The sequence below is a fragment of the Azolla caroliniana genome, unplaced genomic scaffold (genome assembly GCF_043228905.1).
Source record: "Azolla caroliniana isolate FFs.n. ecotype wild unplaced genomic scaffold, voAzoCaro1.0.p SCAF_1, whole genome shotgun sequence".
In the NCBI taxonomy this organism is placed as follows: domain Eukaryota; kingdom Viridiplantae; phylum Streptophyta; class Polypodiopsida; order Salviniales; family Salviniaceae; genus Azolla; species Azolla caroliniana.
In genome coordinates, this window is record NW_028230436.1 from 4,170,626 (window position 1) to 4,238,893 (window position 68,268).

Genomic DNA, 68,268 nt, shown 5'->3' on the forward strand with positions numbered 1-68,268 from the left:
AACAGACTAAAGTATTACAACCCACGGTGGGGCACGAAATAGATACTAATGAAAACGAACAGGGCGGCGAACAGATGCCGACCCCTGTATGTCGCGACGCACAGAAAGGGAAAACAGGTCGGAGGTGCTGCAGGACGCGCTCGGGGTGTTCCACGGAACAGCGCAAGCCTCCTCGAAACCTGCACAGGTACGCGATGGAGCAGAAGACAGAGAAGGCAGGAGTGAGAGAGAAGCTCCGAAATCGGTTCGGCAGCACTTCGTCCTCTCCGCGCGAGATCTCCCACTTCTAGTCTTCCTCTTCCTTTTTATAGCCCATCAAGAGGCCGTTTGGCATTAACGGCACACCAACCGAATCTACCCACCTAGGATCCTCGTATGTACCTACTTCATCCTTAGGTACTTCTTGGCGCGCGTGTGTGTGTAAAGCCGTTTCCCACGCCTTGTTCCTCCGATTCCTCTTGTGGGCGGTTTTCTTCACGACATCCGCCCCCACCTAACCGCGCATCCACCGGCATGCGCCAAATTAAGTTGGCACGGAGAAAACCGGCCCGCCTTTACTCCTCGCCTGCCGGCCCTTCCTCGGCCTCGGATCGGTCGTCGCTGCTGTCCAGGAGAATCGGGTCGGGTTCGTCGTCGTGCCGCTTCTTGAAAGCTTTGATCCTCTTCCCGGCCACGGGTATCGCTATTCTCGTACCGTCGAGTTCCGCCAGATGATACGTCCCGTTGTCGTTGGCGCTCTGTACCGTGTACGGCCCGAACCATCTCCGTGCGAACTTCCGCGTTGCTCGGTGCTGGTTGTCGAGGCTGCTGTCGTAGACGAGCACCCAGTCACCTTGTTCGATCTTCTTCGGTCGGAGTCGGTGCGTTCGGTCGAACCTGGCTTTGTTCTTTATCCTCGCCACTCGGATCCTTTCTGCAGCCGTCTCCACGTCCTCCGGTTTCCGTTCGAGTTGTCGTATACGCGCTGCCAACAACTCCTCCCGGCTCATCTCGTCCTTCCAGTCGACCGTTGCCCATGAGGAGATTGTTCGTTCCATCGGCATGATCGGCCTCTGGCCGAACATGAGCTCTGTCGGCATGTACCCGGTTACCGAACTGTGCGTAGTCCGGTCGGCCCACAAAGCATAAGGTAGAAGTCGCGGCCAGTTACCGACTTGGCCTCCGCATGCCCGAACCAGCGCTTTAACGATCGGCCCGTGTCCGCGCTCCACCTTCCCATTCGCCTCCGGGTTGTACGCAGTGGTGAGCGAGAGTTTGACTCCCAGCCGATCGAACAGCTCCGCGGCTTCCTCGGCGTCCAACTCCCCTCGGTCAGCCACGATCTTCCCGACGCACCCGTACCGGCATATCACGTCCTCGATCAGGAACCGACACACGGCCGCGGTCGTCTTGTTCTGAAGGGCTCGGCCTTCCACCTGGTTCGTCAGGTCTTCCCGCGCTAGGACCAGATACCGCATCTGTCCTACCCCCATCGGCATCGTCACCAGATCTACCATCCATTTGAAATGGATGGCCGGAGGGTACGTAGGGTGAAGCTCGTCTCGATGTCGGACTATGGAGTGCATCTGGCAGCTCTCGCAAGTTGTCACGAACCGATGCACGTCCTGGTACAATCCCGGCCACCAGTACTTCCCCTTCAGCTTCTCAAATGTCGCCCACGTTCCACGGTGTCCAGCCCAAGGGCTGTCGTGGTAGGCCGCCAGTAGCTCCTCCTGTTCTTCCTTCATCGCCACCACCCGGAGCGGGACGCCGTTCCTCTTCTTCGGGTGCTTCCACAAATGCCCATCTCGGAGAAAGAATCGATATGCTTTCTTCCGGATCCGGTTGGCCTCGTCCTTCGTCCATGACGCATCGGGCGTCATTGTCTTCAAAAACCCGCCGATCTGCAGCCACTCCCCGTCGTACTTGCTCGCGTCGAACTCATTAAGCGCCGGAGTGCTCATCCCGTCGGTCGTTATGTATGCCGCCTCGAAGAAATCCACGCCGACTTCTTCGTCTTCCGAAACCATGCCGCCCTCGTCGTCGAACCTCGCCCTCGAAAGCATGTCGGCCATGGCGTTGTCTTTCCCGGAAATGTGTCGTATTTCCGGGTCCAGGGACTTGATGTACGCTATCCACCTGAGCATCGCCAGGTCCGGAGTCGCGCATCCGGAAACCATACCGAGAATCGGCAGGCAATCCGTCTCGATGATCACTTCTGTCCCTATCAGGTAGTCTTTGTCGGCCTTAACCGCCGAAACAATACCCCAGAGTTCGCGTTTAACCTGGGCGTATCCTCGCTGCCGTTCACTGAGGACTTTCGCGCCGAATCGGATCGGAAACCGATTGCCGTCCTCGTCTTCCTGGTTCACGACCCATCCGATCCCGGTCGGACTGGTATCCACCGTTATGAATACCGGGGTACCCTTCCCGTATACCGCCTTCCGGAGTGCCGGTGCCGCTGCAAGGGCCTCTTTCAGCTTCCGGACCGATTCCGCGTGCTCGTCTAGCCATTCGAACCTTCGCCCCTTTTTCAGCAACCCGTACAGTGGCTCCGCGACGTGTGCGTAATGCGGGATCCATATGTGGTAGAACGCGCATGCCCCCAGGAATCTCCGTACTTCCGTGACCGAGCTGCAGTCGGGCTTCATCGCGGAGATGGCTTCTACCTTTGCCGGAGACGGTTTCCGGCCATATGGTCCGCACAGGTGTCCGACCACCATGATTTCTGACTGCCCGAAGGCCGACTTCTCCCCGGAGAAGGTGAGTCTCGCATCCTCTAACCTTTGCAGCACCTTCTCGCAGTCGTCGATGTGCGTCGCCACGAATCGCCGGCATCCGTCCGGCCCGATCGTCTCGTCCTTTTCTTCCACCGGGCATCCCTTGATCGGGATGTCGTCCAGGAACGGCATGGTGATGTCCGGGATACAGTCCCTCAGAACCTTGTTCATCGCGTTCACCATGTGGGCCACCGAGTTGGTCCCTCCTTGCGGCAGTGTACACATCCGAACTAGGCCGAGGGGAGTCCGCATCTTCGTAATGTCTCTGCTCTCCACGGCTAGCTGGAACTGGTCGTACCCTGAGTATAGATCCCCGACCGAGTAAATTGACCTTCCGGCGAAGGCCTCCGCGAACTCGTCTATGGTCGGTCCGATCCCTGCGTTCCGAATGGTCACTCGATTGACCGGCTGCAGGTCCTGGATGAAGCGCAACGAACCGTTTTTCTTCGGTACGGTAAACCATCGATTCGAATATGGGGCGCTCGACGGCTCGAGAATTCCCATATCAACTTTCTGCCTCAGCAGCTCCATCAGCTTCGGGATGTGAGCTCTCGGAACCGGGATTGGCTTGAGATTCCATGGTACATGCGGTACCGTGAAAATCACCATCGGCTCCACGATCGTCGGGTCAACGCACCCGATTTCCTCCGGCGAGAATGCGAAGGCTTTCCCGTGCCTTCCGAGCATTCTCCGAAACCGGTCTTCCTCCGCCGGCAGTAGGAACCCGCCCCCACCGATTTTGAGCTCTCGGAGCGTCTCGTCGGTGAAGGTGTGCCCTATGCAGGCCGGATCTCGTAGACTAGGGTCCGATGCAACCCCTTTGATTCTCGACGCGCTGTCCTCCGGTAAGGGTGCCGCGACTGGCCTTACCTTCCGGTCCACAGTCTTGTACTTGGTGCTTACGTGGGCCGTCCGAACCGACCCGAGCCCTCGACCGAAGTCCGCGATGACTTCGTACATCTCCTCGGAACACACCGGTATCGTCCGGTCTTCGTTAAGGCCTTCTTCGACTACCTTTCCCAGCATTCCCAAGGTGTCGTCGAATGAGACCGCCTCCACGGCTCCGTTGATTTCCTCGTCAGGGCCGAGAACTCCGCACGCTCGAAGTCTCCCCTCCGCCTTTGTCTTCTCTCGGCCGCCGATGCCGACTATCGTACACGCTCCGCTGTCGGAGAACAAAAATTCCCTACCTATGGTACAAGGTTTCTTCGGTTTTATCGTACAGGTGTGGGGTTTTCCCGGGGTGTCCGGACTGTCGCGGCCCCACGCCTTGGCAGCCCTCTCTAAAAATCCTCTCGGTTATCGGAACCGAGGGAGTTGCGGTTACGCTCGTGGTTCGGCCTAACCGTCAAAAACTGGACCGAATGGCGCCCGTCCTGGCTCTTGACCCGCGCATAGGCCGAACCGTTGTCCAGCACCTTGGTCTCCATTCGAGCCGCCGTGATGTACGGCTCTCCCAGTATGACGGGGTGCGATGACGACTCCTGCACGAAGAAGTGATGGTCTATCTCGACATCGCCGATCTTGACCCGTACATTCGGGCAGGCCCCGTGAAGTTCCTCGGTGGCGCGCGTCGCCGCCCTTATCTTCCACCCGTGCTTGGTGTTGATCGGCCATTTGCCCTTCTTATAGAAGTCCATGGACATCAGGTTGATTTCCGATCCGTGGTCCACCAAAGCTACTACCGGTTCCTGGACATCGCCGATCTTTACCGGGGTTTCCGTGGTCGCTCGGGCCCAGTGTGGCCGCGAATAGTGGCTCTCCGCCCACTCGTCTTTCAGCGCCATGTCGTCCAGGTGCGCCGTCCGCACCTCTACCGGTCTTTCCGGTTCTGTCTCCGTTGACAGCCTCTTCCGTTTCACCAAGTCCACGATGGAGTCGTGGAACTCCTTCTTGGCGATTCCCAGCACCTCCCGTAGCGACAGCTCCACCTTGCTCTCGAGGATCCGTTCCTCCAGGACCTTTCGTAAGTCCGTGGTTCTTTCTATCTCCGTCCCCAGACGGTACCCGCCCTTCTGGGGTTTATCTTGCGTACCGGCCCCGCCGGCTTCGTCCCGTCGTGGCCCGGACCGGGTCTCGTATCGTTGTGAGGGCCCGGTCGTCCCGGGTTTCCCCACCCGCTTCTCTTCTACCAGAGCCTCGTAGTTCCGGCAAGCGGCTTCCACGAAGCCCGTCTTTTCCTCGACCGGGTCGCTCCACCCGGTCATCTCCCGTACCCGTTTCTCCGCACGGTCCGATTCCTCCCTTTTAAGCCCTGCACCGGCAAGGCCTTCCAGCATCGTCGGCCAGAATCCGGCTTTGCTTCCCTTTCGGGCCTCGCCGCCCCCGACTCGAATACCGGCCGACGCCGAGTAGTGGACGGTTTCCGCATGTCGGGCCGCCGCCTCTTCCATCAACCTCTTCATTCCGCCTCGCCCGTCGTTTCGGTTTAGGGCCCTTCTCGTGTCGTTGGCGTGAACCCGGCCTTCCCATAGGTACACCACCCGGTTCCTCAGCGCCTCTGCGAAATCGCCGCAGTATTTTCGGATGTGGCCGACCCCGTCGCACCACATGCACCTGTTCCCTGCCGCCGGCCGTCGGTCACGAGCAGGTCCTCCGTCTTCTCTGCGGGCCTGTGCGATTTGGAGGTCTTTTATCGCCCTCGTCAGCTCCTCCAACGCAGCTCCTCCAGTCGAGCCTCTGATCACGCCGGTCGGAGCTGAACCGGATTCCAGCCACTCCCGAGTCTCTTCCCTTCGCACCGGCTGCGCCGGCTCGAGTTTCCTCGCCGCGACTGAGCCCGAACCGGTTGCTCTGTCATCCTCCCATTCTCGCCGTTTGTCGAAACGGCCGCAGGCTCTCTTGACCGCCGCCCAGTCGACTGTCAGCCCGTCTTCGGTTTCTAGCAGGGCGCCCACGTGACTCCGATCCCTCTCGTCAACCGATTTGACGAACAGCAGGACCCGGCTTGTATCCAGGACCATCCTGTCAAGCGCCGAAAGGCGCGCGAAGTTCTCCTCGAACTCCCGGAGGAGTGCCGACGCATTCCTTCCTTTCCCGGGAGACTCCACCCACTCCATGAAGCTTCGCTTCGAAAGCCGGAGCGCGTCGTCCAGTCCGTATTTCTCCAGGAGCCGACCTTCGAACTCCTCCCAGGTACGGCTCTCCGCCCGCACCTCGAGCACCTCCGCGTGAATGCTCGGCATCGCCACTCGGGGAAAACCGGCAAGACGCCTGTCTTCCGGAATGTCCCGCATTAACATTTCCGCACCGTAGGACGCCAGGTACCTCGTGGCATCTTTTCCGGTGAATCGACCGATCGTTCCGACGACCGCCTCAATAGCTCTATCGAGGGCGCCGGTGCCCTCGCGCGCGCTTACTATCCGATCCACGGCCGAAGCCATGGCCTCTGCAAGATCCGCCCCCTTCATTTCCTACTCTTCTGCCGCCTCTTTCACGTCGGGTTCACCAAGATGTCGGGGTTGCTACGCCCTTGCGTGCAGAAAGGAGGAGGGACCACGGGGGTCTTGGACCGAAGAGCAAGAGAGAGAGGAGTAAGAGAGAGAGACCCGATTACACAGAACCGAAGATTGCATAGGGACACGGCCCAACAAACAGAGATCACAAATAAACGCCGACGCAGATGGACGTAACAACGAAAGATACGTACTTACGAATGCAAGAAAATAACAGACTAAAGTATTACAACCCACGGTGGGGCACGAAATAGATACTAATGAAAACGAACAGGGCGGCGAACAGATGCCGACCCCTGTATGTCGCGACGCACAGAAAGGGAAAACAGGTCGGAGGTGCTGCAGGACGCGCTCGGGGCGTTCCACGGAACAGCGCAAGCCTCCTCGAAACCTGCACAGGTACGCGATGGAGCAGAAGACAGAGAAGGCAGGAGTGAGAGAGAAGCTCCGAAATCGGTTCGGCAGCACTTCGTCCTCTCCGCGCGAGATCTCCCACTTCTAGTCTTCCTCTTCCTTTTTATAGCCCATCAAGAGGCCGTTTGGCATTAACGGCACACCAACCGAATCTACCCACCTAGGATCCTCGTATGTACCTACTTCATCCTTAGGTACTTCTTGGCGCGCGTGTGTGTGTAAAGCCGTTTCCCACGCCTTGTTCCTCCGATTCCTCTTGTGGGCGGTTTTCTTCACGACACCGGGTCCATAGCGATGCCTTCTTGACTGACAATGTGGCCAAGAAGGTTGCCGCTGGTGACTAAGAACGCGCATTTCGCCGGGTTTAAGCTCAATCGAGCTTGGCGACATCGGTCCAGGCAGAGTCGTAACTGGGTCATGTGTTCCCATCGATGGCCATACACGGCGGAACGCGCATTTCGCCGGGTTTAAGCTCAATCGAGCTTGGCGACATCGGTCCAGGCAGAGTCGTAACTGGGTCATGTGTTCCCATCGATGGCCATACACGGCGAAATTGTCGAGAAAGACTTGCATGAACGCCGGGATGTAGTCATGAAAGATTTCGGTGATGATGCGTTGGAACGTAGCTGGCGCCGTTTTTAGACCGAACATCATTACTTCTGCTACAAAAACACCCCATTCCGTGACGAAAGCGGTTTTCTCCTGATCCTCCGGGTGCATTCTTATCTGGTTATAGCCGTTGAACCCATCGAGGAAACTGTAGCATTCGTGGCCGTCGGTGACTGTTGCCGCGTTAAGCTTCCGATAGTCGACGCAGACGCGGATTTTTCCGTTCTTCTTTGCAACCACTACGATCAGGCTCAACCACGTGGCCCGTTTAACAGGGCAAATGAAGCCCACTCGGAGTAGTTTTTCGATTTCCTCTTTGACTTTAGCGGCGTAGTTGGGATTCATCCTGTAGCGCCTCTGCTGAACTGGCCGAGTGTCGGGTAAGATGTGAATTTGATGTTGGTAGTATTGAGGATCCAGCCCCTTCATATTGGTGTAAGACCAAGCGAAAACATCCTGGTATTCGGTGAGCAATTTTACGAGGCATGCCCGTTCTCCGGTTGGTAGATTATTGGCAATTTGTAACGTACGGGGATTCTCGTCCGAACCGAGGTTTATTGTTTCCAGGGTTGATGCTTTCACTCGTTGTGAAATGGCGAGTTCACGTTCGAAAGCCTCCCGAGCATGACGTAGCTCGGCAACTGTGGTTGGATCTGGTTCATCTTGGGGTGGTGACTCCTCCGTGACTTCCTTGTCTTTAGATGGCTCGATGGTTGGTAAGGCATTGATTTTGAAGAGAGGGATGATCGTGGGATGATCATCTAGAAAGTCATCGACCTCCTCATCGGCCAAACCGTCAAGCATATGGACCCCTTCCGCGTATAATGGCGAAGTGTTGAGGGCGACAGGGACTCGTTCTTCAGTGATGATTCAGACTTTTGTCTTGCCTCTTCGGAACGAGATCATGTTGCATTGCCAATGTTGCTTGATATTCGTTGTACGCAACCATGGTCGACCTAGTAACATTGGGTAGATGCCTTGTGTCTCCAATCTTAACACGACGGCCGAGATCGTGAACATGTGGCCTCCGAGTGTGAAGTCGAGATGGCGGATTAAACCAATGGGGCGAACGGAGTGGGTGTCAGCCATCCGAAGCCAAAAGGGGCATGGTTCCCATTGATTCAGGCCGAGGTTAAAACACGTTGACTCGCTAATAACGTTTACGCCGGATACGCCGTCGATGATGCATCCGTGCAGGTCTTGTCCCTTAATGATGATTCGCACGGCTGGGTTCTGAGAATCCATGAGTGGTGGACCGGTTCCTGCTTCGGTGAGGTGTACTGGTGGCGTCACGGGCTTAGTATTGGCCTGGAGTGCCGCCAGGGTGTCCCGAAATCTCGGCATGAGTGGTAACAGTTTATGTAGGGGCAGCGAGATGCGGGAGTTGGTAAGAACATCCCATAGTTGGTCGTCCTCCGATGATGTGGATGGTGTCGAGGTTTGTGGTACTTCACTGGGCCCGTCTCTCATGTCAGTTTGCATGCGTACGACATTATTTTTATTGGTCGTGTCCATCCATTCTTTTGCTGCCTGACGTACTTCATCCTGGATTTGCCACTGAGTAGTTTGCGCTTTACTCCGGGTAGTGACCGTTTGAACATCGGCCATGATACTGTTCACCGTGGGTGCCTTGCCACAATTGGTTGTTGGACATTGCGTGGCGTAGTGGCCTAGTTGGTTACATTTAAAACATGTAACGTTGGCCGAGCTGCTGGTGTCCGCTCGGTCTGTCTGTGGAAGTTGTTGTTGTTGATTCTCTGTCTCGTTTGGTGGTGGGTTGTTCCGAGGTGCGTTGGAGTTGCGCTGGTCATTTTGAGGAGCGTCCTGTCGGCGGTTGTCGTTAGGTCTTCTATTGTTGCGTGTATTGCGGTTGCCGTTTCTCCGATCAATGCGTGAGTTCTGTCGGTCATACCGGTCATCGCGATCATCATCATATCGAGCATAATCGTCGTGCCGGTCATCGCGATAATGATCACGGCGGTCATCACGTTGGTAGTCGTCGTCTCGACATCGTCAATCCGGGGATCGCGGTCGGTCGTTATCCTGGTCTCGATAGACATATCGCTCGTCCTGCCGAGAGTATGTATTTCGTGGCTCAATCTGGGGGGCCGGTGCCGCCGTTGTGCGGTTCAACATATTATATTCACATTGCTCAACAGTATGAGCTCGAGACTGACAGATCGGACACTGTGGTCGGTGGGGACATTCGAGGGCCAGGTGCCCTGATCCTGAACACGCCGTGCATTGGAGGGCTTGGCGAAAGCGATTGTCCTCTTGGGGAAGAGCGTTTTGCAAGGATGTCATCGAGAAGGCTGCGCCGTGCTGGGTCCGATCGAGGGCAAGAACCCGTGCTATGACTTGTTCGATAGTATGGTTGGCGAAATTTGTAAGTGCGAGAGTCGTTCAGGGAGGCTCTCATAAACTGGATAGGAAAGTGTCCGGTATATGTTGTGCCAAGACATCATCGGCCACTTGTCTGTAGAGATCTTGGAACCGGATCGTGAATTGCGCGACCATTTCGTGTGGTTCCTGGCATATAGAGAAGAATTGTCGGAGCAGTTCTCGTTTAGGCACCTCGTGATGAAAGAGTTCAAGGAACTTTGTGCGCACGATTTGGAAAGTGGTGGCCTCTCCTATTTCGAGGCGAGAGTACCATCGTGCGGCCGGTCCATCGAGGGAGAGTGTGAACTCGGCAAGCTTTGAGGCATTGATCTCGGCTGGCGTGAGGCGGTGCGTTGAGTGGTTGGCCTGCCACGTGGATATGAAGGCACGGATGTGTGACTCCGCGTCTGGTCCGTCGGTGTATCGTGGGTATGGGTACGGCATGATGTCGTACTCTGGGTCCTCTGGTAGCACTGGAAAAGGGTTTAGTTCCGGTTGATTGACCTCCGGAGGGCTCGTCGGGGGTTTTGGTGGTGAATCAACTCGCGATCGAGTGTCCAGTGGCGAGGATTGCACTGGGGAAGCCTCCGATTGCTCGGGAAAGGATTGGTCAGTGACCGCCGAATCGGAAGTTCCTTCGACTGGCTCAGGGCGTCGGGCGGGTGGCCGAGACCTCGTGGTGCGAGAGGGCGCTGTAACGGGGGCTGGTGGTTACCTTCAACGAAGTTCACTGTGCACTCACAGCTGTAACCGGGCATGCCAAATTGTGTTACCCGTTTCTTTGGGTGAACACCTTCGATAGATCTACGGCTATCGGTATTCAAGGGCATGGTACGTGAAGGCTCGTAACAGAGGCGTCGAGAGAGAGACAGTGATCAGAGAGAAAACACTAACGAGATCTTGGCAGGCGTGGGCGGCGCTCAAATCATAGGTATGAATCAAAGCATAGACACATGGAGCAAACTGGGCACAATTCAGATATATTACTGCGACAGAAAAGATTACAGAACACGGCCTACGGCCGGTGACCTTACAAGATTATCTAGTTACGAGGGGCTCAACTAGTGCTTCCGCCTATATTTTTCTTCTCTCCCTCCCTCTGAGGTATTGGTCCTCGTTTAAATAACTTTTCCCCTAATACACAACCGAGCCGTCGGTGGCCCGTGATACTCGGACTCGGTGTTTCCTAATTTCCTAATTTTACATTTCTGTCCTCTAGACAACAACAGGTGCATCCGAATCGTGGCGCGGACGATTCTGTCCAGCTTCTGCCACTCATTTGCCTTGTATATTTCTGGAGCAATTTCATTCTCAATCGGATCGATTTGACCCTTGACTATAAGATAGTCTTGCATTTGCTCCTTCCAAAAATTGAAGTTCGAACTGTCGAACCTCCTTAGACTCATTTCCGATGAGCCGGATGTTGATGCCATCAGATTCGGTTTCGGTTGACGAAGCTCGGTTCGGAGTTGACTACGAACTTTGTTGGAGTGCAGTTGGTCGGCTCACCTGATATCGTTCTAGTCGGATTTGAACACGAGTCAGTTTGGTTTTGGATATATGTATTGTTGAACTTGCTCGAATTGACTCCTGTAACTTGAGGGACATAACCGACTGGTCTCCCCGAATGTTGCCGAGTCGGAGTGAGCCCGGTTCGCTTCCGGATATATATGCCAAATACCAATTATTGAAACCGATTGTCTGGACCGATTCTGCTTCGGGTGACTGCAGCGACGAGAGAGACGGATCCAATTGATCCTCCCGAATGTCGATCAACCGGATGAAGCACGAATTGGGGTTGTTGTCTTGAGACCGATCTGCACCGAGTGGTTACAACGGGCGGCGAGCAGCGTTCGGTGACCTGTTCGGATGCCGTTTAACCGAGTGGAGCACGATCGTGTCAATGTTGCACAAGGGGATTTCACCTCGAATTGGGGTTGTTGTCTTGAGACCAATCTGCACCGATGAAGCACGAATTGGGGTTGTTGTCTTGAGACCGATCTGCACCTAGTGGTTACAACGGGCGGCGAGCAGCGTTCAGTGACCTGTTCGGATGCCGTTTCAACCGGATGAAGCACGATCGTGTCAATGTTGCACAAGGGGATTTCACCTCGAGCGGTTACGATCACAAGGAACAGAGTACAGCCGGCTGGCTTACTCCAAGCGAAGATGATCTAATGTGATGAGATGCAAGCCTCATTTTTCTTCTTCTTCTCTCTTCTCTGTTTCTTCAAATACAATACAGAAAAAAAAAACAGAATGTTGTGATCCAAAGATTCGAATGGTGGCCGGCAGCGGGATGAATGACGTCCAAGCTCTGATACCAAATGTAGGGGATGAACAAGGCCGTCAGTGCAAAAGAGATCACGTAGTATGAGACTGTGAGGAGGAAATACCTGCGTATGAAAAAGGCAAGAACAAAATACGCACAGAGAGAGATAGGGAGAGCGAGAGGCACAAAGAATATATCTATATTCATAAAAGGGCAACAACTATAACAATGAACAACCAACGTTTACAAAAGGTTACAAAGTCACTTTATATAGTGACTCACTTAGGGCAACTGCCCTTTATGTTATTTATAGAAATAGCCTGAACTTGGGCTCTCTAAGAGGATAGTGTGAATACGTCCATTATACATTTGTATTCGACACTTTTCATGAGTAGATCGGTGGAGCTTCTCCTTTGCGGATACTAAGGCTTTCTTCGCTCCATTTGTCCGGATGTCAAGACCTTCGAACTCATTATCAAGGGAGTGAATTGATTCGTTGTCGTCGAAGTGATTGTCTTCATATTTCAACATTTTCGCCTTCCCTTTGTCCAGCTTCGGACTCGCTGAGATGTGCTTTGATCGCTCAGAGGCTCTTGTGGCCCAGTGAGCCTTGTCGTAATCAGGCTTTCTTCGAACATGCGTGTGAGTCAATCTTCGGCTTCTATCTCTATTTCAGCGGATTCCGGGTCGAGCGGAATCGGAGTCAAATTGTCTGTGGTGCATACCAAGATGCAGACTCGTCAAAAATGACGTCTCGACTTACTTGAGATTTTCAAGTTGAGGGATTATAGCACTTGTACCCCTTTTGCTCTAGTGAGTATCCTATGAGGATACATTTCTCTGACTTCGGGTCGAGCTTTTGTTGCTTTTCGTCGGGGATGTGCACATACGGAATGGAACCGAATATCCGAACATGTGATAGATCCAACTTCTTTCTGAAAAACTTCTCGTGCGGCGTGAGTTCATACACGCTGGATGTCGTACACCAATTCATGAGATAAACGGCCATGTTAGTTGCTTCCGCCCAATACGATTTCGGCATGTGGTTTTCATTAAGCATAGCTCGTGCCATGCTAGCTACTTTCCGCCCATTCTTGATGCGACGTCATATGGTTCGAGGCACCGGAATCGACGAACCATACGTCTTCCGGACTGGAGGCACTAGTAGAAGTAGAGGCCGACATAGAATTCGCTTTATGTCTCATTACGAATAATCCACTGTAGTCGTCGTACTCGAAGTCGGCGGCGTAATTGGTGAGTTATCGACTAGTGGAAGCCGACTCACGCATCTTCTTTCGGCACTCTTCTTCACGGTGGCCGAATTTGCCACGATATCCACATTCAATTGAGGTTTGTTGACTCAAAAAGGAATGGTGGATCCCCCTTCTTCTGAAGGTTCCTCAATGGCCTCCATCTTGTTGCCGTAATTGAGAGTTGTTTTCGTAAACCGGGCCTCGTCCGGCTCGTCCTTGGCCGAATCGGCCTCTTCTTGCATGGCCACGTCCTCTTCCTCTGTCCGAATGCATGTAGAGCATGTGGCCTTCCGAGGCATTGCTCCTCGTTCGAACATGGTTTTCTTTGACCAACAACATGGATTGAGGATCGAAGGAGGAGGGCGGATTCTCCCATTGTTGAGGAAATCCTCGTGTGTTCGCGAAATGAAGCGGGACCACCGGGGTCCTAGACCGGAAGGATTCGATGCTTTTAGCAGCGTAAGCGAGAAAGTATTGAAGATAGATAGATGGATGAAGAGAGAGAGAGAGAGAGATTGAGATAGAGATAGAGATTGAACCCTTGACTTTAGTTTTATGAGACAAGATACATCACCATAAAGATAACTCCGATCTTTGATTAAAAATTTCTTTTTTTTACTTACATCACTTGCCTCCCTTACACAAGCCCAACTATAGGCTTTTATAGGTCTCTCCATGCAAAAACCATGAGCTAAACCCACAGGCTGAAACCATGGGTTAAAACCACGGGCTAAAACCACGAGTTGAAACCATGGTTTTGTGCCCACGGTTTTTATATGTTTACTTCCTACAAATTATTGAATATGAAAAGAATATATACAAATTTTAAAGCACTCAGTAGTGGCTTTAGTGGTAAGTTAATTTGTTTCCTATCTTGGAGGTGCAAGGTTCAAGCCTTGTTTTTTCCCCTATGTATGCACTTAAATGTTACTGGGCTTTAGTCTTAAATTTATATTTACAATTGAGCGCACATCACATGTGCACATGTTTTAACTTTACATCTAGTTTTTCTTTTACGATTCTCATTTCAGTCCTATTTACAACATGCTAGCATATGCATGTGGTCTTCTCCTCTTTCACACATGCACATTGCACCTTCTTGATTTCATTCGTTGCACACAATTTTCACACCGTTGCCGAAAATCTTTGCGACATCCACCCCCACCAAACCGCACGTCCTCCAATACATGCCAAGAAGAGAGAGTGTCAGATTTCGGCTACAGTGATTAGTATGATTCCTCCGTTTCGAGCATGTCCATTCCCTTCACTCGAACCATTGTCGCCATCCAATCCGCCATATCATTCGCTCATTCTTTGCTTTACCATGACTAGTTGTCATGGCCGCTTGTTCTCCTTCCGAGCATAATCGTTAGGCTTTATGCATGTTCCACCTTCGTTCTGACCATCTCTTTGGACAAGCCACTCCGCACTTCGTCCATCTTTGTGGTTTCTTCTTATGTTAGAGTTCTCCATCGATTCCTCGATCTTAATGATAGTGTCCGCCTTCAAGTTGAATGTTACATCAATATCTTGAGGAATACCCTTCAAATCTCCTTGGCCCACTTGGCCCTCATCTTTTTTTGTTGTGCTTTGCTTGGCCTCTTTCCCCCACACATCAGCTTCGACCCTTGCTTCCTCGTCGTCACTGTCCTTCTCTTGGGTCTTACATCGGTTAATGCCCAAGTCTCCAGAACGAGTGTGGAGAGATCCATATGTATTTGTCGGCCATGCCCCAACATCGTTATTTGCGTCGGCTTGAACCTTTGCTTCCCCGCCATCACCTTCTATCTCTTGGGTCTCATGTTGGCTTTGAACCACAACTACCCAAGTCTCTCGAACATGTGCGAAGGAATCCATTTGTCTTTGGTCAATCACCTTCGACACCTTTGTCTTGATGTCATCATTCACATTAGATTGGAACTCCCCCTTGTTGCCACCTTCCATCTCTTGGGTCTTCTGTTGGTTCTCGGACGCAACTGCCCAAGTCTCTGGAACCAGTGAGGGGAAAGTCTTGTCACTGCCATCATTCACCATCGACTCGTTGATATCTATCTTCGCCTCGATGTTGTGCACACCATCTTGGTCCTTCTCCTTACTACCACCTTCCATCTCTTGGGTCTCACGTTGGCTCTCTACAACTGCCCAAGTCTCTGGAACTTGTGTGGAGGAATCTTTGATGGGGCCATCTGCCATTAATTCTTTCATAGCCACCTCTGACTTGATGTCATTTCTTATGGCTATCTCTTCAATCTCATGGGCCTCATACCCATTGACCTTGATCGAGCAAGCTTCGATTATCCTTCTCTCTGTTGGGGACAAGGCCGTCAATGCGGAAGTGCAAGCAACATTCGTGATGAAGAAGAACCTGTGTATGCATGAGCAAGATAGACACAGAGGGGGAGAGAGAGAGAGAGAGGCACAAAGTAATCGTTATATTCAATAGCAACAGTTACAAAGACAACCAACCTTTACTAAAGGTTACAAAGTCACTTTATATAGTGACTATCTTAGGGCAACTGCCCTTTATGCTATTTACAGAAATAGCCCGAACTTGGGTTGTCCAAAGGGACAGTGTGAATACGGCCATTATACACTCGTATTCGACACTCTCTTCATCGCATGTATTCGTTTCAACCTTCGGCTCCTCGCCGACACCTTCCGTCTCTTGGGTCTCACGTTGGTTCGTGGACGCAACTGCCCAAGTCTCTGGAGCATGTGTGGAGAAAATCCGACCATGGTCGTTTTCGACACTTGTTGTCTTGTTCATAGTCACCTCCTCAATGTCGTCTTTAGCGGCTAGATCCTCAATTACACTAGCGTCACACTCTTTATCTCCATTGATGCAAGCTTCGATTAAGCTTGCTCCTTCATCATCCGATGTTTCGAACACAACGCATGTTCCGAAACATTTGTCCTCCTTTGAAATGACCGTCATCGTCCTCGAGTCATCATCAATCTTCTTTTCATGTTGGATGCGTTGTTTAGGCGTCTCGACTTCTTTAGATGGTTTTGTTTTCCCCACGCTCGGCCTTACCAAGTCAATGTCATCAAGCCATTGATGACGCCTGTCGATCTTGTTGCATGCTTGCTTCACCGCAACCCAGTCCACCACAAGCCCGTTCGCTTGGGTATCATCTTCGAGGAGAGTCCCCAACTCTCATCTATCCTTCATGTCCACAGCCTTCAAGAAGTACAAAGTCTTGTCCTCCTCAAGTAGCACTTGGTCCGTGTTGGGGAGACGACTAAACATCTGGTCGAACTCGTCGTACACCCTCGAAGCACTCATTCTCTTATTCTTCTTTTCTATCCACTTCATCAAGGCATGTTGAGTCATCCTCGACAAATCTTCCGTCACGAACTCTGCTAATATCGCTTTCTCGAACTCCGACCACGTTGTCTTCCCTTCTTGAAGCTCGATGACCCGCCTTTGGATGTTGTTGCTGGCAACTCGCTTGAAACTCGAGATTTGACGTGCTTCAGACACGTCCCTTTGATTCATCTCCCTTTTGTATACATCAAGGAACTTCGTAATGTTCCTTCCATCAAATTGACCCTCGACCTCCATGACACGGTTGACGGCCTTCTCCACGCTCGCATCGTTGTCCCAAGATCTCATCATTTGCTCGAAGATTATCATCATTCTTTCGAACTCTCCCACTTGATTGCTTGAGGATGTCATCTCCAAGTATTGGTCGATCCTCATCTTGATCCTTCCTACCACTTCTTCACGTCGGGTTCACCAAGTAAGATGTCGAGGAAATCCTCGCGTGTTCACGAAATGAAGCGGGACCACCGAGGTCCTAGACCGGAAGGATTCGATGTTTTTAGTAGCGTAAGCGAGAAAGTATTGAAGATAGATAGATGGATGAAGAGAGAGAGAGATATAGAGATAGAGATAGAGATTGAACCCTTGACTTTAGTTTTACGAGACAAGATACATCACCATAAGGATAACTCCGATCTTTGATTAAAAATTTCTTTTTTTTACTTACATCACTTGCCTCCCTTACACAAGCCCAACTATAGGCTTTTATCGGTCTCTCCATGCAAAAACCATGAGTTAAACCCACGGGCTGAAACCATGGGTTAAAACCACAAGCTAAAACCATGGGCTAAAACCATGGTTTTGTGCCCATGGTTTTTATATGTTTACTTCCTACAAAATACTGAATATGAAAAGAATATATACAAATTCTAAAGCACTCAGTAGTGGCTTAACGTTAAGTTAATTTGTTTCTTATCTTGGAGGTGCAAGGTTCAAGCCTTGTTTTCACCCCTATGTATGCACTTAAATGTTACTAGGATTTAGTCTTAAATTTATATTTACAATTGAGTGCACATCACACGTGCACATGTTTTAACTTTACATCTAGCTTTTCTTTTACGATTCTCATTTCAGTCCTATTTACAACATGCTAGCATATGCATGTGGTCTTCTCCCCTTTCACACGTGCACATTGCACCTTCTCGATTTCGTTCGTTGCACACAATTTTCACACTGTTTCCGAAAATCTTCACGACATTGTGCTAATACGACGGTCCTCATCGCGCCAAACCGTGGTGCAAGGCCGCCAAGGCATATTTGCACCATCTCATCATTGTCCACATTGACACTTATCGAGCCAAGCGAGTCGTAGAGCTCCTTGATCTTCAAGGTGTAGCTTGTGATGGACATATCCCTTTTGTTGGATGTTGTTCAACTATTGGCGGAGTTGAAGCTTTCTCGCGATTGTGTTGGCGGCGAAAATCTTTCGTAGATTCTCCCACACTTCCTTTGGCGTCTCAGATTCTCGAATGTACCCGAGCATGTCGTCGTGAACACATGTCGCCAAGCAATACATCACTTGGCTTGCCGCTTGCTCCCACGTTGCATATTCGGGTCGGGTTGGTTTTTTTGCGCTCCCTTGATGTAACCCCAATAGCCTTGGTCGATAAGGTATTGGTGCATCTTGTACTCCCAAGATGCGAAGTTGTTTTGGTCCAACTTCTCGCTAGGGAGAACGCTCCCCATTTGAGTATTCATTGTCGATTAAACCTTTCTTCTTTTCCTTCTCTCTTAAACACAAGCTATGTAGTGGTACTACGATAGCGATGAGCCGGTTCTTCTTGAACGTCGGCGTAGAGCACAACACACGATCACGATGAGGCGAGTATGCATTGTCGATTAAACCTTTCTTCTTTTCCTTCTCTCTTAAACACGAGCTATGTAGTGGTACTACAATAGTGATGAGCTGGTTCTTCTTGAACGTCGGAGAACACTCCCCATTTGAGTATTCATTGTCGATTAAGCCTTTCTTCTTTTCCTTCTCTCTTAAACACGAGCTATGTAGTGGTACTACGATGGCGATGAGCCGGTTCTTCTTGAACGTCGGCGTAGAGCACAACACACGATCACAATGAGGTGAGTGGGTTAGATTGAGCTACCAAATCGCTCTGATACCATGTAAAGAATCGGGTATAATTATTGTGTAGCAGAAGATATGTGTGTTATGTGTATGTGTGAGAGGAATTAGAGGAGAGAAGAGAGAAGAGAGAACACAAGATAGATAGATAAGAACACAATCAAGTACTCAATAAGAAGATGTATATTCACAAGTAGAATAAGAGATACAAAAATGTAGCATTACAAGGAGTCACAACCAACTTAATATGAAGTGTGAGGAGGGTGTTTTATATATAGTTAGTCACCCTCTCTTTTCATTAACTACTACAACAACCACTCTCTCTCTTGGGGAATGTGAAGACTCATAGTCATGGGGAATATGTAACTCATTAATTATGTAACTCATTAATTATGATTCTATGACACATAGTTAATGTGTAGAGAGTAGTGGTGTGACTCTTGACCTTTAGTAATCATAGATTCTCAAAAGGTGTGTTCACACGTTGCACTATGTTGAGCTTGATTCTCAACACACACACTCTTTGTCTCTCTCCTTTGTGCTCTCTCTCTCTCTCTCTCTCTCTCTCTCTCTCTCTCTCTCTCGGTGAAACACACAATCATATTAATAAATGTGTGTAAAAAACACTATTTACAATAGGTGTGACAATGGAGTATGGTCACCCATTAACTACACTACACAAGGAGAGAGAGAGTGAAAATTCTTTCCTCGGTGGAGTGTTCGTCTTGCCTATTGGCAATTCAACATGTTCCACCACCATCTCTCTCTCTCTCTCTCTCTCTCTCTCTCCTCATCTGTGTAGTCTCCCTTGCATACACACAGTCTTTGTCTCTCTCCTCTGTGTAGTGAGGATACTGGATGATATGGTATGGGCCATCTACGCACTATATGAACAAGTGTCCGGGTGTGTCTGATGCCCAAGCGGCCTATCTAATCGTTTCACTAGCACTATTGGTGTAAAACAAGGTTTCCCCCTATCACCGACGCTTTTTGGGATCTACATTGATGAGATCACAGATTTTATTGCTCGTGAGGGAGGCACCGGAGTGGTACTTGGGGATATGCAGGTTCGTATCTTGCTCTATGCGGATGACATAGTTTTGCTCTCTGAATCCGAACATGACCTACAAAGGCCCCTTAATGCCTTAGATGACTTTTGTGTACAACGAGGATTGGTAGTGAATCTAGGGAAAACGAAAGTCCTTATCTTCCACACTTCGGCCCAAGTTAGAGCTAAGTGTCACCTAACTATCTCCCATAGCCCAGTCGAGGTGGTTGGATCATACGTCTATCTCGGAGTCACTTTTAGTGCTCGCTCAGGTAAATTTTCGATGACATAGGCAGCGAAGGATAGAATCACGAGAGGACATGCATCCCTCTCACTCCTAGAGAGACAATGCCACCAAGCACACTTTCAAGAGCCACGGACTAAAGGGTGGCTCTTTGACTCATTAGTGACCCCCTCCCTCATGTATGCATCAACGGTTTGGGCTCCAGGATTACCATCTTTCATGTGGACGCAATTAGAGAGACCATTGGTGATGATGCTATCACGCCAACTCCGAAGCAAATCGATTGTACCACATGACATTATTAGGGCTGAGTTCACGTTACCCCCAATGTTAGTAGAGGCACTTTTTCAACTTGTAGTCTTCATTCACAGGATACATAGCCAACCACATGATAGAATATCTCATCAAGCCTTTAAGGCCTCTCGATCATTGTATGAGTCCAGCTATACTAGCTCATGGTATGGCATAATGGTGAGTTGGCTTCTTGCGAATGGTCTAGACATTAATAACCTACCCCCCCTTAGGTACAACCACACGAGTGATAACACTTTAATCTCTCATGAGGACCGCAATAAAGTAATACGCCAAGAAATATGGCAAATTTACACTCGGTGTAAATGGATCACCCCACTAGAGCCACTCCCATCTAAAATGTTGTACTATAAGAAACACTTCATGCACTTCTCTGAGTTAGGTTTTATCACGCGGCCAAAATATCTAGATGTATTCTTACCACATGCACTAAGGGTTGCCATTGGGCAACTTAGAATATCATCTCACCAACTTGAGATTGAGAATGGCCGTACTAGTGGAATCCCTAGGGAGGAAAGGATATGTAGGTTATGTCACATAGAGATAGGGGATGAGTACCACTTTACATGCAAATGTCCAACCTATGCCGAAGTAAGGGCAAAATACCAAGACATACTTGGTTCGTCTTTATATTTAATAGCCATGTGGAGGAGGACATACTTCCTTAGAAATAGATCCCCCCTTTGATGAACATGAATGAACATGCATATGGTGCAAACCAATGCATGATTGAGAGAGAGGGATGTGCATAAATTATAACTTTATTGGAGCTCATACTTATAAGGTTTTTTTTTGTATGATCTTATATTTATAAAAGTTGTTGAATTGTATAGGGGGAAATGTCAGCTTTCTTATCATATCCTTGTCAACTATTTTTGTATACCCTATGGATTTTAAAATTTAATTGTCATTCCATTATGTGTATGGATAGATGTGTGAACGTGTTCCCACTTTATTGTAACAAAAATCTCATTTGTGTGAAACAAAGAGTCCATATTTCTTGCCTTCATGAGAAATTATAAAATTGCCTTTTTTATTTATAGAAATTCCTCATCATTCTTCATAGCTTATTAGGTCTATATTTAAGTTACAATCCATTTACACTAGCATAATTCATAATTTGTTTTGCTACCAATGTCGATTACATTGGATCATGTGTGTATGACTTCTATATTATAGAAATCCAAGTTAAATAATAATTATAAACTTGATTGGGTGTTTCTTCGCATTGTAAGGAGCTCATCCTCAATTAATTATATGAATACTAACATATCATGAAAAGTAGGAAATAAATAATATCTTTATGAACATTGGGCCTTGAAAACTTCAAAAAATCACAAGCTTCTCATTCCACATGGTTGGTCCTAACTAACTTGTATGTAGTAGATGATTTCTTTTTTTTTTATAATGCTAGCAATAGAATAGGGGGAATGTTTTTTATGAGTTTGGGATGGCCAACTTTTTTATGTTCTCTACTTTATTGATGACTTTGTTCCTTCCATTATTGGCAAAAAAAGGCAAGAAAGACATCATTTTTTAACCCTTGAATGGTATATGTAAGTAAAAGGCAAAATCAGTTATGAAGCTTACTTCTTTTTGGCTTTTTAACACAATCCATTTAACTTGAATACAAACCATTTTGACACAACAAACTTATACAAATAACTACGTAGATCAACCCCTCCTCCCCCCCCCAAAAAAAAGAAACAGAAACGATGCCTCACCTACAAAATCTTTCCATATAAATTGTCTCACTATAACTTACTAGATGAAATCTTAGGCAAATGCAACTCACCATGTCTAATTAAGTATAACAATGTAATGAAGGTCAATTGAGACTTTATTATAAAATTTTGAATAACCTATAATGAATGTCTAGGTGTCAATAAAATCGATAATTTTACACTTGAACTACCTAAACGACATCGAGTTCATTACCATATAGGTCAATGACACCATATATTTCTATGAAATATGACTCAGGGGACCCAACCTAAGTCACATTTTATGTTAATGTTGTGTGTTTCTTGATGTTGTAGTCCATAATGATACATTGATATGTATATTTTTTTAAACAATGAGTAAATATACAACGTGGTTTTCTAGATATCATTTTCCACTTTCATACATTCCGTTGATTGCTCATAGCAAATGTACAATCTCTATCTATGTTTATTGTTAATAAATATTGGAATTACTTGGTAATTGGGAAAATAGTTAATGGATGCATAGATCCTTATAACTACCAACCTCCATTCCTCATGAGAAACTTTTATATTTTGACAATTTAGTATCTAAAATCCAAGTGGAAGATTTGATATTATTCTTTTGAAAGATATGGGGAGGGATGAGAAGTCCCATCTCTATTTTGCATTGATAATGGATTTATGTTCCATTGGTGCATGGATCAAACACCATGTTGTGTTACCTTGTGGAAGAGATACATGAAACATTGATCCATGTAGCCTAAAGTTTATATATATTAGAACAATCACAAGAGCATTATCGTTGTATTTTGCATTTTCAATTGATCCAAACATGTGTATGTCATGGTAGTAGTTGAAATTAATGATACACCTTCTTTACATTGAATGAGCACTCCCTAAGAATATGTATAGTTTCCTAATGATTATGAATATGCTTGCATAGTTTCCTAATTATGATCATTAATGCACTTGTATAGTTTCGAACCATTACATGAATACATTTGCATATTAAATCCAAAGGGTCCAAGATGTCAATTTGGTCATTCTTTTGTGATTGATGTCAAGCCATTGGGATCCTTTTTTTCAATGAAGTTTGGTGAGAGCGTTCCACACTTACCTATGACGAGATGCTTTTGCACCAATGATCACTCATATAGAAAGCTTGAGATAGGCCTTACCATTGAAGTTGGATAGCGAATTGGCACAAAAGCATGCATCGATGTTGTTTAGTGAACAATTTGTGTATAAATGGTAGGGTTGCATGTGACTTACAAGATGTGAAAATGTTAATACCAAATTCTAATGATATCGTATCTCGATGGCAAGTGTATTCATATTTTATTTTACATGATACTAATGTTCTGGTTATTAGTGTGCAAAACTATGCATTCGAATATGATTAAAGTAATTTAATATGGGAAATTCTGTTTGGATGAACGTGTTAGATGTGGAATTTTAAAATCTCCAGGAGATAAAGTAAAATATGGGCAAACGTTTTTGTGTGACAATAATGAATGGATTGGATATGAAAATTTTAAAACTTGTTTCAATATTCCATATGTTGCAAGACTACATTATGTTGGTTGGTGTCAAGTGATAAAGAAGGGTTTGGAACCAAAAGAGTTTAATAGGAGGAGACTTTTTGGATGACAATGGTAAAGAATATATGTAAAAACGTTTTCAATTATGATATAATCAACACTTGTAAAAACGATAGGTTGTGAGCAATAAAGAACGGGATGGCTATAGACTTCTAAACCTAAACTCCTATGCACCTAAAGTGTACATCCAAGATATTCGTGGATTTTTCGAAGTGCAAAAAATGACATAATGAAATTGTTTAATCTAAAGCTTCTCAAGACTTTCCTGTTGAACTTGGATATTATGTTCGACCTAGAAATTTCTAACCTTGAAGCCCAATAGTTTCACATTCCTTATTTTGTGAATCGTTTACAAATGGAGCTCTTGATTTCGTTTTTTGTAACAACAATGATTCAACCATATAAACATGGCGTGCATGATATGTTTGTCATAGTTCCTTTGTTGGTCTAAGGATATGCAACAATTACCATCCTACTCATGATTTTGGCTTTGAAGAGTCTTGGTTCCTTCTTGTTTCTACCTACAATCCTTAATCTTGGTAATTTTGATGGCAATTACTATGTTTTTCGTGGACTCAATTATATGTAAGAGAGTGAGCCAACAGATACAATGTTGAACCGGTCTTTTTATGGCTTGGACACGATGTTGTTTAAATGAAATTATGTGCAAAACACACAATTGTCATGTCATTTGATTGAGATGGGTTAGCGAAGAGGCTTGTGCAAATGGCATGGGGCAACATGATCCATGGTGGTAGACAAATCATAATACCGTACAATCTTTTCGGTTTCGTGAAGCACCTAATCTACTCATTGAACGAGGAGTTGTTCCACCTTTTACTATGAAAGGGATTAAGTGTGGCCAACAATCTTACTCTCGAGAGACATGTAGGAAGATATCATGATACATTGTATACAAGAGAGGTCTATACATCAAGTGGGAGGGTGGGTGGAACTATGAGCATAACCTAATTTGGTTTCTCGTACAAATTCTAGATGTTGTTGGAGGGATAATGTGAATGGATGACCACGAGCCTGTAACAATACATCTAATGAACGAAATTTAACACGTTATCGGGTAGCAGGAGGGGACAGACCACGGAAGTGAGTAATGAATGTCATGATTCGTTGGCTTGTTAGGTGATCTAGAACTATGAGCATAACCTAAAATATGATTTCTTGTGTAACAACGGTAGATGTTGTTGGAGGGATAATGTGAATGGATGACCACGAGCCCGTAACAATACATCTAATGAACGAAATTTAACACATTATCGGGTAGTAGGAGGGGACATACCACTGGAGTGAATAATGAACGTCATGATTCGCTGGCTTGTTAGGTGATCTAGAACTATGAGCATAACCTAAAATATGATTTCTCGTGTAACAACGGTAGATGTTGTTGGAGGGATCATGTGAATGGATGACCACGAGGCCGCCCATAACAATACATCTAGTGAATGAAATTTAACACGGAGTTGAGTTGGGTAGCAGGAGGGGACGGCCCACCGTAGTGAACAACGAAGGAACATCATGATTCGCCCGACTTGGTCGGGCGATCATTCTTTCGGTCTGGTGGGGCCGGTGGGGATTCGATCGGGCACTGCAGTGTGAAAGCACAGCTAAGGAGGAGCCCCCCACAATCTGAAAGCAAATTTCAAGCTCCTTCCAAACGAGAGAGAGTGAGAGAGAGAGAGAGAGAGATGGTGATGGTGATGGTGATGGTGATTCCTCCTCACGATATATTTGCTGATTCTTGGAGTCACTTCTGTCATCATCACAGATGCCCTAATTCTCTTCTATACATCATTCGTCCCCTTCTTCCCAAACCCTAAATCCTTACAGCACATAGGGTCGCCCCCCTTCTATCCCCTAAACTTGCCCTAAAATGTTTTTACTCGGAGCCCCCCCCCCCCAAATCTCTTATCCCAAATTGAAGCCCTAAAATCCCAAATCCATAATCTTTTTACAGCCTGCAACTTTTCAACCCTAAAAACTTTGCACTCTGTACCCGATCACGCAACCTCCCTGCAAGGATTTATTTATCTTTGGAAGGCCCCTCCGATCAGAGTTTGAGGAAGGCTAGAGCGTGGCTCCACAACCCCATATTAATCTATCTCTGCACAGGTTTCATCTTCCTTCACTTTCCTTTTTTTGTTTTTATGTTTCTGTAATTAGAGAAGAACCAAAGAAGAAGTAGAAGAGCAAAAAAAAACCAAACAAAAGAAGAAGAAGAGTAATATCGGCTGGATTGGACATGGAGAGCTGGTGTGAACTCAACAGTTCGAAGCGAAGGACTCTTCCATCATCCAAATCTGTTGGGGGTTCATATGCACACTCCCTCACGGCTTCAAAATCAGTCTCAGTCGGGGGGTCATATTCACATTCGCCTACACAACTAAAGCATCAACATCAGATTGTGGCATATTCTCATCAGCAAGACATTGGGCCTCTGCCAAAGCTCTCAAAATCGAAAAGCACTTCATGGCACCTTGATGAGTCGGAACTCAAGAGGAGACGCAGAGTAGCTTCGTATAAGGTTTACACGGTCGAAGGTCGGGTCAAATCCTCTTTTCGCAAGAGCTTTCGATGGTTCAAAGACAAGCTCTTTGAGATGCGGTATGGATGGTATTGAAAACACATGGTTTTTTCTTCCATGAAATTGTCATATATATATATATATAGAGAGAGAGAGAGAGAGAGATGTTTATTTATTTATACACACACACATATCTGTGTATCCCTTTTATGTGTTTTTCATTGAGAAGATTCCACACATGATGAGACCATATGTGGATGGATCATATTATTAGTCATGCTTCTTATGACTCTGGATATATAAATGCCTATCGGTAGGTTCATTTTCTTTGATATTTTTTATGTGTTGATGTAGCATGGCTTTTAAATTGTCTGGAAATGGATTCCTAGTTCAATAGGAAAGGCATTGGTATTGTTAGGGAATGGGTTGTGGCGGAATCATCCGACAATAGCTACTGTGGTTAAATCATCTGAAAAATTTGATAGTTACTCATTGATCCATGGCTGCTGAATTATCAGAGGAAATGATTTGTTGATAAATCATCAGGAAAATAGGTTTTCGAAGATCATCAGAAAGCAATTCTTAGTTGTGAAATGAACTGTCAAGTTACTGGAAAACGGATGTTCAGTCATTGGGAAATGTGTTGTTAGATATCAGTAAATGTATTGACATATATTGTACTTTGCTTCTTGGGGATGAAGATCAGGACATTGAGATGATTACATGCCATGCAGTGTAAAAAAATCTGAGTAAGACATTGGAATAATACATGCCATTCTGTAAAGACCTGAGGTTACAACATTGGAATAATTACCTTCTACTGATGGGCTTTCTTTTATTAGATTACTATATATAGTTTAGTTTAAAGCTACATGCTTGAACATAATTGGAATATACTTTTGATCAAATTACTTAATACTCGTACATTACAAACTAGAAAAAAAGAACTTGGATTATATATGATGGGATTACATAGATTAGATGGGATTACACGTTCATTGAATTTGCAATTATTGCTTGGAGTAAATGTTCCATAGTCATTTTTTAGACTAAGTAAAGCCATTTTCTGATGGAGTGTGAATAGTTTTTTGATGTTGAGCAAAGAATCTCAAGAGGTGTTTGAATATCTATGTGCAAATGAAAAGATTCCAGAAATTTTAGGATTTAATGTAAGTAAGCAAAAGATGTCGTTGGATTATAAAGTAGTTATTGAAGTCTAACGCATAATAAACTCAAATTATTCTCAAATAAGACTTTGATTTCATGCTCATATAAATAGTCTACCAGAAAAAATTTGTAGTCTATTTCTGAATAAAGGAAGAAATTATTCACCATCTATTCCTGCATTGGACTTGAGTGAATGTGATACCTTGAAAAAAAGTGTCTAGTTATGTAGCAAATCCATGGAGATAACAGACCATGGCCTATTTGGAATGGGTTCTGCTAGATCTTGAGATGCTGTCAATGATCTAAACCGACATGGAGTTTAGAGTTTAGTGTGGACCATGGGTAGTGAACTACATACGTAATGTGGGGTTTTGGAGATGCTGTCAATGATCACCTAATCTTGGTATCTAAACTCCATGTAGGTCTACAACATCATCTCCAAGCCCAAGATGGTTTTTTCTACGAAAAAGGGCCCACGGTAACCCTAAGAAAGATTTTAGGCCAAGATCTTGCACACATCTGAGTTGACTCATCAATAAATTGTCTTCACACTATTGGAGGGCAAGTTGAAGGAGTGGATTCTTACATATATCTAGGAGTCACATTTACAAGCATGAGTGGATTCTATGTATGACTCAAGTTGCTAAAGATTAGCCCATTGGAAGACATCCAATTGTAGACATGTTAGAACGATATTGCAACCATGCACACTTCCAAGAGTCTCAAACGAAAGTATGGTTATTCGACAACATGGTCATCCCTACTCTCATGTATGGTGCCTCCAAACAGGCTTTCAGCATCCTCATGTACATGTGGCAACAAAGAGTGGTCACTAGTTGTGCTATGGATTTTACCCGAACATATGTCCAACACAAGACCATCCATGTTGAATTGGCAACACCTTCCATGATGATAGAAGCATCATTCCTAGCAACAGAACTCATTAACCAAATTCAAGCCATGTCATATGTAAGGTGTTTGAAGCATAGAAGCACATGTCAACAATAGAACACACAAAAGGATCATGGTAGTCACAAATAATGAAGTGGTCCAACAACAATGACCTTAACATCAAGAATTTTCCACCCTTCATATATTGTATCCCTCTCCAAATGATGAAAAGAACAAGGTGTTGTAGCAAGATCCATGGCATCTCTATACCCAAAAGGCTTGGTTCACACCAAAGGAGCCACTTCCCCCATACATCAATTCATGAAACTTGTCAAAGGGTGGACTCCCACAAAGACCAAGCTACATGGAAGTTTATGTGCCCCATGGCGCTCACAAAGCAATCAGGCGACTTAAGAGTCCCCCCACCACCACCACACCAACTGCATGTAGTGAGGAACATAACTAGAGCTTGAAACATTCTAAAAATTATGTGAAGGAGATATCAAAAGTAAGGAACTACTTTAAAAATAAGTATGCTACCCTCTACTCGTAACTACAAAGTTAGATAAATGATGGAGAATGCTGGCCCACAATAGTTTGGCCAAATGTTGCTCAAGCTTGAAAGCATAGGGAATGAACCCTTACCTTAAGCATGGGGAATCTCACACCGCCGATTTCTTCCATAACTCTTTACCACCACTAAGAGCATGTCAGTGAGTCACCATATAGTGAGTAGAGGAATGCCAATGACTAAGGAACATGGCCCATAACATCACCAATCATGGAGGCAATTGTTCACCATGTACAATCCACAGAAGGACACAAGACGCACTTGTTAATATTCGTCATACCTTTATTTCACCACACGAACGAACCTTGGATATGATTCCTAATCATTGCTCCTCTCACACATACTACCTATGCACTTCATGAATGTAAATTATCTCTTAAATCACTCCACATGCATTCAAATAATGATCATGGAGCTTTATGAAACCTAGAGTTTATAATATGTACATATTAGTAATCATGAATTCTCCCATATTAGTAATCATGATTTGTTGCATAGATCAAATTTGCTTCAGCTATTCTGAAAGAAATAGTTGCAGAAAATCTAATTTGGTGATGTTTCAATTGAAATCCAACTAGCTAGTAGCGAAGCTACATCATTTTACTTTGATGTGTATCCCAACATACATTAATACATAAATACATAATGGTACCATATACAGCATTAGTACTGATACCAATAGTTCTTTTGAATTATGTCACCTCTTCTACTCCAACATCCACGAGAGCTGGAAAGTTCACAGACTATTATGGATGAGGAAGAGCCCTGGCAATAGACATGTATGGACTTGGAGAGTGGTCTGTTCTAGGTCGTCTAGACTATTCTAAAAAGTGATAAAACAAGGTATACAGACTCTCAACCTCTTTGTAACAATCCAGGTAATCGGGAAAAAAGGGATTCAAACCCTTAACCTATATAGACAAATGCACACAATAGAATTCATGCATATATATTTTAAGCACAGTAGAGGTCCTCACACATTATCATCATCAATATACTACATTAATTTATTTAAAATGCAAAATTTGTATATACACAGACATGGTTGTATAATGATAAACTTGTGCTATGCAACATTTTGCATGTCCAAGTCTTGAGCTTAACAGTTACATTATAGATGTAAATATCTGCTGCTGAAAATGACTTTACTAAATACTGTCATTAGTGAAGAGGCAAATGAGAACTTTTAAGGAAATGTAAATATGCCTTGGACTAAATGGAATTCTCTCTCATGTACATCAACAAGTTAAGCATTTTAACAGTGGCAGATGCAAGATAGACTTGAATGACATAAAGATAGAGGGCTTCACTAAAATATACCCCATGTATCAAACACATTTGTATAAATATACACCTAGGATATCATATCCCTTCCACTGCCAGAATGTATTTGATATTGATTCGACAAATCCAACCAGAGGCTTAGAATTTAGACATTGACTGTTTGAATGAGTGCTGCAGGTTCTAATCTAACTTTTGGACATGCTAAATTTGCCAAACATAAAAGTAGAACCAATGAACTCTAGATGGATGACATTGAGCGTATCTTGACTGAGATCATAAGCTTGAGTCAATAATGATCCAATTCAGAATATGACCACAAATGTTCAACAATGCTATGAAACTTCACAGTAATGATTAGAAACATACAGAAGTATTAGAAGCTACAAATCCACTCATTGATTGAAACAAATAAATATATATATATATATACAAGGACCACATGCTTCTCCTCCAGCACTCACCTTCACGTTCTAATAGTATTATATGTTTGCAAACTTGAAAAGGGCAATTCTTCGGCCACCACATGTTACAATAGAGATGAAATTTGAACTTACAGGTAATTCCCCTGAGAGGTTTTACATGTAAAGAACTCTTGAGAGATTCGGTCTCTGCTTTTTTGTCCCTAAATGTGGCTCTTACCATTTCCAGAATTTCCTGATGAACTGCTTTCACATTCATTCCTCATGTTAAGAACATCACAACAAGTTTCATCCTCTTCAACCTTCCTTTTTGCATAAGACATGGGGGATATCCGTTCTAAAGCTCGACCAACACCAACACCCATGTCCCTAGCTCGAGCTCCAATATCAGATGTTTCGTTGGTTTGCACACGTAGCCTCTCCCTTAAGCCCTTAGTTGACCTAGATAAAGTTTCTTTATATCTGCCAAGTTTCAATAAATATGTTGATTTTAAAGAGCATGCCAACAATAGATACCATTTGATGTGGTCATGGCATATTGAACTCTAATGTGATAATGCAATACACATGGCATACCTCAGGGATGCAGCTGCAAAGCGTGACTTCAATGTCTCGGATATGGAAACTATTTCAGATAATACTGATTTCTGTTGATTCTCCTCACCATACTCAGGTTCCGTTTTTTCTCTACCACTTCAAAATGTGTGATGATGTGTTATAGCTTCAAACATTTGCAGTAATGAATTAAAAAGCAAATAACTGACTTTTTACATTGCTATACCTGTCTTCTTCCCCAGCATCTACTCCGCCCTTACTGAATAGTGCAATATGATGACGATCACTGGTGGGTCGCACTGAATGCTCTCGAGAAGGTCCAATGGCACCTAATTTAGAAAAACTTGCACCTTGTCCAGCTGCTGAGGAAATTGGAGAATGTGTTGTAGGCACCATCACAAGCTGTGGATGACCATGTGTACTTAACCCTCTACCACACAAAGACTCCCCTGTTGCAAAGTGATGAGCCCTAGCAGCCACAGCTAAGTGTCGCATAATCCTTTGTTCAAAGTCAGAATCATTTGCAAATGCTGGTACCTACATATTAGCAAGCTCCAAAATTTATACAGTTTCAGTTCAGGGAGCAATATCCAATGGTCCCATACCTGAAATTCAAATCCTCCTGTGGAATGTCTTCGTAACACTGAGGATGCCATCACAAACTTCTCTCGCTCAACAGCATCCAAGAGCTCTTGGCTGTTTTGGTATATCATGAAACTTTTTAATACTCTTACACAGTTTCTTCCATCAAATGGGTTTGTGTTGGATGAAGCACATACCTGTTAGGATCCTCTAAGCTTAGAGGCTGCCAGCACATCGGACACTCTTTGCTTCTTTGGGCCCTGATGACCATGAGAACAAATTTGGAGCAATCATTTTTTCTTCACGCATGTCAACGACTTGATTAAAAGATCTAAGTCAAGGGTAATAGCACAAACCATTCAAGAATGCACTGAAGATGATACCCATGTTTGCAAGAGGTAACCTATAAACCAAAACAATTATTCTGAATCCTCAAAAGAACCCATGCTAAGAACAAAAATTATATTGTTCATAGTGCTAATGATGTCTAAGCCTGATCTAAATAGAATTTTCACCAAATATTGGCATAGCATTATCATGACAAATGTAAAAAAATGCATGTATGTACAAGTACATGCAAACATACATACATGTATACAGACACATATCTATGAAATATGGATATTTCTACACATTTTTTCAGTTTTTGTAAGACTGGATAAGCAGCATGTACAACAGCTAAGGCAATCTGTCGCTGTTGCAATTGGAATAATTACCTAGTCAGTGGGGGATATTGTCGCACACACATATCATGTGAATGAAATTGCTCACTGTATCCTCAAAATTAGAGTGTTCATATCAACTGTTTTTTAGAGTTTCTCATGATAGAATTAAAATAGAAAAAGACTGAATTGATCTGATCATCATGTGAGATATACATGCTGCTGGACATTAAACCTAAGTTTCACATTATGCAATTCATCATGTAATAGATGTTGAGAGTCATTCCACTTTGTAGTTATTAAATGCCAATGTTCTCGAAAGCAGTACTCTTATCTATTGCTTTCTTCAAATGTTGATTTCCAATTTGCACGCCTGGAACTTGCCTAATAGAGCATACCCTGTTGAACATCGTGCCAACCTTGGAATACATAATGGTTCACCATAGGTCAAAGTGAACAACTGCTTTTTATATTTACTCCTATCCAACCGGACTAGATCAAACATTTGGCATCATCAACCAATTCTCTGAGAATGTTCACTGAATGCAGATTGCTAATTTAAATTCCTATTCGTAGTGAGACTGTGTACATTACTGTATAATGAAAAGTAACTCTATTTCTAGGATTTATTGTGGGGGTTCAGAAAGATAAACAATCCTATAGTCAGTTTTATAACAAAAGCTCCACTGAAAATCTCAAATTCCTTTTTGTCAATGGAGGGGTAATTATTTACTCTTTGTAATCACGTAGAGTTATATTTCTTTAAGGTATGTCAACGTTGAAATTTCGAATTTTGAATCTACGAAAAAGTAAAACATCATCGGATTCTTAAGAATAATAATATCAAGGACGATTTCAACAATGGAATTTAAGCTTAGATCAAAGCTCGCATTACTGCCACTTCACGAGATCAGAGAAGCATGTATAGCACAGATACTAATAGAGAGAAAATAAATTCTAGAAACGAAGGACGGTGACAAAAGCTACTGACCGTGATGGGATTGTTGTCGGAAAAGAGCTCGAGGCAAACACTGCAGAGATCCTGTGAAGCTTCCTGAATTCCACCCTCCACAAAGGCAGCCGCAGAGGAAGGGTGAGCTTCCATGGTTAAACGCAAGAGCTTCGAGATGGGTTCCTGCTGGTTTGCTCTGTTCTGCTCTCTACAAGGAGGTATATGCCTGGTTCTGTGTCTTCAACACAAAGACCACATCTGTTTTCTTGTTCTTCTTTTATGAAGAAGAAGAAGAAGAAGACTCAAAAGGGAGGAGGAGGACTATAGAATAAAAATAGGATGTGTGTGTGTGTGTGTGTGTGTGTGTGTGAAATAAGAGATTGATAAACATGATTGAAGGGGGGGGGGGGTAATGAATGAATGACTAATAAAACTTGTGACTCACAAAACATAAGGTATGGTTCATGTCTCTCTTGCCTTCTCTTTAAAAAAGAAGAAGAAGAAGAAGGAAAAAAAAAATGATGCATTGTGGGTTCGAAACCTCGTCCATCACTTTTTATATGTTTCTCTCTTATGAGAGAGGCTCATGTCGTTCTTGCCCTCTCCTCCCGTCCAACCCCCCACCTACCCCCCTTTTCCTTTCTGCTACCTCCCCTCTCATCTCAAAACTTCCGCCCATTGCAATAATACTCCCTCCTGCCTTCTTTCACGTTCATGTCATTAAACATTGCTCTGATCTCCTTTCACCTCGAAGTGGTTTTACGTCAGTTCTGCAATGGTCATCCATTCCGATTACCAATATATTCTCGTGCTTCTATAAGCTTGCAACCCCAAAACGTTGTACATGATGTCTGCATCGATTCCATAGGACACTTATATTAACAATCAAGAGGAACAAAGACAAAACGTCTTCAACAAATAAGGGGTCAATTTGAGCTCGCCAAAAGCATGATTGGTAAGTTGGTTAGGTTTATACTAATGTTGCATACACAATGCCAAAGCATTGAAACTTTCTATATGGCCATTTTATATGGAATCAATGTTGTGCCCAAGGAGGGGGTGACAATGCTTGTTTGAACCATACAATAAATTTGTTATTCCTTTCCAATAATGTGTCGACGCATGTGGTTTTCTTTCTATGAGAGGACGAGGATGAGCATGGTCTCAATCACCTATTAGGTGTAGAGATATAAATGAATGTAGACATAAGGATTTGTATGCATGCAAACACCCTTCTTTCCTTTATAGTATTATATGTTTGTACAACTTTAGACAAATGAACAAAAAAGGTCGTGGAAAGAGGTCCTAAAATGGCATAATTGTATAATCAACCTTTACGTTTCCCATTGATATTGTCAAACAAAGAAATCGTGTATCGAGTCAATACCTTATTTTTCTCTATCGAGAATAAACAATAATGTATAAGTATAATGATGTGCCCATTGACCAAGGCAATATCGAAAGTTCATGTACAACTATCAAGAACCTCAGTGATAAAGAAATGAACCAACATGAATATGTGCCATGTATGAAACATATGTTGAGCATCCACAAAAATTGCTTGATTCCGTAGTCTTTGGCAAGTTGGTTGGTGACTTCCATCTCCACAATCTCAATAAGCCAATGCTTATGTTTCATATTTTTCTTTATCCCTTCTTAACAAGGCGGTGAAAACCATTCATCTAGTGATATGTATCATCAAGAACCCCCCAAAAAATCATGACACAGCAAAGGTGCAATCATGGCTAAGACAATCTCTTTAAAAGTGGGGATTCTGTACACCTAGAGGTCGTGTTACCCTTCCAAAAGCTCAACAATATCTAGGCCCATTATGGATTGTGCATTTACATAATCCTTTGTGGATCCTCTTCTAATGGTCATGAGGTCGCCTATGAGATGCACTTTACCATGTTTCGGGGTGCCTGAAAGGATACCAATGCAACGACATATGGTGCTCTAATTGTCGAATACATGTGTATAATGGACGTATTCACACTATTCCGTTTTGGCCATTTATGAAATTATCATAAAGGGTAGTTGCCCTAAGTCGGTCACTATATATAGTGACCTTGTAACCTCTTTGTGAGGTTGGATGTTGTATTATTTGCTTTATGGAATAAAGACTCTTTTGTGCCTCTCTCTCTCTCTCTCTGTGCAACGACCTACCTTCTGTCATACGCAGGTACTCAGAACAGAACTGAATGCTCCTTGATCTTCCGCATTGACGACCTCGCTTTCAACATCTGGTATCAGAGCCTGCACAGTAGTCGGTCCTTCAATCCGCTGTCGGCCGTCGTCTCAGCATTCGGTTTCCTGCGTCATTCGAAGAAGAGAGAAGAAGAAGAAAAACAGGTTTGCATCTCATCGCGTTAGATCCTCTTGCTTGGAGTAAGCCTTCAGGTTGTACTCTGTTCCTTGTGATCGTAACCGCTCGAGGTGAAATCCCCTTGTGCAACATTGACGCGATCGTGCTCCACTCGGTTAAACAGCATCCGAAGAGGTAATCAAACGCCGCTCGTTGTAACCACTCGGTGCAGATCGGTCTTAAGACAACAGCCCCAAATTCGTGCTTCATCTGGCTGATCGACATTCGGGAGGATCAGTTGGATCCGTCTCTCTCGTCACTGCAGCCACCCGAAGCAGAATCGGTCCAAATAATCGGTTTCAATAATCGGTATTCGGCATATATATCCGAAGCGAACCGGGCTCACTCCGACTCGGCAACATTCGGGAAGACCAGTCGGTTCTGTCCCTCAAGCTACCGGAGTCAATTCGAGCAAGTTCCGAAGCCGAACCGACTCGGGTTCAAATCTGACTAGAACGATATCGGGTGAGCCAACCGGCTGCACTCCAACAAGGTTCGTAGTCAACTCCGAACCGAGCTTCGTCAACCGAAACCGAATTTGATGGCATCAACATCCGGCTCGTCAGAAATGAGTCTACGAAAGTTCGATGGATCGAACTTCAACTTCTGGAAAGAGCAAATGCAGGACTATCTCATAGTCAAGGGACAAATCGATCCCATCGAAAATGAAGAACCTCCAGAAGGATACAAACCAGTTGAGTGGCAGAAGCTGGACAGAATCGTCCGTGCCACGATTCGGATGCACCTATCGGAATCGGTATATTTTACGGTGCAATCGTGTACGACAGCATTCGAACTGTGGAAAACACTGTCGGACACTTACGAAAAGAAGGTCGCCGCAACGAAGATGTTTCTGATCCGGCGCCTCTACAACTTGCGGATGAAAGAATCCGATTCGGTTCAAGCACACCTCAATGAGTACGAAAGCATAAGCTCCCAAATCTCGTCACAGGGGACGGCAATTGAGGATGAACTCAGAGCAATGATACTCATGAGCAGCCTTCCCTCATCATGGGAAACTTTCGTCACAACCGTGTGCAACGCGTCAACCACGGCTGTTAAATACTCCGAAGTCACGAGCGCAATCCTGACCGAAGCAGCTCGGAGAAAGTCTTTCGCCAAAGACTCAACAGACGACGCTTATGTAGTACAAGGTTTGACAGACCGATCGAACATACGAGGAAGAGATTCCTCACGACCGCCGAACAATCAGCGAAGACGGAGCCAGTCACGGGATAACCGAATCTGCAATTATTGCAAGAAACCCGGACACATCAAAGCCGACTGCCGCGCACTCAAGAACAAGAACAACAAGAAGAGTGGCCGGCATGAGGAGATCAATTACGTCAGCTTCTCAGCTGATGTACTACCTGACGACCCGAATATACTATCAATAGAAAATCCAGTCGGATCAGAAGTTCTACTCACGACTGAAGAATCGAGCACATGGCTCTTGGATTCGGGCGCGTCATTTCACGTGACTCCTCATCGATCCCAATTTCGGCAATATACGATCCGTCACTCCGACTCAGTTCGAGTCGGCAACTCACAACACTGTGACATCGTCGGAATCGGCACAGTAGAGCTCAACCTTGCAGGGGGCTCTACACTTGTACTCCACAATGTCCGACATGTACCCGAGCTCACAAGGCCATTGATCTCAGTCGGACAACTAGATGAAGACGGCATTCGTGCCGGTTTTTCTTCGGGAGGGTGGACACTCCACAGGGGGAACCTCCTGCTTGCTAGAGGACCCAAGATACACTCACTGTATCCGTTACATGTTACGCTCAGAGAGGGTAACCTGTTTTTGGTGGATATTCCTGTGTCATCACTATGGCACAGAAGATTAGGACACCTCAGCAAGGCCGGCATCACGCACCTATCTAGAGCCGGATACATCCCTAAACTCTCCTTCTCCGACCATCAATTTTGCGAGCATTGCCAGTATGGCAAACAAGCAGCCACATCACACCCGACATCAGCACCAAGAGAATCGAGACCTCTCGATTTGGTCCACTCGGACGTCTGTGGCCCAATGCCGCATCAGTCTCTCGGTGGTGCCTCTTACTTCGTCACTTTTATTGACGATTCGACTCGAAAGGTGTGGGCTTATCTAATTCGCACCAAAGATCGGGTCTTCTCGATCTTCACCGATTGGCTCGCTATGGTAGAAAATCAAACCGACCGAAAGCTGAAATGCCTTCGGACCGACAATGGGGGAGAGTTCAAATCAGAAGAATTCGTCAAATTCTGCCGACAACGCGGCATCCGACGTGAATTTACGGCACCACACAGTCCGGAGCAAAACGGGATTGCAGAACGAATGAATCGGACAATCCAAGAAAGGATAGTTTCCATGCTCCAACACTCCGGACTGTCGGATGGCTTCTGGGCAGAGGCTCTACTCACGGCAGTACACATAATCAATATGTCGCCAAGTAGACCTCTAGGACTTCAAATTCCTCAGGAACTATGGAACGGCAGTAAGCCGAATTACGACAAGCTGAGGATCTTCGGATGCGAGGCGTACGCCCTTATTCCGAAAGATGATCGCCGAAAACTTGCACCTCGGTCCAGGAAATGCATTTTCCTTGGATATGGATCCGACGGCGAAATGGGATACCGACTCTGGGACCCCGAACGCAGACAAATCGTTCGAAGTTCGGACGTTGTGTTCAACGAGTCGGCTATGAATCCATCAGTCGAAAAACCGATCGAAGTCCGAAGGGTAACATTTTCCGATGTGCCGACCCTTCAAGAAGGCCCCGCTCTCAACACACGGTCAGCTTCACGGGTAGCTGAACCTTACACTACCGACTCGGACAACTCCGACTCGGCACAGCAGAACAATCCGCTTTCGGACCATCCGACCACGATACCCGATGCGACCAGTCCAATCATGCCTCGACGATCCGAGAGACTGTCGCAACCTCCGGAGAGGTATTCTCCTGGAATTTTCTTCACCGACGCCGGCGAACCGACGTCTTACGAAGACGCATCGACATCTGTCGATTCAGCCACCTGGCATCTGGCGATGGAGTCGGAAATGCACTCCATTCGGGCAAACAAGACTTGGGATCTGGTTGAATTACCCAGGAACCGACGTGCTCTTCCTTGCAAGTGGGTTTATCGACTAAAAGAGACGTCTGATTCGACCACCCCAAAGTACAAGGCCAGATTAGTTGCGAAGGGCTTCCGACAAGAATATGGTGTCGACTTCGACGAGATTTTTTCACCAGTGGTGAAAATGACAACCCTTCGTTTCCTACTCGGCGTAGTGGCAGCCGACAACTTGGAGCTGATTCAGCTAGATGTCAAAACAGCATTCCTCCATGGTGATCTTGACGAGGAAATTTATATGGAGCAGCCAAAAGGCTTCGTGGCCACCGGCCAAGAACATCTAGTCTGCCGACTCAGGAAGAGTCTATACGGCCTCAAACAGGCACCGCGACAATGGTACAAGAAGTTCGACGACTTCATCCAATCGATCGGCTTCTCCAAAAGCGATGAGGACCATTGTCTCTTCACCAATACAGCTCAAGATGGATCACCCATCTTCCTCATCATTTACGTGGACGACATGCTAATTTCTGGACGCCACGCGGGCGAACTTGCCGATCTCGTTCGGCAACTGCGGTTGAAGTTTGCCATGAAGGACCTCGGTCCGGCACGACACATCCTTGGCATGAAGATTAGTCGGCATCGCGATAAACGACATCTTTTTCTGTCTCAGACCGACTATATCCGACGTGTCTTAGAACGCTTCAACATGCAATCAGCCAAATCTGCTTCAACCCCGCTCCCTATGAATCTTCGGCTCTCTCAGCGAGACTGCCCGACATCCGGTCCGGAGGGGGAAGATATGAAGTCGGTACCGTATGCACCGGCAGTCGGCTCCCTTATGTACCTGATGGTCGCGACACGGCCTGATATTTCTCACGCCGTAGGAGTCGTCAGCAGATTTATGCACAATCCTGGCCGATCGCATTGGAACGCAGTCAAGCATGTGTTCAGATATCTGGCTGGCACAAAAGACCACGGCATTCTTTTCGGTCCGAACCGAACCTCAGGCGTAGTCGGTTACACCGACTCGGATTTCGCCGGCTGTATAGACAGTCGGAAATCAACAACCGGATACTGCTTCAAATTCGGCAATGGAGCAATCTCGTGGAAGTCGAAACTTCAGGAGTGCACAGCGACCTCAACGACCGAAGCAGAATATGTAGCTGCGTCCGACGCAGCAAAAGAAGCTTTGTGGCTCGGTCGGCTGGCGCACACGTTTCGACAAGTCGAACATGACTCGGCTCCAGTTGTCTACAGCGACAGTCAAGGTGCTGTTGCCTTGTCGAAAAATCCGGTTCACCACAACGCCTCCAAGCATATCGACGTTCGATATCACTTCGTTCGGGACTGCGTCATTTCAGGGAAAATCGGTCTAGAGAAAATATCCACAACCGACAATGTCGCAGATGGAATGACCAAATGTCTTTCGGCAGACCGCTTTCGGTCTCTTCGGCATCAGATGGGCGTAACGACAAACCAGTCCGGTTAGAGCCGGACACAGAGCAGGATGGTTCCCGACAACCGACGTCAGTTCCTTAATGATCGACTTCAACTGTTCCGACCCGACCAGTTCGGTCTTCTGCCTTCGGACCCTGCCGACTTGAACAAAGCTGATATGTCCGAGAACCTAAGTCTATACCTGTAATCTTAGATAACCCATGTATACGCCCATTACGGGGGAGTGTCGAATACATGTGTATAATGGACGTATTCACACTATTCCGTTTTGGCCATTTATGAAATTATCATAAAGGGTAGTTGCCCTAAGTCGGTCACTATATATAGTGACCTTGTAACCTCTTTGTGAGGTTGGATGTTGTATTATTTGCTTTATGGAATAAAGACTCTTTTGTGCCTCTCTCTCTCTCTCTCTGTGCAACGACCTACCTTCTGTCATACGCAGGTACTCAGAACAGAACTGAATGCTCCTTGATCTTCCGCATTGACGACCTCGCTTTCAACACTAATGGTAGTGACCACCATGCACTGGATGACATAGTTGCAAAGTTGCCCATGACATTATTGCCATATAATTAGAAGGAAAAAGAAATACTCTTCCTGACTAAGAAGGATTATGAAAGAATACATGCACACTAAGTGACCTCACTAACAATAAAGCATGCAAATTTCTATGAAAAAAGTAGAAAGAATAGTGAAAAACTATGTTTTATCCCATAAAACTTTTTGTATGCATGATAGTTGCTATAATAGAACAAGAAGAATTTTGTTAAGATTGATTAGGAAAGGAATAAAATAATTAACAATTCGAGAATAAGGGGTGGAGTCTCCACCAAAAAGATACCCCAAAACTAAGGCCATCATACTAAGTCTTCTACACCAACGTGTGAACAATCAAACTTATATTTTTCCCAAACAAGCATAAGAAAAGGGTGAAAATGCATCTTGCAAAGTTGCGGGTAAGAGTGGGATAAAGATCGTGTATCGACATAAATAGATAAATAAATAAACAATTTCCTTTTTCCAAACTGGCCCTTTGAAAATCTCAAATGTGGCGAGGTAGCCAACTCTACTAATATACTTGATCAAATATACATTCCTCATCATTAATAAAATACATTTTATTTCTCTAATGTGCCTCAATACACTCTTAATGTGATCTAGGTACTCTCTCACAAGCTGTTTCCATGAATTCATTAAATGGTTTAACTGTATAATTATGTTGTATTGTGGGTTATTCATCTTGGACATGAAATTTGATGCTACACAAGTATTTTGTTGAGTGCCATGCCCTTGATCGAGGTTATACAATGGCTAACATAATCAACAAAGTACATGTTGGTTTGGATTCAGACTTAAATTGAGGAGGAAGGGAGTTGGGCTTTGTAGATATATGCATATATGATACTAATACCTAAAGCAAGTGATTAATAAAAGTTTGGCTCTCCACTTATCAAATCCATTACCAACAATACGATACATCCTTGAACAAGGAAACAATTATGAAAAGTTATAACAGAATTAATATTGAAAAATATACGGTTAAAACTTCTCCTATGTCTTATCTCTTCTACTTTTTGTAGCTTTTCCTCGTCATTGGCATTATTCACCGTGTGATTTTTTGCTTCCACTCAATTCAATTATTGAAGTCATGGTGATCTCTCTATGTTGTCAATGAAATGTTTTTGAAAACACCAAGGGTCGTGTGGAGCCACGATGGCCTCCACCTCCCAATGGGATGGGGTAACAAAAGAATGATGGTAATAATAACGTAACTTCAAGATGAATGATACCTTCATAATCCTTGTATCCATTATTATGAGTAATTTATTGGACTAATAAGCCACGCCAACAATGACAAGATAAGTGCAACATTAAACAACACATTTGGTTTCTATTTACTAAGTGCATACTACTTTAGTAGGCAACTTACGAATAATAGTAACTATGGGATACTTATTGGTTATTCTAGTTACCCCTGAACAACACCTCATAACTATATAGTAGGTCTTTCATTTTGATCTAATAGGCAACAATATCAATCATCTACACCCTGCATCCTCGTTGAGAACCAACTTTCTAGGACAACACATTCCATTTGATGATGTGTCAACCCACTCATGACATATTGTTTTTTATGGGTCGCCCACTTGTCCTTGCAACATTGAACGATCATTCCAGTGGGGTAACCATGAAGAAATTCATAAGACATAAGCAACCCAATTCCGAATTGGCATTGTGACGGAACCACAATATTCCACAATGTGGGAAGAGGCTACAAATGTGGATTTGGGAAAGAGTTACACGACGACTTTAGATGTTATGTGTGCATTCTTCGGGGACAAGTAAATGAAAGGGCAATTGTTCTTGATGACTTCCTTTGGGATGGGTGCAACCGTGTCCCATGGACCACGTTTGGGTGTGAGACCACCCGATTTCGAAGTAACATTTTCATTAGACCACAATAATCTAGAGAGAATCAAGAGAAGCCAGGAATGTAGAATTGGCGAAGAGGTAGAGGAGAGTTTGGATGATTTTACGGACATGTAAATTGCGGTCGACGGTTCTTGATGGGTGCATGCGACCACATTCCGTCCGGACGCCCCAACACCCAAAAACATATGTATGTACATACATACCTCTCTCTATGTACGTTTTTATCTATCTATTATTAAGAAGAAGAAAAACACAGTAAGATTCTCCGATTTGCAGAGATCTGTCTGCTACCAAAATGTTGCATTGCATCTTCCTCCTCTCAGACACCGGGTAATTGTTCTTGGCTCAGAGAGAGAGAGAGAGAGATGGTTTTATTTATTTATTGATGCATTCAAATTGTGCTCACAAGACATCGAAATTCATGACTGATCTATGCAGGGGAGTAATGTTAAAAACTAGTAGACTCATCTGGTTGAAGGTGGCTCGATCTTAAAAGATAAAGATATAGATAGACACACAAATAGTTTTAGTTAATGACTTCGGACGCCAAATCTGAATCTTTGGTTCTATTAGTATCCTTTGGTTACCAAATAGGAGCTATGCAATCAAAGAATGTGCACGTAATCGTATTTTATGTTATGGTTATGGAATCATTGTAAAAGAAGTCCAATAATGAACGTTTTCTCTTCCATGAGAGAGTATAAAAAAATAGAGAAAAGTAAAATGGAAATAAATGAAGCTCATCAAGAAAATGAAAAATGAAACACAAAAATCTAAAAAAAATTCAAAAATGAAATATGAAATATGAAAACTACGGGATGGTAGGGGTGCTTGGAGTGGTAGGCTTGTGAGTCTAGAATCCATGGATGATGTCTTGACTGCATCAATAGTAGATGTGTTGCCCACGTACCACTTGCTCTTTCTTTTTTCACCTTGTTGATCCTTGAGCTTTTTTGAGAGTTATCACTTCCACTATCCCAAAAATAGTGCCTTGGACTACAAGGATTTACACTTTTCTGATTACTAGGAGTTCTCTAAGATTATTGGATTGGGTAATCAGTACTTGGAAGTGCACTCTAATGTTATCGCATGCTGGACCTCTCAATGTGAAGTGGTGTTGATCTTTACTCTCACAACTTCAGTGATCTTTCCTCCCCAAACGTTAAGTTTTTTCAAAGGTTAAGTCATGGCAAAGTGCAGTACGTTTTCGATGCCTAAGTCATGGTGACAATCGCAGATAAGAGTGACCTGTAATCTTGCCTTAAATAATATGGTAATGAAAGATTGTGCTTGGGATGATCCTGATGCTTCTTTATAAGTTCCCCAAGATGATGGTTTGATGTATGTGTGTATATTGTATGTATATATGTGAGATGGACAGAGAGAAAGAGAGTGAAATCAAAGATGGGTTTCATTAATGCATCAAATTTGTCATTGCAAAAGCTTGAATATCAAGAGTGGTCTTGCAGGGAAGTAATGTTGGAAAAACAATGGATGGGGCAACCAGTGGATCGATCCATATGTAGTTGGTTCTGGATGCAGGGTAATACTCCCTCAGGACGCCAAAAGGTTTGGGGTCATTGTTTTCCCAAACATGTCAAATTTAAATAAGTGAAGTGGAAGCCTTGAAGGCTTTTCTATTGTAAGTTGACATGAAACATGTTACAGAAAAGTTAAGAACATTTTGAAAGCTTTGACTAGGAAAGGAATGGAACATTTTGAGGAGGATTTTTTAGGAAGAAATTTCAAATTTCAAATGCTATTGTCAGATAAAAATTTGTGAAGTAAAGCAATATGGAGTATAAATTATCACAAAAGATGTACTATAAATCATAGGTGTTAGAAATCACTCAAAAAATTGAGAATGTCTTTTTAGGAAAGAAATTGAAAAGTTTCAAATGCAATTGTCCGATTAAAATTTGAGAAGTATAGGTCGGAATATGCAAATTGGAACTGTTTGAGATTCCAGATTCCTAAAGGAAAAAGATAGAAATAGGAAAATAGAGTTTCAGACATATGAAACATATTAGAAGGGCTCAAACAGGTTTTTGGTTTATTGATGTGCATGGATAGTCAATCTGATGATTTATTCTTAGTTGATTTCGACTCAATGTAAACCTTTCATGTCTTTTCTGAAGATTTTTTGCATCTAGACAAATGTTAGTCCACTATGACAAAGGTGAAAGGACACCTATGAAGGAGATGGTAGTGCTTGAACTATACATTATTGCATATGTATGTGATACATGATATAACTGTGTTGCATAGTATTATAACGTTTGTATTGGCCAAAATTCATTGCAGATTCCATCAGTAATTGCATCACCAACCTACTATTTGCTGCATATTGTGCAAGAGGGTATTACCTTTTTAGCTTGTACCAAGACTGAAATGTCACCTCTTCTTGGCATTGAGGTATTTAATCTATATATTTTCTTAAAATACTACTGTGCCTTGTTTTGTGCTCAATTGTCACATCTATGATACAAACAATTTACAGATCCTTTAGGGATAGGTACTTACTGAATGAACATGTGCTCATTTGACTGATCATTAATATGCTGTCATCATTCTCCAGTTTCTTTGTCGGGTTGCTGAAGCTCTTACAGAATATCTTGGAGCTCTAACTGAGGATCTCATCAAGGATAACTTTGTTATTGTCTATGAGGTGGGAGTCTTCTTATATACAGTTAATACTAAAAGACCACATTGCTTGATGCATGCTGAAATATCGATAGCTGTGGATGGATAATTGTGTCTCCTATAGATTTTGAAGATAAGAATTTGCATTCATCTCTGTTTTGCTCCCTATGAAGGTCCAATGTTGCTTGGCAGCTTCTTGATGAAATGATGGACAATGGGTTTCCTCTCACAACAGAAATAAACGTGCTGAAAGACATGATTGCACCCCCGAATCTTGTAAGTAGAATGTTAAGTGTAGTTACAGGAGGGTCGTCAAGCATGAACACATCATTGCCTTTAACCACAGCCTCAAACTGGCCTTGGCGAGGAAGCAACATTAAATATTCAAACAATGAGATTTATTTTGATCTTGTGGAAGAGATGGATGCCATAATCAATAGGTAAGCACACCATTTATTTAGGAAAATGTAAGATATAACATTTAGCTTCTGGTGTGTTTTCATTGAGACATAATCATGGATGGTGTAGGGATGGATTCCTGGTGAAGTATGAAGTATATGGAGAAATACGCGTGAATGCTCGACTTTCAGGTGTACCAGATTTGACGCTAATTTTTGCCAATCCATCAATTATGAATGATGTTAATTTCCATCCATGTGTTCAATATGAACCTTGGGATACTCATAAGATACTATCTTTTGTCCCACCTGATGGTCAGTTTAAACTCATGAGCTATAGGTAGATTTCACTACATCATTCTTGTTTCACCTAAATCTTTTACGTTGAATATGTTTGCCTCTGATTTCAACTTTTGGCGTTATGGTCATAAAATGCAGAATAAAGAATTTGAAGAATACTCCTGTATATGTGAAGCCTCAATTTAGCTCAAGTGACGGAACATGTAGGGTGAATGTTGTCGTAGGTTTACGGAATGATCCAGGAAAACCCATAGACTGCATGACAGTGGAGTTTCCTTTGCCGCCTTCAGTGACAACATGGGATCTTACAGCGAATCATGGCACTGTTTATAATCTGTCTAACTCTAAGGTAAGAAGAATCAGTTTTGGATATGGTTTTTTTCACTCTTTAGTCAAGGCATATGGGTATAATGTGGTGAAGGCATTTCAATTACAATCGAGTTAAGGCTTTAATATATTAATTTGGAGAAACACCAATACATACCCCTAGGTTCTTGTATATTTACCAGAATAATCCTCTGTTTCGAAACACTTACAAAATTACCTTTTGAGTTTTTTTAAGAATTTCAAATTTAATTTGGCCTAAGTAATTTTGATGGCTAATTTTGTTATCTTTCAAAAACTACGGCATATCATGAAAAAAATGCAAAACATTAGGAGTGTATTGGTGTTCTTTCCTACTTGTGTCCCTTAGATATCTCAAGTTATCCACATTTTCAGCTTTTTAACCATATATTTTTACTTGGTTTTTTGTTCCCTATACAGATAGTTTCATGGACAATAGGGAAGATTCCTAAAGATAAATCCCCATGCCTCTCCGGGACTATGCAGCTTGAAAAGGGTTTGGAACATTTACAAGAATTCCCGACTTTACTTGTAGCATTTAAAATCATGGGCGTTGCCATGTCGGGGTTGAAGATCGACAAGACCGAGGTTCGGAATGTATCATACAATCCTTATAAAGGTTTTCGTGCCGTAAGTCGAGCAGCTAGCTACGAAATTAGAACCTAGTTGAACTTGATCTTCATAAGCTTTACACTTGGACATTCACATATATTTCTTCTTTGAATTCTCGGTTTTGACATTGTTGGGTCATTTTATCTATTGAATTGAGGCTATTGATGAATTCCTGAAATCTCTTTTGGGTTTGAACACTTTGGAGTTTGTTTTTCTGTTTTAATTCATTCAATTTTTGTTGGTTTTCAGACATATTCTTTTATGTGTAGACCTTGTCATGTGGCTAGATACTTACAGATAGAACCACTCCTCCTTGAGTATACTTACCTTCTTAAGCTTCATATTCATTATTACCATCATTCTTTGTAAGTATAAAATCTTCGATTGTATCGTCAGTTTTTGGAATAGGAAATATGAAAGACAATAATATGGCCTACAGGGTGACGTCTTAACGTATATGCTAAGTCTTTAGCCTTATCCAGATTTAAGATATCCAGAATATCTATGAGCTAACTTACTACTGAAGTTTCTTTTTCATTCTAGAGTTTTTCTTTTAAATGATTCATATATAGATGGGCCTTTTGCAACATGTTCTACTGCCATATATGCTTTTTATTTAGTGCCATCATTTGATTTTGACCTCTACTCATAGTTAACCTACTACATGTCTAAAAGGTTTTCTATGTTCTCTCAGTAACTTTTCTATCTTTGATGCTAGCTGTATTGTCCATCTCATTGATCAATTATCCACCTTGTATCCATACACAACGTTAAATAGCAACATTTTGATGCATGATTATGTATCTCGGCAATGATTCCTTTCGTTGAATAGAGTTGCATACGATATTTTTTTTTTGTATTTGCTAATTCAATTTTAGGATTATATATGTTTTTAGTTTTCTCCATCGATATTTGGAGTCCGATGTGATAATAGAGATCAACAAATTGGAAGCAAGAGGAGGGAAAGTTAGGATAGAGACAAAGTCATGGACCAACAATGGTGTGGAAACTAGTGTCAATGGGACAAGTTTGCACATTGGATGGTAGCTAGAAGAAATCAATATGAAATTAGACACATATGTATATATGTCTATCTATAGACCCCTAGGTTTGAGAAATGTGCAATAGCCAACAAGTTTTAATTATGCTATTTCGATCAACGGGAAACAACCCTCAAAGGAGTCGAGGTAATATTCGATGCTGAAAATAAAGCGAACTCATCATCACTTGTTATGGGTAAATGATTCTTTTTTCCAAAAACGTTAACCATTCTTGATTCTTGAATATTTTTGTTATGGTTTGTAAAGGAGGGGGGGAGCTATTTAATAATTACCATGTGTTGGGAGTTTACTCGAGACGATTGGAAGATTCCCTTGTGCCAGAGGATTGAGGTGACATGCTTTGGCTTGGTGTGTCACTCGAGGGTCCCACGATCTTCTAGATATTTGCTTCAACATTTCACATGTGGGTATACACTACCGCTCCATCTTTTTCGTCCGTCGCTATGTGCACTCAATGATCAATGCAATGTTGTGGTGTTCGTCCTTGTCTTGACTTCACCTATTCACTCATGAAGACTCGAATGCTCCGGTTAACCTACTTTCCTTGGGTTATACTTTTGAGTGTCATGAGAAGCTCTTTACATTGGCCTTCTCAACATTGAGCCCACTTCTTTTTCTCATAAAAATAAGAAGAGGAAAGCAAAAAGCAAAAACCTATGAGTAGGATGGATACCTTTATGGGTTATAGCCTACATATAATAGTTAAACCCTAATTCAAGCTATGAGAAAGGAACATGTAAGTCATGATTTTGTAGTACTCGAGAATTACAGGGTTGCTTTTGTAAAGTTTTTCTTATGGTTAAAGAGATTTTAAGGAATTTGAGGTGGGTGGCCCCATTCATTCTTCTCATCTGTCTATACCTCTTTATGAAGAATTTAGTAGTTTGGTCAGTGTGATCAGTTAGATCTGATTAGTCTTATATAAGTATGTCTATAATAAGTACTCGAGAATTATAGGGTTGCTTTTGTAGAGTTTTTCTTCCATTATATGGTTAAAGAGAGTTTAAAGGAATTTGAGGTGGGTGGCCCCATTCATTCTTCTCATCCATCTATCTCTTTAGTACGAAGAATTTAGTAGTTTGGGCAGTGTTATCAGTTAGATCTATTTAGGCATACATATATAAGTATATCATAAGCATATGTATATTTTGGGCTTTGTGATTAGCTAAATCTGATTAGTCTTCTGTGAGGATATATATATATTTAGCATATTTTGGGCAGCGTGATTAACAGAGCTCATTAGTGTCTCTGTCAGCCAGATCGGGGCGTGGTGTGATGAGCAGAATCAAACGGGATAATCAGCTCATCGACTGTGTTTGTGTAAGTGCATTTAACATTGGGGGTACTGTGATTCATAAGCAGTTTGGCTCAGGATAATTAAGCAAAATAGGGTCTAGGGTGCAGGAGGCTAATTTAATTAGCAAAAAAAAAAGGGGCAGGCGCAAGAAGGTAAAGATAAATATAGCAACCTCTTAACCTGAAAATCGGGTTAAGCATAAGGAGGGGTAATTGGCAGTCTCTGGGTGGTGGTTCACACTGTAAAGGAGTGGATGGTGGTGATTAACAAAGGTTACTGGGTTTTATGCAGAGTGAGGAGGCCTGGGGGTGATTAGCAAAATTGTGGGGGAGGGGGGGGGGGGGGGGGGGCTTTGCAATCAAACGAGGGGTGATTAGCAAAATTGGGGGGTGATTAGCAAATTGGAAGGGGGGGGTAATTCAGTGAAAGGAGTGGGGCCAAAATGGCAGGGGCAGGGTCTGTGGGGATGCTGTTCGTGGTGCTGGTCATCATAATAGTGCTGGGTTTGTTGGCGGGGCTGGTGGCGAGGGTGTGCGGGGGCCGGCATTTCGCAGGTCTTGGGGAGTACGATTTCGAGGGCTGGGTGGAGCACAAGTGCGCGAGTTGCATTGACGGATCGTTGCCGCCCCCGCCCCCGCCTCCTCCGGCACCGGCACCGGCACCGACAGCACCGAAGCCCACGGCTGGGGCTGGAGCCGAGGCCGAGGCCGCCAATGTGAAACCGCCACAGGCCGACGGGAGGAAGGAAGAGAAGGAGGCGCCTCCGCCTCCGCCTCCACCGCCACTCACCACCATTACCTCATGAATCAACACCCAACAACAACAACATTCAGTCAGGATTCATAAACTCAAAAATTCATGTAAGGACCCCCCATCATTATCATCATCATCATCATCATCATCATCATCATCATTTACTGCTGTACGGTGCACTTTTGAACCATACTCCCAATATTCCATCATTCACTTGCTTCTCTTAAATTGCACTTTCCTTTCCCCCAACTTTAAATTATCACACATTACATATTCCTACTTTTTGCTTCTTCTTCTTCTTCTTCTTCTTCTTTTTGGGTTGTAATTAGGCTTGAATGTAAATTTACTCCATCGTCTTTTCTTTTCAGTAAATGCGTTTTACTATTCCAGCTACTTCATATACATTATACATTTGTTGATGATCCATATCTTTATCTCTGGTTTTTGTTGTGTGTGTGTGTGTTTGTGTGTGTGTGGCCCACATTAGGGTTTCTTTTCTTTTCTTTTGAGCTCTCATGTTGGTGCAACATCATTGGCAATGCATTTTTCCGTAGTACCCTTCCAACTTCGAAAGCCCAGCAACTCATAGTGTCCATAGCTCCTAAATATCAATCAATCAGAGTCTTAGTGACGTGATAGTTTGGTTCACAAGAAAAACACCCCACACTCAAAGTCCCGGCCTTCTACCTTGCCTTAATCTCTGGTCCACACGGTTTGTTAAACCCCTTCGGAAAGAGTTCTATACACCTCCTCAATTGTAACTCACTCTTGAAATGACCTCCCACAGCAATGTGTCATGTTATCCTAGCATTCCACACTAGAATGGTTCTCGTTTTTATAAGCATTGAAAAAGGAAACACGGATTCATACATTGCCCTTTGAATATTTAAAATATATACCAATATAGGTATGTGTGGAGGGGAGGATCTCAATCGAGGTGTCAACTAGTCTTATTCATAGTAATATTATGTCAATGTCGTTTTTCATATTATTATGGGTCTTATGCAGATGAAAAACTCAAATTCCTTGACTTTGATAATGTGCCATGTCAATTGATAGCTAGTTTATTACATTGTAAGGTTCATGTCATAAAATAGCTTTAATTTTGCTAGCAATTTCTTTGTCTAGAACTACGTTTATAAATGGATGCACCAAGTTGCAGTCTTTCGACAATTCGTAACAAGATACATTTGTGTGAAACACATTTGTAAATCGGTGCATAATTATGGTTGAAATAAGAATAACTTTTCATCATTATCATTTCCTAGAAAGATCGCCCTTCAAAACGAGAAGGGTGCCCTTCAAATAGAGGGATTGGATATTGGATAATTGAATGCCTCTAAAATTCATGTTCTAGAGATCGGGAGAAAGTAAATATCATTTTCAGAGGATGGGGATTTACACTATACATCATGTACATCGATGCAATTTCACCAAATAAAGTGAGCATCCATGTGAAAAGGTCACATGTGGGCTTACACATTTCATTCCGAAAAGCCATTTTACTATTGTGATGTCCATGACTCCATTTTATAATCTTTATTTCACTTGAAAAGACGTTGTTTGTCATACTTTCATCTGTGGCATAGCAATTGATTACTTTTTTCACATGCCTCAAAGTGGAACATTGTGACCCAAGTTTCACTCGGAGTTCTATCAATATATTGTATGGTAACATGCAAAGAGAGAAACTTAGGTATGAGCATTTATTTACATCCATGAGATATGAGTTGAAATCATGTTGTATCCCTTTCCTTATGGATATCAATGGCAAATTTGAGGACAATTGGTAGTCCAAATGTACCAATGTGAACCAATGTGTACATGCACGTGCCCACACCATAACTCAAGCTTGTCTATATGTAGCATTGTGGTCAATTGATGATAGTCCACATATCACACTTGGTCACAAATTAAAACATAAATAGAAGATATATATTTGATAATTGTGGGAGGGAAATGGATTGTGTTCTCCTTGTGCGCATCGGAATAAAGAATTTGCTTGCGTGGTAGCCATTGTGTGGATAAGGCCATCATAAGTTATAACTTATAACCATGTCGCCATATCTTGATATGTATATACTTCTCAAAAAATGTGCTAAAGGCCTAAAAAGTAAATCAATTTTACAAAATAAGGTATAAAGGTTGCAAAGAAACTACAAAAGCTAAAAAGGATCAATTGAGGAGTCTAACCAAATAAGCTCTCTCCATCCACAATTGATAAGTTTCTTATTTTTCCACTTAACTATGTATCATTTTATCATTTGAATAAAACACATTTGTAGAAAAATTCCAACTATAGGACACTTTGCAAAATGTTTATGCAAGACCAATTTTACGTGTCAAAACATAATCAAGAGGCTTAGAATCTAAGCACTAGATATTCATAGGACTCTACTCCGTTGGATCTGAGCCTTAATCTTGGTATCCTTAAATATGTAAGTAATATGGTTCATTGTTAGAAGAAACAAGTAGGAACAAGGCATTCTATGTTAAACCACAATGAAGAGAACAACTTCATACAGTCATTTAATTAATCTTATAAGCAAATGTGTCCATACGATCATATTACTATATATAGGTAAAACTTAAGCCTTATAACCAAATTAAAAGCAATTGATCTATTTTTAGGCTTATCGTCAAGCATTAAAGGAGATTACTTTCAAAGAGAACATTTGCAAAAAAATCCATTACTACACATCAACCCCCAAATGCGTATTGCAACATAAGAGTGTTAGCAGTATCAACTTTACGAAATATGTCGAACGTTGCATTGTGGAAAGAATTTGAATAAGGCTTTCTAATTCGTTGAATTTTTAGGTCTTTTATGTTTACGCATATCCCAACTACAATCATTACTAGATTGCTTGGTGTCAACATCCGTTATAGTTATAATGAATATGATGACCAAGGTAGAGTATTATCCCAATCTCCACACAAATGCTTTGAATGACATCTTTCACTTTAAAGCATTCGGAACCATGTTGACTACGAAAATAAGAAAACATTATGCAACGATGCTTTGCATTGCCTAGGTAGAGAGTGAAGACATAATAAAGCAAACATACATTGACAAGGTGTGGATATTAACCGGGCCAAAACAATGGATATAGTGTAACCTTCAAAAAGAGGGAGGCATATTACTTCATAAAATAGCTTTATTCCTAGTTTTAAGGCTTTTTATATGAATCTCCTACTATGCTTTGGAAGTCTATATACTCCTCCTCAAAGAGGAGATGTTAAATATCATAACACTTTTCCTATAATCCAAATAAAAATACTTCTAAGGTACGAATTGATCGGTACCCAACACTGATCTGGCTATTCAATGAAGTTGCGAATAAATGGTTGTTGAAATGCATTGAATTGTAATAGCATACAATGACTAAAATATTTGATGGAGTCCAGCATGATTTCGTTTAGAGAATGACATGTTAGAGACACTACCCCTTATATGTCTTTTGGTTTGATTAAAACATGACATTTAACTATTAGATGTAACCAATGGATTATGGAATGAATGGTATTTGCCAACATGTAAAGGAAGTAGCATGTACTCATTAAAGAAAATAATTTTCGAGTTGAACCCAACATGGTTTTCATATCATGAACAATATTCGTTGGATAAAGAAGGAATCATCCGCGAATGCCATACAATAAATAGCTTGTTGACAATTGTAGGCTATATGTTCCTTCACATCACAAACTAGTGTGTGTGTGTGTGTATACATATATAAATCAATATGTTTGACCATGCTATCAAAGCATACAAAAAATTACATTTTAAAAACATCGTGATTAAAGGTGAGAACCCCATTTTAATGTTTTTCTTGTGTGAAGTCTTACCATATGCAAGTGACATAAACAAATGTTGTGATTAAAGATGAGAAACGCATTCTATGCACTCTACAATTGAGTGACTGACTTATAGAATAATTGATAATTCTCAAACTAGCAAGACATATCTTATCTTAATGGCGTAGGATGGAATTGAATTATCATTACAATGAGACAAAAGCATCCAACAGTATAAATCCAAACATTGTTGACATGCCAACCAAACCACAAATGAATCAAAGATGTAAAAGGAAAAATGGGACCAAAACCTAGCTTAACCAAAACTTGGAACTCGAGCATCATACAAGAGGGTAGGAAAATGGTGTCCAATCTAGTCAAAGAAAGTAAAAGGTACAAACACTTGGCACAAATTGGGATTATGCACCGACATGGGACAATCGCAAGCCAAACATCTACAATAACCCAATAAAAGGGGAAGGGAGCACAATCATATCCGTTAGAAAAGCCGAAACATAAATCAATTGTGCTACATGCTACTCAAACAGGAAAATCCAATTGATATGGTCTTCAGTTCTACTTAAAGTAGGAACCCATTAAAAAGAAAAGATGATATTTCATCATTGCTAGACAAATATCTTGTGCACAAAGCCGTTAAAATGAAGAGAAGTTAAACTCTCATTAACCAAACCCAATTTGCTAAACTAGCAAAGTGGAATTAGATGAATCTATAAACAATACTCTTGATTGCCGCCATGTAGAAGAAAAACATATCATCACAAACATCCACCTCTAAGAAACAACTTATCACCCGATGAATCTAGAAATGCCATGACGCATTAGATACTTCTATTCACTAACCTTGGTGCCCTTAGAATCCCCCATTCCGTGGACACTTTTTTCCGGTATCTGGACATTAGTCTACACGAAATAACAATTGTGTTTATCTCCGACAAAGACTTGTAGCTCAAAAAAGAACAATCTATGTCAATGGCTAATAAAAGTATGTCAAGGCCTTCAATTGATGTAACTTCTCTCCAATATGTTGGTAATTAGAGAGGGCACTTTACATCTCTATTGACTTGTACAAAAAGTCATTGATTTATGTTGACAAGGGAGAACATCTTGAACTATGACCAGACCAAGATAGGTAATTTGATTAAATTGAATTTTCGGGGTTAGGGGAGGGGGGGATCTCCTTACCATCATAATGAATGAATCCACACTTATGCAAACACATACACACACCCTCTATCCTTCCTCCATTTGAATTCCTTCTATTTTTATTTGTATGTACCCAATTTTTGTCCTTTTAATTTATGCTGCTTTTAAATTTATCGATAATAGGACTATAATACTTGTTGCATTTAAATGATATAGGCTTGTTAATTGACACTTTAAAACTTGGGAGGCATCATTTGTTTTCTTGTGAAATACTTTCCCAAGAAGCATTAGACATAATTATAAGTCAATTGGGTTATGAGTGAATACTTGACTGAAACCCTCTTCGTGCAACAATATGTACATATGTTGAGTTACACAAAATGCCATGCATTGTCCCTAGTAGAGGTCCGAGGAAGTAGTATGTAATACATGTATTATCAATTATACGAATATTAAAATGTTTTGGAAAATATGGTGAATACCCCAAAGACATGTGGTATTGTCAATTATACTTTTAAGTTTTACCTACATTGAATTTGCGGAAAACATCATACATACCCCTGGACCTTGGGCCCTAATATATGAGGATGAGCTTCAATTATACGATCATACAAACTAATAGCTTTATAATGCAGCATAGAAATTGACCCACTTACATTATGTGGCAATTAACGGACACTCATAGAAGATATTTTGACATCCACATGATGCAAAAACTTAGAGACAGGCATCGACGATAAGTTAACATATTATTAGCTCACTTAGGTGCATTCATTCGTGGTAAAGCGAAAACTATGTTGAACATCGAAGTCATAATCATAGGTTTCCTGAATACAAGAGACGAGAGCCATCGAGCATCGGCACGAAAGCACGGGGGTAAAGACGAGTAGGGTGTGGTGTGCGACGAGGGGTCGAGCAACCAACGCGATGGACAGGCAATGACGAGGAGGGGGGGGGGGGGGGGGGGGGGGGGTAATAAACCCACCGAAGAAGGAGAAGTGTGAGTGACGGTTGAGGGGGTACGTAGGTTAGATGGGGTGGAGGGTTACGTTTACCCACGAGAAGAGGGTAAAATCAATATTGATCGATTGTTATGTTATATACGTATGTATATATATATGTTACGGGCGGGAAGGTGTGAAAGGCCACAGGAGAGGACAAGAAAGGCCAATGTGTTAGAGAGTTGTGTGTTGTTATGAATTCCTTAGAGGCCCAACAAGTAGCGGCAAAGTCTCATGAGGCGCCACCTCTTGGGGCACGGCCTTGACGATTCCGACGCCGCAGCTGCCGCCGCCGCCGCCGCCGCCTTGTAGGCGAACCTCATGGGCGGGGGCCTCCGCCGCCGCCGATACTCATGCTCGCCGCCTTCATCCGCCCCCCTGTTGTTGTAACCCATCGGCGACGCCGGCGCCGGCGACGAGATGAGGCAGTCTGGGCACAGCCGCTTCGTCGCCGCCCGCGACAGCTCGTCGTGCACCCACAGCCGCTGCCCGCATCCCGCACATTGCGCCGTCGACGACGACGGCGCCGCCGCCCTCCTCGGCGTCGTGCCACACGCTTCCGCCGTCTGATGATGCTCCTCGCTCTTGTTCCTCGCCAAGCCGGAGATGCGTGACCACCACTTGCCACCGCCGCCGCGCCGCCGCCTCATCGCCGTTTGCTCTGCGCCGGCGCCGGCGCCGCCGGTGGCGTAGTAGCTGTTGTTGTTCATGTTCCCGCCGCCCATCGCATTCCCTTTACTCTCGCTGACATAGCCCAGAGGCCCCGAGAACGCCTCCAATTCCATCATCCGCTCGCTCGTGGCGGTCGTCCCGAACCCGCTCTCGTTCGCGCCAGGGCCGCCGCCGCCCCCTCCTGGCCGCCGGAGGCCTCCGCAGCCCCCCCATTCGCAGGCGGCGCACGAGTATCCGGCCGTCGCCATATGGCTCAGCTCCTCGTCCATGAACGCGCCCGCCGCAATGGCCTGGCATAGGAGCATGTACCGCCCCTGCCACGTCCAAGGGTTGTGCTGGTGATGGTGGTGCTGGTGCTGGTGCTGGTGCTGGTGCTGGTGCTGGTGCTGGTGCTGGTGGCCGAATCTGAGATGCCCGCTGCCTGAGGAAGGGTCAGTGCCGCCCATCGGGAAATTGTTGTCTGGGTATCGGCAGAATTGAGCCTCCTCTGCTGCTGAGGAGTGATGGTGAAGGCGTCCATTGAATTGGCCATCGCCCTCAGCTTCGAATCTGTGTGCCGGTGCAGCTGCCGGTGGTGGGGGCTGATCTGGTTTCACCTTCTTCTCATACAGTTCTTGCTGCCAGCTATAATCCCGGACAACGGCGGAACGGCGGCCGAAGGAATGTGATCCGCCGCCGCCGCCGCCGCCGCCGCCGCCCCTCATACTGCCGCCGCCCACATTCTTTGCTGCAGAGCCATTGCTGTGGCTGCCCATCACGGGAGTGGTCGAAAAGCTCCCGCAATGCAAACACCGCACGTGTTGTAGCGGCTGCCTACTGTATTGGCCACAGCTGGTCTCAACAGAAGGCGAGGAATTAACCCTAATCCCATCCACAATGCGGGCCCCATCGGCAGAAACCCTAATTCCATCGTAATCGGGCTTGGCGTGGCTGGCACAGGAAGAGAACATGATGTGCTGCTGCATCTTGCTATTCCCCCACCGCCCGCGCTCGCGCATGGACAATGTCCGGGCGTCGGGGTTCGTGATGGAGCGGCCATCGTCGGCCGCCGCGACAACTGCAGAAGAAGCAGGGGGATTGGTGGCCATCCTCTGTTGCTGCTTCTTGATGGCCAGGAGAGCCCGATGCAGGGCGGCATTGGGATTGGTAGCATCATTGAAAGAGCGGGGCCGGGTGGACGGAGGAGGAGGAGGTGAAATGGGCGATGGCTTCGCGGCTGCGGAGGAAACTCGGCCAGGTTCCGGACGCTCCTTCGAGTCCTCCTCGAATTCTCGTGGCCGGCATCGCAAGGGACCCGAGTAATTGCTGGAATCGAAATTCCTGGTGCTACAAGAAGTAGTGGTGACAGTGGAAGAGGTGGATTGAGGAGGGTTGCTTCCTCTTCTCATATTAGCGGATATATTAGAAGCTATGGTTTTATGGATCCCTAATTCTGTGTACTCATGGTCATGAGGAGGAGGAGGAATCATCATCATCATTGATGATGATGATACAGCTAACAAGACTGTTTCTTCCGCCCTGTTTAGGCTCGGCTTCTTTCTCTTAGGGTTTCCTTAAACTGTATTGTATGGCATTCATGAGAGAGAGAGAGAGAGAGAGAGAGAATGGTATGGAGGTTGGATTTGAAGAGGACCGAATTTTCTCAAACAATTAGACAGAGCGCATGTGTGTCTGTCTAGACTCTATACACAGAATGGGTCCTTTTCTTCAACATATGTATGTATGGGACTGGAGAGGGGCAGGGTTTAGGGTTGGGGGGGTGTAATTAAATGACAGAGGGTCATTGTATTTGGCCTCAGATCAATTATTAATCGAGATCACAGCAAGATCTACAGAGAAAACAGAAGGGATACACAGAGAGAGAGAGAGAGAGAAACAGAGAGTTGTGAGTGAGAGTGAGAGTGATGAGAGAGATGCACACACTGAGACTGAGAGAGAAGATTTGGAAGATCACATACATACATACACAACACACTCTTTTATAAAAACCTTGTGTCTAATGGCATATCATATACATATATATGTATACATACATACATGATACATACATACATACACATAGACAGAAAAAGACAGTCCATGAATGAAGAAAGGAACAGAGACTCTTAGAGAGAGAGAGAGAGAGACAGGTCATCATTCTTGCTGCTTCTTCTCCTTCCTCCTCCTTTTGTGTCCACTGTCTACAGACCACCATTCACATTTCAAACCAAAAAAATCTTTCACCTTTTCTGTCTCATTCTCTCTCTGTTTTTTTTTTTTTTTTTTGGCCTTTTCAAACCTCCTCCTCTGTTCTTTGCCTCATTATTGCATGCCCACATTTCATTACTCTCCCCAACAATTCAGCTGCCCATCCACTTCCTTACCCATTAAATCCATCCACTCTCTCAACGCCCTTACCCTATCTGTGTGACTCTAGACCATCCCTTTGCATTATCCATGTTTATGTATACATATATGTATCTAATCCAATGTAATGTAATGTAGTGTATGTATGTATGTATGTATGTATGTATGTATGTATGTATGTATGTATGTATATATGTATGTATGTATGTGTGTGTGTATATATGTAACTATGTATGTATGTATGTATGTATGTAATGTATATATGTACGAGTCACTCCCATACTATCGAAGCTCCCACTTGGAATCCTCACGCTAGCGTCAGCCTACCTTGTTTATATATAATATTATGCACATAGGTAAGCTCGTAAGCGCTCACCCGCAACCTCAACGATGCCATCAACCTGCTTGTTATGTTTGTCCACATCTTCATGTGTTATAATGCACATAAATGCAACACTAGGATATATATTTGGTCATTTGCACTTTGAGCATTGAACCTTTGAGATGTATGATGGCACCATATCCCCCCGATAGCGTTGTGTAACCCTAGCACTTGAATGAAGGTCATAATGTTGTGGCATGGCGTGACATAGAAGTCATTGGTGGGAGTTATTTCTACCTCTAAGTTGACAAGGGATTTCATCGTAACCGAGCTTTTCAATGTCACATTGAACCTAATTGATGATATATGTAGCTTGAAATTCTACAAAATCTTAGAGGGTATATTGTTTTACTTTGGCTCATAGGCATTCACTATATGGTTGTTCTATAAAAAGACTGGTTTCACCGCAACAACAATACCCTTTGTTATTAAACACCTCCAACATGACAATAATGTTCACACATCATATTTGCTATGCCAAGAAACACTTATATTACCCAAGGAAATAAAGTGAACTAATTGTAGAATGTGGAAAACAATAGAGGTAACATGTGAGCAACCAACAACTTTAGGTTTGTGAAGACATTGGCTCTTGATAGGCGTGGAATGACTATAGATGGCTATACACTTTCCAACTATAGTGTTAGATGGAATTGACTCCTATCTATGTTACCTCTTTGTCATGTAATGCTACATGTCGACATGAACACATTGATTGCTTGGATCGTGTATTCATTGTTGATTGTGCCACATTAGAGTCTATTCGTATACCATGCCATTTCCATACCTCCTTATTCCTAGCATTGGAACGGTGCTAGAGGAGAGCTCAAGTAATGCAAGAAATGAATCTTCTTATATTTAAATAACCTTACCATAGTTGGCATACATAGGTCATTGTTATCAACAACACTAAAAATCTTATATTAGTATGAGAGATGATATGATTATATTACCTTTGATGTATGGAATGCACCTTTTTTCATTTAGATACAATGAACGCTCTCAAGTTTAGGTAATAAGCTATAGCAACAATGCCTTTGGATCAAGCAAACAATTAACATACTTCACATAATTCGAAATGTGCCAAGATAATTAAGAAACAAACAAGTTGAAAACATAAGAGCTAAAGAGAAAAGGGTTCAAAATTCATTATTACACACAATATAAAGGAACATCTAATGTGGATGAATGTGGAAGGAAACCCTTATGATATTTATGAAGTGCAACCAACTTTAGATGGACAAGCTATATATTAGGTAGACTACATGATCATCTTTCTTCATTGTCACCAACATCTAATCCGAAAGGAAAGATGAAAACTCAAAAGTGAATGGTTTAATAAGGCAAAGAGTTCTGAAAAGGTAGTAAATTAGAGATCTTGCGAAAACACAAAAGTATATGTGTTAAATCTCAAGAGGATCTCAAAGACAAAATGGATACCAAGCATCAATACAAATTTTACTGCAAAAAGGTGGGAAGTTCCAATCACAATTCAGTAAGTACTTTTCGATGATGAAATATGAACATGACAATGATCCTTATGTTGACTATTTAATAAGGTCATTGCAATACTATTAGCCTCTATAAATACAAAGCATGGACTATACATTAGTCAAAGGAGTAATATGTGCAGTAATGGCCTTCAGATTTAGCAAAATCAACGTCCTTGCTAAGCCCAATAAAACACCCGAGATTGGAATTTGGTATCATTCATGTAGCTTTATGTTTTAATGGCCTTTATTTAATTCCGTGATACATAGAGAGTTCACAAAAGAATTAGTGCATAGGAGTCTTATCGAGTTAACATCTGAACAAATCAAATGACTGATATGTATTAATTTATATAGGAAATGAGCACATATGCATGTCTCTCTCCCTCGGCTCACTCTCACATGTGTAACTAGTGTACACATGAAAGAACTACTCTACACTCCGTAGGACTTTCATCTAGTTGACATTAAGATAAATGGAAAAGAATATATTATACGACTATTATTTACGTACAGAGAAATCGCTTGCCCTCCCATTCCCACTTCTTCTTTGAACATGTAACATTTGAACCCTATGCTCTAGATCATTCTCTCACTACCTTGCACTTTCTCTATCTATTGGACATGCAACGTTCAAAGTCATGGTCTAGTAGCTTTTCACAGAAATTGTATCAGTAGTCACCTTGAAATGAACAAGTGAAATTTGTACTTGGAAGTTGGAGATGAGTGTCATTCATTAAAATCGGTAAAAGGTAAAACTACAAGTGGGGTTTAATATACGAGGGAATCGCTCTCCACTTACATGCACACAAGCTCTCTCTCTCTCTCTCTCTCTCTCTCTCTCTATATATATATATATATATATATATATATATACTAGACATGCAACATTTGAACCCGTCACCCAATATATCCGTCTTTCTTATCCTACATTCAAGCAAGTAGTGCCAGGAGCACCTCGAGATGCACACAAGCAACATTCTTACTTGGGAATTGGAGACCAATGTGTGAAACATTTAGTAAAAGTTGAAACTTACAAGGTTAAGTTTTTGGTGGGGTGTTGACCTTAGATCAACTCATTTTGCGTATAAGACACGCTATATATGTTGACCATGCTATCTACCTAAAAGAGAGAGAGAGAGAGAGAGAGAGAGAGAGAGTGTGTGTGTGTGTGTGTGTGTGTGTGTATGTTTGAGAGCACGTTTACTTTTAGCCTTATATCTCTCTCACATGCATTGTAATGAGGAAAAAAACTATCTTCTAATTATTACTAAGTGACTCCTCTCATGCATGACATGAGTAGCACAAAATTACGACTATAGAATACCACACATATGTTTTTTAGATAGGTATCTTGTTTACTCATGACATTTTTCACCTACTTCTAGATGTATATGTATGTAGTGGTAAGACTTTTCATCCACTCGATCGTGGAAATCGCATAGAGAAAACGGTCTTCCATTCATATGTATTTGATCATCAACAAAAGTAAAAGTTAAAATTTTAATATAATTTTGGACATATACACCTTACAATCTTGGATCAAGTTTCTTGTGATATGAGGCACCTTTTGTCTTTGACAATGCTCGTGTGCAGTATAGTGTTATGGATGTGTTCCTTTATTGATGTTCATATGAGGTTCCCTTTCCATGCATGAAATAAAAATGCCACACCTTTATAGGATTTTTATTATTCTCTTTACACATAAATTTGATCTTGCAAATTTGACAATTTCGTATAGGATTGACCTAGGCACCCTTTTCCTCCATATTGGCAAAATTTCTGACATGGATAGCCTAAGATACCCTTCAAATCAGAGCACCTTGATCCTCGCTGCATTCATCCACTACTTATTGTCCTTCCCCATTTTAACAGCACCAAGGCATCAAGTTTCTAATTTCAACATATCTTCAATTTGATTTTTACTTGAACCTATTTTGGAACTGAAACAATTTCCTTGCTATTGAAATTCCCCGCTCTCTCTCACGAGAAAATGATGAATCACATGTGGTTACAACCTCGAGTGGTGAAGAAGAGACTCTCATATAAGTTATAACGATCTTTTTTGGTCCCATAGGTCATTGTCATCTCCTAAGACTAATTTACAAAGCCCTATACCATCCAACCCCAAATGAGACATCCCCCTTTCAAATTTCTAGATCATCAAGAATCATGTATAATACATAGGTATCTTATGCTTCCAATTTTCCATGATAACAATAACATACCCCATATGTTATTATTTCCAATCTTGGTTTACATCATTTCCATTCGAGCTTGAAAATAATAAGGATCGTGGTCTATCCCGAAGAATCATAAGCATATACTTAACAACACATCCTATTTTATTCTTCTTTTATATCATGGTTCACTATCACTATTTATGACCATCATGGTTCATTATCACTATATGTATATGATCTTAAATAATTCTTGTTCAACTTCCATACAATTCTATTGGTTCTATTTTATTATGATTTTACCTTTACATTTAATATATATTTCTTTCTTTTTCTCATTTCTTTACATATTTTCTCGAGAATGTCCCTTGTTCTTATTGACATGACCGACCCAATAAGAAACATGTTTTATTCATGCATATTCACTATGGGTTTGTTAAACAAATATGCAAGGCTTGGGCTACCCACTAATCAAGAATAATTTGCTTGTATTTGCTACATATAAAAATAATGATTGTGTAGATTTGTATCATAAATAATCAAAACCTTCTAGAATTGGAGACATACTATTTCTTCACAAGAGAAGCACAATAGGATCGACGACATGTTGTGGTGTGTTGAATCCATCTCATTCGTGCACATGTGACATGTGCATGGTGTATCTATATCTTCGATCCATTGTGTGTCCATATTGTGGTCAAATGAATGATTGCTACAAATGTATGGGCCTAATTCTAGCCTATGTTTATCACATGGCGCCTTGCGTTAACTCCAGGGATGTCGAAAAAAGAAAGAAAATCAAGCTTCCACAATTGCATTTCCACATTTTCAGTAATAAGCTACTTAAATCCCTTTTATTAATGAAAGCTACAAATGATGCCACTACAACTCGATGATAAATAGATACACTTGTAAGAGCTTTTTTCCCCCAACAATGGTTTATATTAAACACCTCTAAGAGCATTCTTTCCTAAATGCTTAATAAAAAGCAAAGAAAGGTTTCTCTATGCATAGTTTTCAAGTACATAATATATACTAAGGTGCATCTTTCTTAAAAAATAAATAATAATAAAAAGCAAAGAAAGTTATAGATCCACCTATAAGGTGCCTATTTGTTTGAGTAGCTTTGTTCAATAGCCAAAAACAACACAACTTGTTACCTTACACGCCCAAATGAATGGCTATATCTCTTGTCATGCCAATGCCCCAATAGTGGGGGCTTTATTTATTTAAATATAGGGGGCATTGTGGTCGGACTTTATGTATTTTCCGAAAGGCAATCTATCACAAGTGATTCACTTATGTATAAAAATATAAACATGCAAAAATCTTACATGGCTTACTTTTTCAAACGTATATAAGTAACTGCATGACAACGAAATAGACAATTGTTTACAATACATCCAAGAATTGTAGCATCCAAAGCATGTATGGAGAGCTTTCTTGTTGTTAATTAGCTTATATGTGTGTGGGTCAATCTCAAGGTTCAATATTCCATGTCATCATCATGCTCCATATAAAAAAAATGTAAACCCTTCATTAATGTAAAAAATGTAATGAAGACTGCAAATGCAAATGCCTTTATGTCATCGAAGTTAGAGTACATACATCCGTCCAACATATATTGATCATGCTCCTATAGAAATCATGAAATATTTTTGTTCTACATTTCGCCTTAACTTCTCAAGAGATTTCCAACTATTGCAATGTATGAAGATTAGATATGGCCATCCTTGTTTATTAGTTAAAGGTAATTTTGAATAACATTTTCAATTGTGCTTTGACCATGGAACTATGAGCTGCTAGAGTTAACTTTCCTTCGCAAGTTACATGGTCTCAAGTATGTCCTTTTGAGATTCTTGGTTCTCAATCACGGCGATGAACAACATTCGAGTATAGATGAAGCACACATTGATAGTACATCTGACTGTGAGGTGCTAAACTTTAAAGTAAGAACTACTTTTGTAGGTCCTCATATTTTCTCCATCAGAGTAGCAAAGCGTCGTTTTTATTATGTGAAGTCTTATCGACAACAACATGAATATGATGTATAAAAGATGATTTGAGCTTTGAGAGGACAAGTTTGACAAAACATAATGACAAAAAGGGAGACCGTGTTCTTATCATTACACATCTCTCTTCTTTGAAATTTTTGGTCTCTCTTTCACATCTTGTAATATTCTTGTCGAGATCATGAAATCTTTTACTAACATCATGTCCATCATCTTTTTTTTTACGATCATATGTACTCATTTCGCACATACATAATAAGAATCCCAACATATGCTTATTTGAGATAGAACACATTTCTTTTAGATGTATACAACGTCAAGTAACCACTTGTATGAATACCTAAAATTAGCCTAAAATCGATTTAACAAACACATACAACGACAAAGCTAGAAAACTATGCACATAGGGAGATGTTGGTTTATAACTTTCACGAGGAAGAAGTGTTGATCTTTAAACTTTTAGGTTAGCATGCCAACTCTCCAAACACTAAGAAGGTTTATGCATCTATAGAAATAATTGCTTTGAATTTCCCTATCATAAGTCTTGGTAGAGCATTAAATCATCTTTGCTTTTTAACAATGGCCCTAAATTCTCCTTTAGAAAGCCTTGAATAAGAGCGAATTGTTTAAACAATAGTCAAAAGTCTATATGACGGAGCAAAAGAAACATGGGTTAAAGCGACAAAGGGGGACAAAGTGTTCTTTTGAAGTCGGGAGCCACGAAGAAGAGTTGTAATCTTTTGGACTTGGATTTTTGTAACTTAAAAGACATGGAGATTTGACAGATTGTAAGGGGGGCTCTGTGCCAACTTCCAATGTTCTTTCGATGGTCTTGCTTGATATAAGATTGCCCATTCTTTTGAATCTAGATACCTTATTTTTCCAATGCAAAAAAATTAAGGAAATGAGGGTCACTAAAAGGCATTACATGCAAAGCACAGTGTGCGAACTTATTGATGATGCAACGTACAACGTGCAAACATGTGGATGATGATGTTGTATAGCGTGCAAATATATCCATGAAGTAACATTTGAACCAATTTGAGAGAGAGAGGAGAACAACATAGTCACAAACTATGAATATTAAGTAGATTTATTATTATAAGAATAATGCATGATTTTCTTAAGGAAATATAATGTCAAACAAAGGGTGTAAAAATCATGCCCTCAGTGTGAAACCGAGACGGGCAAAGGAACTTCAAAAAAGAACTTTTAGAAAACTCGTGTAAACCTTTGTACTTTCTGAAGGTCACTAACTTGTAGTTATATAAAGTGCACACGGTCTACCTCTATGTATTATGGAGCTCCCCAAAGTTCTATGCAATTAAAGTACCCAAAGATTTTGAAATTTCATTTGAATTGTTAGAGCCAAGTGAATCATAACCCCCCCCCCCCCCCCCTTTCGAGCATCTTGGAGCTTTTTCATATGCACGCATGTGTCTCACCTCTCAAACCCCTTTGATTGAATCCTAGGATGTAGCCCCATGTATGTGTCTCGTTGTGATGAGCATAGTTTTGGCAAACAACTTCCGATTCATATCGGTTCCTTAGGTTCCGCCCCCTCAGACAATCCCAATATGTTTGCCATATCTCTCATGACATCAGTGGGCACAATTATGCCTTATTTTTTCAAATGTGTCTACAACATTACAAGCTCTAGTATTCCCTAGTATAACACCACCGATGTTTTTTTCTTTCTACTATGTTAACTCCGACACTAACAAATATATTTGGACATGAATTTATCTTCACAATGAAATATATTTAAAATCTATGATTTGGTTAATATATATGTTTGCATAGTTTTTTGGGGAATCTCGTTTAAAGACATGCAGTTGTGTGCAAATATGCATATGTATTTATTATGTGCTAAAAGAGATAATGAAAGCATCACCTCATCTAAATAAGCCGTATGAGAGACTTCAACCAATTGCTAATTTATATTACTAAGCTCGTATGTGAGTTGGACTAACGACTCCATGGATGACAAAAAGCAAGATGTACTTCCATTCATTTAACATTTATCTTTTTGTTCTAGACCGATCAAAAGTCTCTTTGTCATCAAGGTATAATATCTTTAAATGCTATGTAAACATCGTGTGATGTTGTGATCAACATTTTCTCTTTGTTACATTAAGGCTGTGTGCGCTACTCTCTCAAAATGGGTTCGATGTAAATTCCATTACAAAATCTATCATGAATTTTGTTTTACTGTGTGTTGGCTTTGCACTATTAAACTTGACATGTTCATGGGCTTGAAGTAGTACTGACAATAAACTCTTGTCAATGCTTTTGTGCAAGGTAATACACTTTGTTGGTGTATATAAATAGAAATCAAGATGTTTAGGAAGGAAAATAATGAAAATTTATATGTACTTATATCTAATGTATCTTATGCAAAAGGATTAATATCTAAGATAACATTTATATTAAAGGAAACGTTAAGTTATAATTTGTTTCTAGCATAAGCAAGGATTATAGGATTCAAATCATTATTTTTTAGTCAATAACCGCCATACCCTATGATTTTCATCGTATCTCACATTCCACTTCCATTGTCTCTATGATACATTGTGTGTAATAAATAGTGCATCCTATCCTCACTTGCTTGCAATAAAGTATCCATATAAGAAAACATTATTCATGTTGCCCCAACAATCTTTCTTTGAGTTTGATGTAGCAAAACCTTATTTTGATGGACAAGAGTCTTCAATAAATAAAACTAAATTATATGAGGTGAAAAGTGGGGTAATACAGTGTGGTAGATGTAATTATGCATCAAAGTTTATCATAGTTGATACCATAACACAAATTCTTGATAATCTCCAATTGATCATTGTGTTTGTACAACCAAAACTTTTGATGTTGCTATATGTTGGTGCCTTGGTTGTTGTGAGTGTTGATTCAAGCAATTACAAATCAAATTTCTCATGCACGGATCGCACTACCTTTTACAAAATTAAATTTGTTGCAATACATTATGACATTAGAATATAAATACGCAACAAATATTTTAAGTTGTGTACATTTTACATTGAAATATATGTGCTAGATAGACAAAACGCTTTGAAAATTAGAACCTAAACATTAATGAAGATTCTAGATGCTAGTTACAAATCACGAGAATATTCGAATGAAAGTGAGGGAAATGCACAAAATGTAAGGCATGCATTACGCATAGAGCAAAAGCGTAAGAATTGAACTATTATAGAGCCTACAAATTTGATGGTAGTTATTAGTGATCCAAAGCAATGCCTAAGTGAGTGGTGGATTGTATCAAACGTGTGACGTAGATGATTGGATTGTTAAAAATGATCAATACTTAAAAAAATCTTGGCGCATACGTTTCCCAATTCATCTAAGTTTTAACAAGGCTCAAATATGGCAATTGGTAAGTAGTATTACAATTTGGT

General features: G+C 42.6%; 3 protein-coding genes across 4 annotated transcripts; 1 reads left to right on the top strand and 2 right to left on the bottom strand.

Moving 5' to 3' along the window:
* Positions 1–30,282: 30,282 nt before the first annotated feature.
* On the bottom strand, positions 30,283–33,383 carry LOC147868451 (E3 ubiquitin-protein ligase RHF2A-like). 2 transcript variants are annotated; one of them, XM_087319357.1, is made up of 7 exons: positions 33,119–33,383; positions 31,822–31,868; positions 31,663–31,725; positions 31,489–31,579; positions 31,110–31,420; positions 30,905–31,015; positions 30,283–30,790 (listed from the first exon to the last, which is right to left on the bottom strand). In XM_087319357.1, exons 1-7 carry the CDS (start codon positions 33,230–33,232, stop codon positions 30,532–30,534), a joined length of 996 nt encoding a protein of 331 aa, XP_087175483.1. In that variant the 5' UTR covers positions 33,233–33,383; the 3' UTR covers positions 30,283–30,531. The 2 variants fall into 2 exon arrangements, with proteins under 2 accessions (XP_087175483.1, XP_087175481.1); XM_087319355.1 differs by having other exon boundaries at positions 30,905–31,021; positions 33,119–33,382.
* A 9,232-nt stretch (positions 33,384–42,615) lies between these two features.
* On the top strand, positions 42,616–46,901 carry ZIP4 (Clathrin adaptor complexes medium subunit family protein). The gene is made up of 8 exons (XM_087319369.1): positions 42,616–42,734; positions 43,874–43,973; positions 44,709–44,819; positions 44,983–45,072; positions 45,240–45,487; positions 45,576–45,785; positions 45,884–46,094; positions 46,511–46,901. The coding sequence occupies exons 1-8, from the start codon at positions 42,700–42,702 to the stop codon at positions 46,754–46,756; spliced, it is 1,251 nt and encodes a 416-aa protein (XP_087175495.1). The 5' UTR covers positions 42,616–42,699; the 3' UTR covers positions 46,757–46,901.
* Positions 46,902–55,745: 8,844 nt separating this feature from the next.
* On the bottom strand, positions 55,746–58,030 carry LOC147868453 (uncharacterized). The gene has a single exon (XM_087319379.1). The coding sequence runs from the start codon at positions 57,921–57,923 to the stop codon at positions 55,977–55,979; it is 1,947 nt and encodes a 648-aa protein (XP_087175505.1). The 5' UTR covers positions 57,924–58,030; the 3' UTR covers positions 55,746–55,976.
* Positions 58,031–68,268: the final 10,238 nt, after the last annotated feature.

What these genes read in the sequence shown, in the direction of transcription:
- LOC147868451 (XM_087319355.1), bottom strand. Translation starts at nt 33,232, where the DNA reads ATGGAAGCTCACCCTTCCTCTGCGGCTGCCTTTGTGGAGGGTGGAATT. An exon ending in CTTCAGTGCATTCTTGAATG is followed by an intron (nt 31,726 to 31,821) that starts GTTTGTGCTATT and finishes CATGGTCATCAG; the next exon opens with GGCCCAAAGAAGCAAAGAGT. An exon ending in TTTGCAGCTGCATCCCTGAG is followed by an intron (nt 30,791 to 30,904) that starts GTATGCCATGTG and finishes GAAACTTGGCAG; the next exon opens with ATATAAAGAAACTTTATCTA.
- ZIP4 (XM_087319369.1), top strand. Translation starts at nt 42,700, where the DNA reads ATGTTGCATTGCATCTTCCTCCTCTCAGACACCGG. An exon ending in ACTTTGTTATTGTCTATGAG is followed by an intron (nt 45,073 to 45,239) that starts GTGGGAGTCTTC and finishes GTTGCTTGGCAG; the next exon opens with CTTCTTGATGAAATGATGGA. An exon ending in TTTAAACTCATGAGCTATAG is followed by an intron (nt 45,786 to 45,883) that starts GTAGATTTCACT and finishes CATAAAATGCAG; the next exon opens with AATAAAGAATTTGAAGAATA.
- LOC147868453 (XM_087319379.1), bottom strand. Translation starts at nt 57,923, where the DNA reads ATGATGATGATGATTCCTCCTCCTCCTCATGACCATGAGTACACAGAA.